The sequence below is a fragment of the Larimichthys crocea genome, chromosome VII (genome assembly GCF_000972845.2).
Source record: "Larimichthys crocea isolate SSNF chromosome VII, L_crocea_2.0, whole genome shotgun sequence".
Classification (NCBI taxonomy): Eukaryota; Metazoa; Chordata; class Actinopteri; family Sciaenidae; genus Larimichthys; species Larimichthys crocea.
In genome coordinates, this window is record NC_040017.1 from 24,792,472 (window position 1) to 24,864,560 (window position 72,089).

The window sequence follows — 72,089 nt, forward strand, 5'->3', positions numbered from 1 at the left end:
ATGCTCGAATGTATCTTCAGGAAGGATCTCGAACATGTTGATTGTGATGATTTTCATTTTGACTTTTAATATAAACCAACAGAAAGATTCCAACGGAATCGCAATCATTGAATCAAAGAGGCAGAAAAAACCTGGATTCAAAAATGTGTCTCACTTTGGGTTCATCGGTTAAGTAGACAGAAAAATAAATAGATACTTTATTGATTATGAATGAAATTTAAGCATACAGTAGCATATACATGACATACACAAAAAAATATACACAAAGGAATATAAGAATAAAAACATAAGAGTAAAAACACAGCAGTGATCTTCTAGCCTCTAGAACTGCACCAGAGAGCTGTCGAGAGAGAGGTAGTGCAAATATAAGGTGATTAAAAACTAATTTAAAATCTTTGTACGCTATAAAATAAAGTGAGAGTGAAATATTTAAACAAATGCAACGGCAGTTCTTGCACACACGTCAAACCTGAAGGCTCTGCATGCCTGTGCAGGTGTTTTCAGTTATTCTAATTGATAAACTCTGCTCGAGTTAATTCTGGGGAGCGCTGTAATTTAAAAATCATGACCAAAATCACCAAATATTTCAGATCTAAAAAGATGCAAGAATGTCTAATTGCAAAATGTAACCTGTGGGCCACAAAACAGAGAGAAAGGGGAAGAAGATGGGGATCAGTGACACAAAACACAAAAGTCTAATCAGGAAAAATAAGTGAAAACACTTGTGTGTTCCAGGAGCGTGTGATTAATGAAATGCTTTTAAAAGATGCTTGAAAGAATTACGGACAGATAATCAGCAGAGCCACATGGATCTCCTTAAAACAGGATGCTGCTATCTAGTCCCGCTGGAGCCTTTTCACTGAGGAATTTCAACAACAGAAAATCTCCTTATGGCACACCAGTGTCGCTGATACCAGGCCACATCCATATCAGTCAAGAGCAGTTGAATGAGTCATTAGTAGCTGCCATGAAGGCCACTTGGCTGCTCACTTTATCATTAATCAAAGCACTGTGTCACTTAATGGCAGCCAATAGAGTGTAACAAGCAGCGCTATCTGAGTGCTTTGATCAAGCGTCGGCCTGTTCTCCGTCACCCTGCTGGCCCTGAGTGGCCCTGGGTGGCCCTGCCTCGTCCATGGGGACAGGGTTTAGAAAAGGTGGCTATCTCAGATGTCCTCCCCTCCTCCATACCATTCTTCTGCATCCTCCCCCTGTTTCTCCAGCACATGAAAGCTAACAGAGGGCACGCTGGTCTGATCCCAGCCGCTGACATGAATTTTTGATCAATGGCTGGTGCCTCTGAAGGGTCTTTTCCAACTCCTCTCGCCAGCCTCCCTGCCCCTGATGGCAACCTCCCCCCCACTCCTCCCCTTTCCTCTCACTCTAAAGCTTGGGCAACTCCAAATGTCAATGATGTTAGTTTAGCCATTGTACACGGCTGGCCGCATCTGAATGGGTGACTTGTCCCCAGGCCAGCCCCCTACAATGGCCTCCTTTCTCACTCTGACTTGTTCTCAGCATTTTCCCCCCTCCATGAAGAGAGGGCTCTCTCTCTGGCTCTCTTAGCTCTTTGGCTCTGCTGAGAATCCTGGAGCCGGAGTTAAACTGGAAGAGAGCGAGCAGGAGATCAAGAAAGAAGGCCAGAGAGAAAGAGAGAGAGAGAGAGAGAGTGTGAAGGAAGGATGGAGGTTGGAAGGTCAGTGGGGAGGTGGACCGTGACAGAGCAGTAAGCGGTTTTATAACCAGAATTGTTACAGTGTGCTCTGCCAATAATTACCAGCATAGAGGAACGGCGGTAAATCTGGCTTTCACAGACGGGCTAAGCTTGTTAGTGTGCTTAATCGGACAGGGGAAGAGTGTGTTGTAGCGCTGAAAGCTTTGGGGACTGAGAAAATGTGCACCCGCTTCCCTAATGAAGAATGACGAGGATGTGGATGTGGTGGGGAGGAGGCTGAGGGAGGAAAAAGTCATACATATATGCTGAATTTACAGATCAGGATGGGTTGAAATTCCTCATCTGTGAGAGAGCGAGCACAGCTCGGACTGACAGTATGGACTGACATGGAGGTGAAGGCCAAGCAGGCCAAGTTGTTGGATGTAGGTTGGATCCCTTATTTGGTACCCGCATTTTGTGGGAGGTGAACTGGGGTCCAGCTGATCAGTGGAGACTGGGGATGTGGGGGGGAAGCCCGGGTTGAGTTTCGGGTCAGTTGAGACAAATTCAAGTCACCATTCTTCAGTTAAGCCAAATGTCAGGTCTCAAGTCAGGCGAATCAACTCCAGTCAACTCTTCAAGCGCAAATTGCAAGTCAGTTTCAATTATCGTAGATCTCTGAATAGCAGCAATTAAGATGATACAAAAGTAGTTTTCTTTTCAAAGTTCTGTGAACAGTTTTCACACCGCTTTGCTTTGCAGACGTTTCAACATAAAATATGAGCTTAATTCAAGTCAGATATCATGGGAATAAACTCTAAAAACTAAAGTCTAAGTTGTGCTGTACTTTACTTGTGCTCAGACAGAAAGTGCAGCAAATCTTCACTTCATTCATTCATGCTGATTCATGCCATTGGACCATTTGTACAATCACACGTGTACACATACTTTTGCTGTAAGCTTGGCAGGACTAAATGTGTCTGTGTGTCTCTGTGTGGCAGCTCAGTGTCCTACTGATCTCAGAAGTAGGAAATAACAGGAAATATATCAGGAGCCACAGTTGTTTCTGTTATTTTCATTCAGCCTCTCTTCTTCTTCCTCTTGTCTCTGTTAGAGCCCCAAAAGGAAATTTTCTTCACACAAGTTAGACGCAACTCCTGCAAACGTGTCTTTGCCTTGAGCAAATTTGCATCCTCCAGCACACTCTCATCTTTCAGTTGACTCTGTAAGAAACAGTGCAGATTTGTGATTTCGCCTCGCACTCACTCTGTCTGAACCTACATTACTTTTCAGGCCAGTCAGGCCTCAACCCTTTATTTTTTTGGATGTAACTCTTACTCAGGTCTCAAGTCTCAAATCTTCGGCTCAAGTCCCCCTGCCCCCCCTTCCTTCACCATTAAGCCTATCGTCACCGCTTTCCTCACTGTCCACTGAAATAATTATCATCATGAAATACTTCCCTCATTTCCCATGTGGAACAGATTTATTTGAGCACATAAAAAAAAATTAAACAATATGATTGTAATATTTTCTGGAACAGCTGCTGGCTGGGTTTCTGCCAGATTTTGGAGAGGACACACACTCAAACACGCACACACACACACAAAAACACCCCCCCCTACACTTTTTCCTCAATGAGGTTTTTATAGACACTGAACATCTGGAGCAGGAGAGGCAGAAGAGAAGGACGGTAAAGAGAAGAATTAACGAGTCACATATTGTCACTGATGTAATATCATAGAAACAAGGTCGTTATTTCGGCTTTAATAATGATCACCATATAGATTATGATTCATTTTTCCTTCGCTGGTTGTCATTCTTATTACAGGTAAAGTAAAAAGTGAGAGAGATTCAGTTCCTTAATGCTTGTACAGACTGCAAACCCAAATATCTCACAGGAATACTTCATTTGTAACAGCATTTAGAAGAACTGCTCATTTCTTTCTGCAAGTAAACTTTGTGTGCTGCCATCTACTGATGTCTCAAAGAATTACTTTGTCTGGGGGTCAGGTACGTCCACATCTGGAAGGCACATGCCTTCTGAGACAGATGTATGAAAGGTCACGGGTCACCTGGGCCCTTTAATGCAGATTAAAGAAGAAAAGTGAAGAACAACAGAGATGAACAAACCTCTGAAGTGGCTCCAAGGCTGGACAGCACAGCGTGAGACTCTGATCAGCATCACTCAGGTATGCATGTGATGATGGGCTGTTTGACTTCACAAAAAGACAGGCTGTGGGACTAAAAATCACTCTGCATGCATCTGTGATTACATTTATAACACTGGGCCAAAATATGGTTTCCAACTTAGATATTTGCAATATTGATTACTTTCCACATTCACTGAGGATTGTTCGACTTTAAATGTAGATGTGTTTCGTGGCGTGCTCCTTGTGTCGAGTCTTTGTTCCCTCTGCTCCTCTGGGACTCGCTCTGCTCAGACATGTTTCTCTCTCCCTCCCCTAAATTCCCTTCTTTCAGAGAGAGGTCAGAGGCCAGGGACTGTGACCTACCCTGGGGGTGGGTGAAGGACTCCCCCCACCCACCTCCCTCCCTGAGAGATGGGTTGTTCCTCTCCATCTCTTTATTTTGTATACACCTGAGTCCCTTATTCTCTCTTGGATCATCTGACAGAGTGCAGAAAGAGCCGGTGTATCCGGTTTCCAGCTCTATTTGGGATTGTTCGCACAGATCAATAAGTGCTCCACGGAGCGATTGTATGGAGTCATTGTGCACGGAGAAAAAAAAAAAAAAAGAGAGGGAAAAAATGTGGAAACTTTACTGAAAGTTCTGATCATGCAGCTGAAAATAAAGCAAATCCAGTGTGACTACGGTGCCCGTTTGTGTGGTTACATTTTCCAAAATATGTTTATGGAGTTCTTGAAGAAGAAACTGTCATTACCTGATTTAAGGAAGTTTCAAAAGTAACACAGACGGTGTATGACTGTTTTTCTCTGGACTCATACACCCATGTGTTTTGATGCTGACCGGCCTCCCTCCTTCAGTACCCCCTGCCTCTCCTTGGCACCGGTCCTGCATGTGTGTTGGCTTAGAGGAATTTTCTGGAGCCTGCAGGAGAAACGAGTTGCATTACACGCCACTGTCTCCCGCTCGTCCCCGGTCCAAAGCAAAGTGTTGCTGGCCCTGTCTCTGCTTGTGCTTCTCAAACACGTTTAAACAACTTGCCTCCTCTTTGCTCCTCATTCCACATTTTGACAAGCCAGACAAGCAAAGTGTTTGGGATGAAGCTGGCCCCGTCTCAAGCTTGTGTCTCCTCGTTGTGCCTCCAGTGATCTGGACAATTTTTATAATCTCACGTTCCTTTCCCAAGAAATAAAATGTTTCTTATGTTGCCTGTTTTTATATCCACATTTCAAAATCTGAATGTTATAAAATTGATTTCAAGTACGCCAGTTCAACATTTTCTTCTGTATTTAATTGTTAATTTATTTCTTTTCACTTCATCTCCTTCTTTATAAAGACTTAGTTGTTAAAACTGCACCAGTTTATCATTCTTTGTCTCCTCTGTGCTTTTTATGACACATTTTTGTTCACTTCACTTCCATTTTTTTATAGCTGTGCAAAAAAAACAAAAACACTTTTCCTTTTATAGTCACCTGTGCCAATTTATCTTTATTTATTCTTTATTTATTTTTTATGATTTATTTCCAAAGAGATAAATCAAACTGATCAAAGACTGATCCAAATATTTCAGCACTGGAGCAAGTTAAGAGTCCGTATAAACTATTAAGTCCATACTTTTGTGAGCTTTTCCTAGCGGGATATGAGACTCTGCCCTTCAGCTCGTGGCATTTCTTTGTTCCTCAAATGCAATTATCTTTTCCCATTTGTCTGTTTTTGTTTTCCCAGTCCGTCCCTCTTACACTCATTTCCTGTTTTGAGCTACACCAGGCTTTTAGCCCCCCCGCCCTCCTTCCCACCACTACCTCCTTCCCATAAGTATGAGTGCATATCTGTTATTTACAGCCCCCGGGGGCTACCTGTCATTCTCACCGCTCCATTGTGATCACCATGGTGACACCCAAATTCCACGGAGCAGCAGGTCCTGACCCCCACCCGCTCCGCCATAAAGCTCTGACCCCTCACCTCCACACCTGGGGATGCAGGTCACAAAACTTATTGCTGTTGATTGCAGAGGAGAAGAGATGTAGACAGAGGCAGGAAAGAAAAAAGATCTAACTACAAAATCTATCTGAAAACTAAAACGTGAAAAACAGTGACAGCGTATGCAAATATTAAGGTAGAATAGATGTTCATGTGACTGCCTGCCCCAACACATCTGAAGGCAGCCTGTTGTGTCAGCAGGAGACATGGACATGTGACAAAACGTCAGTATTTGACGCCTCGGGATTAGAACAGGTTGCAGTAGATTATGTCAAATTAAAGGAATAATTCAACATCTTGGGAATCTGTCAAGTTTTTCTTTTTCTCATGTTGAGATATTTCCTAGCTTTATGTTTTTTGTGTGTGTATTTAACTCAAAATATCTGTTGTGTTAGTATGTAAGCTTTAAAGGTGTTGGCGGACAGTTTGTAAGCTTTGGACAGAGCGAGGCTAGCTGTTTCCCCCCGTTTGCAGTCTTTATGCTAAGCTAAGCTAATGGTTTTCAGCAGCAGTGCATCAGCGTGGTCTTGATCTTCTCATCTACAGTCTACCAAATGTTGCACTAGACCTGAGGAAAACAGTGATGCAGCACATTGCATTACATTCTGTTTCTTAAATATCCGAGGATCTGTTTGATCCATGTTTCTGTTTGCAGTCTTGACTTCAGGTTCACCTCAGTGCATCAGCCTGAATGTGTTTGTACATGTTACTTTGTAATGTGAGCGAACACTTCTCGAGCCTCCTCTCTGAAGCCTGCGAATATCCAGTTCACCATTGTAGACCCGTGGATACAGCGGCAGCTTAAAGGAGGAGAGACATCCGAAGGTGATAAGAGGCTGGCGTGAACTCGTGACCTCGTGTGGGAGGTGAAGTTACAGAGTTACAGCCTGACGCTGAGTTTAATCTGTGAGCAAAATCATGAACTGTAAGGATATCATCTAATATCTTCCACTTAACACTGGAAAATCACACAGCGGGGGTTTAACTTTCTTCTCAGGGTCTGACTCATGCTGCTACTGTTACTAGAAATGATTATATGTCTGACTGTTAATAAAGAAAGAAAAAAAAGCTGATCCTGTTCACAGGCGCCGTGTGTGAATGGAGAAGAGACGTACGACTGTTAACATTTAAAGTTTTAAAGTGAATTAACCCTCCAGCCCCTCCGGCTGTAGTCCTCCATAATTACATGGTTTCACATTTTCCCTTACTCATATTTAGCCATGTAATGGTTTACTCCTGCAAATATTTTGGTCCAGCTGGCGCTATGGTGTAACAGTAGAAGGGGAGCGCAGTACTGCAGGGGTGCTCTCTTGTCTACTCATGAATGGACTGTGTAACATTGGAGAGAAATCCAGGAAGACATAATAAAGTTGCAGACAGAGCACATCGGGGACAGAGCGAAAAAGAAACGTGTCACATTTTGGGAGTGAAACGGAAGAAAAATATCGAATTTATTTTGGGGGTGTTGATTTTTAAAACAAACCCGTCATAAAAATCCACCCACAGGTACTTTTACACATGTTCAGAGCAATGCAAGACTCTGCTGAAGCGATGTATTTCATGATGTTCCACATCTTGTTTCCCCTCCTCCGGTTTCGGGAGTCATGTCTAAACAGAAAGTGATGACAAGAGTGAGATAGAGAGCTTTCTGTGGACAGTACACCCTTAAACGCAACATCTATTCAGGTCTATTGTGGCTTCTATCACATGGCACCTTTCTACTTGATTTGTTGCTTAGTGACTGTTAAATATTTGTGCTTGGTGGTTAGTCTTTGCTGAACATCTCTTTTTTTTTACATCGCGATGCTGTATTGTCTGGTAATAATTATTCATCAAAATAATAAGAATGCACAAGGTTACAGGACATTAATCATAACATTTTTGTGTGAAATGACCATTTATATGTAGAAAACCAAATGATATTTTTTTATAGATATTAAATTAGGTAAAAAGTAGCAAAGACACTTATAACCGAGGTACCACACTGAGTTTTTCCCATTACCATAAAGTGTAACCGAAGCTCTTCACCTTGTTATTTAACAGTGTGTTAACCCATCTGTTGCGTTCATAAACTTTACAGTCCTGACCAGGAGCTCTTCACAAGCTCTTTCCCCTCTGGAACAACTGGTCAGTCTCGTGGTCCAGATCTAATGAGGCAGACATTATTGTTGGCTGAGAGACTCGAGCATCGGTCTAACCCATCGTGCCAAGATGCCAGTCTGAATCCTCCGCTGCTGCTTTCCATCTGACTGCCATTCTGGCCCGCTCCGCGCCCGTGTGACGCCCACCTGTCCATCACTGTTTGTTTGCCTGTCTTCTGAGCTGTCCACTGTTGGGCCAAACCACACAACCATCTGCCCTCTGCCTGGCTCCTGTCCTCCGAGACATGGATCATCAAAATGTTATTCTAGTGTAAACCTCAGCAGAACTACTGGAACCCCGGCGCTCTGGCACACTCCTGTATTGTCTCGGAGACGTGAGGAGGGAAAGTTTGAAGGAAAACTGTACTGTAAGAGAGATTCCCTCCCTGGGAGGCCTGAAGGCTTCAGGGAGAGCAGGATGTCAGGTCAGAGGGCCCAGATTCATCTGTTGTAGAAACACTGAGAACACGTGGTCGGACATCACAGCTTCTTCTACACAAGCTATCTGCAACGGTCATTACTGGTTGTACTTTTAACCTGTTTTACATGTTTTTACTCAGAGGTACACATTTTATTTCTGATGCTTTTCTCACAATTTTTATTCCTAGTTTTGTTTGTCATCTGTTGCTGCGCTGTGTGTGTTTTTGATGGATTTGTGATTGTGACTACTTCTTTTAATGTGTTTTCAGTTATTCAAACAGCTTTTAGATGATAACTTTTGGACATTTTAGTTATTGTTTGCACGTTAAATTTGGTAATCTTTAGCAAATTTCATCTTATTACGACATTTCCTGCACTACTGTTGCACGTTTAGGATATCAGTTTTGTACTTTCTTATACCGTCTGCATGCCAAACTTTTGTATTGTGGATAAAATGTGGCATGTAGTAACTGTATGCTCACATGAATGTGTTTTAGAGTCGTCACTTTGACTGATTCCCATGATTCGATGCACAAAAGTCAATTTGTGGTCATCACAGATGACACCGTCTGGTTTACGAAATGATTCATCAGTGTGACGCAGATGGTAAAGAACATCTCCAACTCTTTTTTTAACCTAAAACCTCTCCATCACCCTCTTTTCACACACTCCTTTTTCTGCAGAGTCTGCTCTCTCCTCTCCTCTCCTCTCCTCTCTTGTCTTTCTTTGAAAACAGCTTTCAATTTCCTGGGTAGCCGTCTTCAAAGGGAGCGGGTGGGGGGGCTAGGGGCCGAGTAGGATGCCAGAGGCACAGTGACAGCTGGGAGGCAGGAGACTCCGAGAACAAGATCAGAGGGTTCGAGTTTCTGCCCGCCACAGACACGCTGTCATTCTCTCAGCTCCTGCCCCTGCTGCTTTCACACACACACACACACACACACACACACACACACACACATGCAGACAGAAGTAAAGTCGAACACAAACACGACTACTTACATAAATATACAGTTATACACACACACAAACATGTGTGCTTACAAAAGCATACACACAGAGCATGTGCATAAACATAAACCCACAGTTGCTGTACATACCTATACACACACACACACACGCACACACACAAGCTGTTAAACAATCATGTACTGTAGCGTTTAAGCCGCGCACATGAACACACATATACAAAGTACTACATGCAAACATACAGCTGATTGTTCACCGCAAACTTTCCCAGAAGCACCTGCCCTTCATCCCAGAGCCGGAGGTCTTCTGAGGCTGGAACGCAGGTTGCAGCATCAAGATTTTATTCCCAGGTGATGATGTAAGTGTTGAAGGAAGAGCGAAAATAATCTTATTCAATTTACATAATGTGTTGACTTTGGAACTGATACCATTCTGCTGGAAGGGAACGCAGGACCTTTTCATTGGCAGCCCTCTCGCTCAACACATTTTAGTGATTAATGCACTCAAACTGACTTGAAACATCTGTCCTGCTTTCTCATCTAACTGTCTTCTGACGCCGCAGTTAGCTCACCCCCTCTATATGGATTTCGGCATTGTCTGCCAGGCAGCGGCTTGGTTGGCCTTCAAAGCCAGGCCAGGTAATGGCACTTTGGCTCTTGTGTATAAGCTGCCACAAGCTCACAACTATGAAGAGCTTTGAAGATACTGGCGCCACATTACAACAGTATCTCTCTACTGTTTAATCATACCTTCCTAGTGGCCTGGAGAGCTCGCTGTGAAGAGAAACAAATTACGTCCTGATAGAACTGGGTAAAGTGATGCCAGGCTGTTTTGTTGCTGCCTGACGTGTGGCCTGGCAACCCCGTCCAACCCCTGGAGTAAAGTGACATCAGTGACCACAAAGCTCCCGTTTGCACATGAGCAAGGAGCGGGGGGGGATAAACAGAAGATCTGTTTGGAAAGGCTCAGTGACGCTTTCCTAAGTCTCACCTCAAAAACCAGAGTGTTGACTGATCTTGTATTCCCAGTGCATCTCGCACTCTCAAGGAAAAATATGCAGGAGTGGCGGAGGAAAGCCTGAGATTGAGTATGAAAGAGAGAGTGAAAGAAAATGAGACAGTAGGGACTCTGGCTAGAAGAGGGGGGGAGGGAGAAAAAAAAAGGGAGGGTGAGAGAGGGGAGAGGCAGAGTGAGGGAGAAGGAGAAGGGGGGAATGGTCTTTGTTAATCCCTCCACATCTGGCTTCTATTAGGATGTGGGGGCCGCTAAAATAATGTTTTTCACCCTACAAGCCTTTCTGTGCTATAAATTACCCACCAGCCACTGTGCCTTCCTGACTGAAACTCTTTCAGTGAGCCAGTTTTCGTTTCTCAGGCAGTCCACTCAGCTCCTCCCCCTCCTCTTTCTTGCTCTTGTCCTCTCTGCTTTCTCCATTTCAAAACTCCCTCTTATAACGCCGGTGCAGTAAAAAAAAATAAAAAAAATCAGGCCTTTCTTCCTGTCAGCCTTCCACACTTCCTGTCTGTACTCCGCTCTTTATAACTCTGTCGATCTCTGTGCATTTGGATATCTCCGTCTCCAACCTCACGAGTGCATCGTGGCTCATATATAGGCAAACGCGGCGGCGGAGTGAGACTGCGTTTGGACGGACCAAAAATGTGTCCTCTAGAACATTTCAATGCCGCTACACCATGTTGTAGCGTAAAAAGTCTGAAATGTTGATCTTGGCTCAGCCCCCATCTGTGACCTCATCACTCATATGTTACTTTGTGATTTGCAAACATCACTGTGCCAATCCAAACCTTTCACTAGGCTGGAAAACAAATGTCCACGTGTCTTCTCATTTACTGGATATATGTCAAATCCTCTACCGCAGCTTAGATCTCCATTCAAATGCATGTACACATTAAGTTCTGCGCCAGTTCTGACTGTCTTCAGTTCAGTAGTGCGTTCAGTATAAGGTTACTAGCACAACATCAAACTATTTTCAATGCAAATCATAATCGATTAACCCTCCTGTGGTGTTCGGGTCGATTCTGAACGATTTACAACTTCATAAAATCATAAAAATGTTTTTTTCCCTTGGATTGCCTCCAGGCCTTATGATATCCTCCACAGGCGTTTAAACACACAACATTCCTGATCACCACTTTCATTGAATTTTGAGTGATCTAATCAACTTTGTAACACCTGTGGTGTTCTTGGTCAAAAAAGACCGTACAGACCCCACACACACACACACATATTCCCCCATGTGAACCACACATCTCAGACTCAAGAATTAAGTGGGGCGTTTATTTATTTATTTTAATATGTATTTAATAATTTTCCTTATAAACAAACATACAGAAGACAGGGGAATAACAACACAAAAACCAAAAACCCAAACAGAACAATCGGTTCCAGGTAAATGTGACAGGTACATTATGCAGTGCAGAGTGAAATACAATGGGACCAAATGTTTTTTTTTAAGTGTCTATCCTTGAAGCAAGTCTTCTGCCTCAGTGGGTACTTCAGCAAAGGACACAACACAGACCAGGGACCGTTTCAGTACTTCTGTTTATTTTTAGCTGTTCACAGGCTACACCACTCTCTGCTGCCTGTCTTCAAGCGGCTGCCGCCTCTCTCTGGTCCAGCAAACTACTCTGTTAAGAAGGGAGAGTGATTGGCTGAACGGATACAGGTGCGCCAATCACTCTCACCTGCCGCTGCTCTCCTGAGCCTTCCCCACAGCTCTCTCTCTCTGCAGCTGATGCACCACGCCCCCTCCACAATCCTTTGTATATTTACTCCAGTCATCGATGTTCAGCTCTTGTTGGAAACATTGTCTGCAGCATTAAAGTAAGTAAAGTAAGGCAGGAGAAACTAATGTAATACACCGGTTGATTCTTTCTGCGGCTTTCGTGGTCTTTAAGCTTTAAATGTGGATTCAACGCGTCATGTATCACGGTTGAGCTGACAACTTCAGTCTTAGTCGCCAGCGAGGAGCTAGGAGACTAAAAAACCTGTCAGAGTTTGTAGAAATATTGGATTTAAACATTGTGGGCAACCTTTTATCAGAAATAAAATTAAAGATGCAACATGTTGCCTTATCACCGATGAGTTGTGTCACTTAAGGCAAGTGCTGGATAACATATGAGCATGCTGTTTCTCATAGTTAACTATGACTACACCTCAAAGCTACATAAAGTACTACGCTGTCTTGGCATGTGACAAGCTGTCAAACTGCTCTCCTGTTATTTTCACACTGAACATGACCTTAAGTCTAGATCTGTGGCCCATTTCAGTCTCTCAGCGGTGAGACGGTCAGCCAGGTCTGATCTGTCAGAGGTTCATCACCTCCAGGGTTAAGCAGAGTTCAATGTGCAGAGGTGCATAAAAGCAGTGAGCTCGCATGTATGGAGCTGGAGACATGAGGTCTATCGGTCGGTGAGACAGCCGGGTCAGGGCCTTGAGGAGGAGGAGGGAGGCTAGTTGGAAGGGGTGAAGGGCGGCAGGTCAGTGCCTCTTCACCAGTAACACCAATTAGATAAATAAGAGCTGACAGCCTAGAGGATGAAAGGGAGAGGATTGACTAATGCATGAATTCAAGTGGTAACGATGAACTGGCCGAACCTGATTTTATAGCCATTAAGCACCTGTTTTAGGAGGGCAGCTGGTCCTGCCAGGAGGCCGAGGCTTCCCCAGGTGATCCCCGATACCCGGGCACATATGCTCTGAAACCAGAGCCATACAGGCTGGAGCACCCTCAGGCTTTGATGATCACGAGAGGAATGCTTTCACAGATCAAACAGAGTACAGTAAACCAGCATACTGTCAGTCGCTTATGGACGATGACGTATGGAGGATTTCGTTACAAATCAAATCAAAATTAGACCTGAAAGAAGTTCTCACCACAAGCGACACCTCGCCCTCGCTTCACAGGTACTCTGTGAGCATCATCGAGAGAAAAACTGTCATATTCACGAGGAGAAAAATGGAGGTATCGCGTATCTACTGAGCATGATTTATGTGCTATAATGTGGTGGCGTATGGCAGCGTCAACTCAACTTTGGATTGTTTGAAGTCATCCTGAGAAACAACAGGATCGTATGAGCCTGGAAAGGGGAATGTACGGACATATTTCAGCACGGTGTAATTCAAGCCGGTCACGGCCTATCATGTGGATGGAGTGGATGTCATCCCTGTGCGGGTACCCATTGTGTCAACGGGCCCTTTGCCACATACTTCGATGTGCCCCCTGTCTCTTCTGTCTGTCTCTCCATTACTCCATCCCATAATTACCTTCTGCACTTCACTCAGTGAACCCAATCCTTCCTTTGCTTGTCTGCCAATTCCTCAGATGTTCAGAGAGAGCCATGTCATTAGCCTGCTGAGATGGGCTGGCCAGAGGATTGACTGTCTGGACCGCTCTTACAGAGCCGTCTGGTTCAGTCCCACAGACTATGTGTCTGTTTGCACAAATAAAATGTAACACTGGCCTTCAAAACAACTCTGGATCTCACAGTCTTTGATTTATTATGCATGAGTTGGATTTCTGTGGTCTGATTATCTCGTATTGGAAAACTGCTGCTGTTATGTCTATCTGCTCGCATGACGCCTGCGTATCCTCAGGCTGTCAGAGTTTATCTCAGCTTAGAGCGAGTATGTCTAGATAAGAGATGAGTAACAAGATAGACGGTCTGAGTGCTGATGCTTGCACATGAGAGCCGGCTCACCGGGACCCGGCCTTCGAATTCCAGCATGGGAATATCCCAATTTATCCCGTGAAAAGTGAGGAGAGAAAGGACGCAAACAAGCTTTCAAAGAGCGATGTAGATGTATGTCAACCATGCACAGGATACTAAACCCCACGTCATTTTTCTGTCATGATCCATGGGATTATTTGTATGGAGGTGGGGTGTGTGTGAGGGGGTATGAACAGGGGAGGCTATTCCTCCACGCAGGGGTCTAAGATATCAAAGCCAGAGGGCTGTGGGGAGGATGGAGAGGGTGGATGCAGCAGGAGGGTTTTGGGGTGGTGGGGGTTGGCTTTTGTTCCAACCCCTCCACCAGGATCCCCTGAAAAGATCACCGAGCAGGCCGATTCGTCACGGCTCCGAGCTCTTCCCTGTGATTGGTTATGCCAGGCGAGCAGATGTTGGAGCTGCAGCAGGGGGTTCGGACGATTCCAGCTCCTCACTCTCACACCACGGGACGGTCTCACAGCACCAGCAGCTCTCAAACACAACCTGCTGAAGCTGAAGGGGCCCGCGGGCTCACAACACACACACACATACCACTCGCTCGGGTGATTCTCAAAGGCGGACGCACACTCAGTGCTGTTCACTTCTGTTTCCTTACATCAAAGATAAACATAAGTGCTTCCCCGTGAACGATGTTTGCTTCTGAAATGTATTATGGGTGTTAACTGAGCGTGTGTGAATCCACTTCAAGGTGCTATTAGAAAAACTAAACATCTCGTCATGGGGTCACAGCTTTATTCCTCCTTGATAATGGATTACAAAATGCACATCGAGCTGCTGCTCTCGACGGCCCCAGTGATTGACATCCATGTTATTTACAATAACTTCAATATGCACCTTTTTATGTACATCCTTGTACTATTGGGAGTTGCAAGAAGACAGATGACCTTGCGAGGCAGCTGAACCCGCAAGGTCATGCAATCAGGCAGGAATCCATCTTGCCAGGCTTCCAGCTTCTGTCTCAAACACAGTGATCACAGAGCAATCAGCATCTTACAGCATGAGGTATGATTGTGGTTTATTGCGAGGTGTGTGTGATTAGCGTTGGCACAAAAAGCAACAATGGTGGCTAACATGACTTATATCAGAGCTGGAGAGTATTTCTTCATCGACAGAGGAGCAAAGAGCAGCACTGAATGTTTTTCTTGATAAGAAAAGATCAGTTTCGTTCTTCCTCTGGCTGCCTTTGATAAGTTCTACCTTTGGTTTGATTGGTGGAAGTTCGCCCATGATAAACTGTGATAGACAGATGCTTCATCCAATCACATGGCCTTTTCTGAAAGCGTCTGCCCTTTTCCAAACAGTTTCCAATGATGACTTCCCAGATGGTTCTCTATAACAAATCTAGCGTGGTCACGTTTGTTGTTACCGTGCTGGGAATTTTTATAAATTTTTGTTTGCCGATCTAGCATGATCGAGCATTTCTTCACTGACAGCAGAGGAAAGAACGACACAGAAAGCTTTTCCTAATGAAAACTATGTTTTCGCTTTCGAGTTTGACGTATGTCATAGATGGTTCTGCATAACAAATCATCTGGCATGGAAACGTTGGAACACAGTTACTCCGCTGAAATCATCAGATCTGAAGTTATTGGATTGATGTATGTGTTGATTCCTAAATCTTAAATCTGACATCGTACCTCTTGAGATATTGAAGAGGAAACTGTTGTTATGTTCTGTGAGCTGTCCATCACCGTTACTTGAACATAAATTGAAGAACTAAAGCTATGAGTGATTGTTTAAATAAAAAAAAATATTTAAAAAACTCTTTATTTGTTCCCACAAAAGTGAAGTTGTGTGCAGGATGTCACTGTTAAAGTTCACTTTAATAACTTCTCAGTCTTAAGTAAAGCAAAGAATAACTTCTTTCACCCAGCGTTATGTTCAGTGCGGTTTATCATGTCTCTTCTTCAACAGAGCTAACTCCTCAAGATAAAAGAAAAAAAGATGCCTCAAGGTTAATATTCAGACCTAACCCCTATTTGAGTGAACTAATTAGTGTGATTAGTGTAGGGATTACTTGTCTGTGTGTCATTTGAGCGATCCTGTTTCCCGTCCCCGTTGCTCTGTAGCTCTTTATCCCTATCTTTAGCTCCTCTGCTACAGCAGATAAGAGTACATAGTCTTGTGATGCAGACCCTGCTGAATCCTCGGCTTGGAGAGGCAATGAGTTCTGCAATTTGGGCAGGAATTGTAATTGCTCTGCTTTGCATCAACAGACTGATGCATGCTGAAGGGTCTGGGTCCCATACAAAATCTTTCTGGCAGAGTTAAAGAGGCAGATATGCTATCTGGAAAAATCTGCAGGCTCTGGAGCTGAAAACAGTTCCCATACTGTCCCTCCTCGGCTTGGCTGAAGCTGCAGAGTAAATGGCCATTTGGACTGCCTTCTGGTTTTCCCTTTCTCTTCCTAACATGTGTTTTCGTACACAACACCAAACACAAACACAAATAGATCAAAAAAAAGAAAATAAAATGGAGACGCTGGCAAACAAACAATGAAAAGAGAAACGATTCATTTTGTGATATAGTGACCTGGAACAAGTCTAGAACAAACTTTAATCATGAGTTGTAGGTTAAATCAGGCCATGTCTAATAAATCTCAACAAAGCATTTTTCTCATTTCTTGCTCCTAATTTCTAATAAACGAATGTACAGATTTAGTTTCTGGTTTCATCTTGCTGGGATCTGCATTTACAGTCCTGGCAGGAGGCCACATGTGTAAGCGTGCACGTGAATGTGCGCGCACACACAGCGCAAATCAGAACATTTGGAAAAAAAGCCAACAGAGACTGTTTAAATGAACATCTCAGGAGATTTATGGGTCAATTTACAGAGCTGCATTTTCTTATATAGAAACAAAACAGATGTATGGCTATCGTGATGGTAAAGGTTTTTATTGACAGTAAGGCCCCTCAAGTGGAAAAACCTTTCAGTCTGAACCTGGACAACTGCCACCAAAAAATGAAGAGCAGCAGCACAGTTTTGGCAGGACGTTTCACATGACTACGTAGGTGTGTTCATCAGAAATATACAGCAACGTCCCAGAGGCCCCGAGGGCCGGTGTGTTTAAGGTTCATTAGAGATCACTTCGTTTGTATCCAGCATTATTTCTCTGCATGACATATTTGCTGCTCCGCTTACTCGAATCAAAGTGTCCGTGCGCTTCCTCCGCCTTACGTTACGTTGCATGGTTTTGATTTTCCTGCGATCTCCTAACGCCGAGTGACTTAAAGCAGGCGGCGCACACAGGAAGGAATTCATGATTGATTGAAATAATGAACAGATCAGTTTGTCAACATTAAAAGCCGAAAAGGTCAAGGGGCAATGCTTCTCCAAGAACAGGCAGGAGTAGCCTTATCCGCTCAAAATCAGCCAGCTGTGGCTCTGTTGCGTGTGCTCGTTTGCTCTCTTTGAAGCCCGGCGCTCCCGTAGGTATAGCATGGCGTGACTCGAGCCGAACAGGGGTGAGGAGACCTATGAGGGGAGATGTTCTGGTTGTGGTTATCGGTGCGCTATGCTGGCATCCAGGCAGCACAGCATGTTGGAGAGATAACAGGCCTTGAGGAGGGAGTGGAGGAGAGGGTAGGGGGGGAGAAAGAGAGTCAGACCATCCACCTTTTTAATACAATGTGACCAGGCCTCCACCCAGGTTGCGGACAATTGAAGTCTGAGCCAGTAATGCACATCTGTGCCTTATTTTATTGCTGTTCAATTTCGCTTCGGTATGCGCGGAGGGCAACAAACAAAGCACAGTTCCACCTTGTTCCCATATCCCTGACTGAAACCTCCCTGCCTCCCCCCTCTCTCTCTTGCCTTCCTCTCTCCCCCTGTGTGGAGACCCATTTGGACACACATAGACATGCCTTACAGAGAATGCAAAGGTACAGATCTTATATTGGAGTAGCATTCCAGTGTATCCCCCACAGGGTAGATGACAGGGTTTTACTTAAAAGAAAAAAAGGCATGCAGGGGGAGACTTCAAGTCTGAAGAGGATATTAGAAAAATACATTGAAAAAAGTCCCCTCTGGCAATTTTTTTTTTTAACTTTCAGGAACAATTTTGTACCTTTCCTTCAGAGGGAGAAGTGTGCTCAGTCGAGAGGGGGCAGCAGGAAGGGGGGGATGCTGGGTTTTTTTTGCGTAGGTCTGAAGTGCAAAGGACGTAATGAAAACCAACTGGCAGGCCGTCACTATCTATCTATCCTGGTGCAGGAGTGCATTGACATGGGGAAGAAAAACAGGCCCTCTCCTAATCCAGTCAGGCCCGCACTCCTCTTTTTCATTCCTCCTTCCCTCTCTCCCTCTCTCTATTTCATTTTCAAGATAGAAAACAGTTCTCAAACTGAGTTAATGTTTTTTCAAAACAAGAGAACGCCTGTGCTGAGCTCATAAATGTTTTGTCAGAGACCAGACTCCCAACAACATCAAATATGGAGCAACGTCAAGAGTAAGACACGAACTTCCTCATAAGATTTTATTTCTTTAATCTTTTTTTTTTATCTAAATGGGAAAAACATATCAGATTCCAGAACATAAATCACAAATGTTGGGATTTGTAGTTCTGAATCTGTGTGTTTGTCATGCAGGGAGTTTAGGACTACATTAGACTGACCTCTCGGTTATGTTGCGTCCCACCTGGCCGCGCAGTGAATGCGGCCTTTGGATCGACTCTGAAGGTTGTCCTGCAGCAGGGGTTCAGTCCGCGGGGTGATAACACTCTGAAGAGAGCTCTTTCACACCCACGCCGCTTCCTCAATCCACCGCCTCACCCAAACCACCAAGCCCAATATTAGCTTTCCTGCAGCTGGGCCGGTGCAGGTAATGAATATGAGCATGTTTGTTTGATTGCGTGTGTGTAGTGGCTCTGTCTGTGGACATTTTTTTTTTACTCTGATGTGGATTTGATATTTGAAAAAGCCACAAGGAAAGTTTTCCAAAGTTTGGCTGCCAGTTTTGCATTGTTGGAATTTGGGATTTTGTTTGATTAATTGTTCTGTCATTCAAAGTGTAAAAAAGGCCAAAATATATTTAATTTATGATCATATGAAACAGAGAAAAGCAACAAACATTCACTTTTGACAAGCTGGAAACTGGAAATGTTAATACTTAAATGATTCATTTCTCTCAATCAACAACTTAATTAATCAACTAGTTATTTCAGGACTACTGTAGACAATGTTCTTGTTCGAAGACTTTTTTAAAATTATACTCAAAAATTAAAGTTTATTGCGGATGTCAGTCCCCCAAAAGAAAGAAAAACAAGTTGCATTAGTGCAGCTATGACCTCAGCTTTCCTTGTGGTCGCATTCGCTGTATGACTCAGTCTACAAAGACAGTGAACACCTTCTTTGGTGTTATTATGAATCTATGAAGATTTATTTGTCAGGCTGATGAATAGCGAGATCATTAGCAAATGTCAATCAATTAAAGGCAGAACTCCAGTGAATCAGACATGATGTTAGAATCAGTTTGAGCTACATTAAATAGTGATTATGAATCCATCAGACGAGGTGTTTTTATGCAGTCAAAGGAAGCACTGTGGTGCCTGTTGTCACTGTGAAACATTTATGACCGCTGCTCTGCAGTTAAACGTTAGTTAACACTCCATCTACCCTTTTCCTAATCATCAGTCGTTAGTAAAGTCCAACAGCCTCCTCTCATTAACCAGCCCAGGCTGACAGGTAGAGAGAGCCTTTCATTCTCTTGACATTTATTATTGCCTACTTTAATGAGCACTTAGGACCACCACCTCCACTCTGTGATTTATAGCATTTTTAGCAGAGATCAGAGGCCCGGGCCTGTTGCGCGCCTCTGAAGCCGCAGCCTTTCCTGACACCCCAGGCCGGGCCTGTGCACTGGGGAGACACAGCTGGCCCCAACATGGCGAAAGGTGTGAACTCCCCGGGCTTAATGAGCTGATGGGAGAGGCGGATTACAGAGGGGGTCAGAGGTGATGGGACCTGGGCCACAGAGCCTGGTCTTAATATCGATGAGCCAGATTAAAACAGAAGAGATTAACTGGATCAGTGTGAAGTCCCGGAGAATTCCTCAAAACCAAAAATGCTCATTCAGGGATGAGTCGACGCGTAACCTACATGTGTCCACCTCTACACATTCATACTCAGAAATACAGCTACAGAAACATGTAGATGCTAACGTTTATCAGAGGGGATTGACCTTATTGGAACTGTTAATGGATTATCTCACCCCCAAAATAAAGACTCAGTAATTATCCTCCAAAAAGCAGAAACATTTTCCAAAAAAACAAAGTCATTTCTGTAAACAAACACGCAGCATAATCAATGTCCTCTGCAGCCAAACCATTGCACTGTGGGTCCAAAAGACTAGTATTTATCTCATTATCTCCTAAATTTTACTGACTTGACAGCTCTCTGATTACAAACAGACCATACAGTAGCAAGTGAGTCTTTCATTAGAGTAAATATATGTGTGCAACCGCAGCGTAATCAGTAAGGAGAGTTAGTGCAGTTGTGTGGCTATTAAGTGTTTGTGTTGTGCAGAGCGAGCTGTTTGGAGAAGTTTGAATAAACACGATTTTTATTTCATTTCTTTAAACTCATAGTGGATGATCTTGGTGTCCTCAGTAGATTTAAAGAGCAAAAACTGGATCATCCAGCTTCTCAGTAAGTCCCACAGATTTCCTTTCATACACAGAAATATAAAATACTATGTACACTATGTGACTACTTGATGGTTAATATTAAAGGTGCTCCCATCAGGATTGGTTACTGGCAGCTCATCACAGGTCACAAAACTAAACTAGTTCACATTCATTTCTTCTTTCTAATGACCCGCTTCATGAAATACTGAGTTTGAATTGTTGGAGGAAGTTTGCAGCTGTTGGCTCGTGGTCTCATGTTTAAACCTCGACCTGAACTTTCCTGTCCTCTCTTTAGTTTTCTGGTGTTTGCTCTGTAACTAAAGACCGTAGAGGAACTTTTTAAACAGCTTCTCAGCCGCTTTGACCGACATTTGTTTGACTCCCTTCAGCAGTGCACCAACGTTGCTTCGCCAAAAAGTAAAAGCGAAACTTACGTCTTCTGTCTGAAGAGTATTTTCAGTTAATTATGAAAGTGTGGTGGGATGAGATAGATATATTAGATGATGAAGGGAAAACACTGGCGATATCCTGAAATAAAATCCTAAGTCCTCTCTGTCCGAGGCCGAGATGAGACTTTCAAAAAGTGTTCTTCAGACCAAGACAGATCTCGAGTACTACGACGCTGCTTACAGTCTGTATTTACACACAAGAAAGAACCCAACGATATCAATTTGAACGATAAATTCAAAAAGAAATAAAAGTTTGTTTTGTTGTTCTCTTCAATCTCGTGTCTAAGACTCGACAGACCGGAGCCATAAAGCACAGCAATCTGTTTTGCAGCAGCACCAGTAATAACCAGAAGATTTCAGATTTATTAAAGATTTAAGATTTAATAAAAATAATTGTCTTGAAGTGAGTGGAGGAGACGGGCGGGCAAACCACTGACGTCACGCCGAGCTTGTTTTGACAGTCGCGATGGGGAGAGTGATTCTTTGAAAGGTCGGGGGTCGTGTTAGCTACACTCCTCCGCTGCCATGACCCTTGTGAGTTGATTTACCCATGAACACCTGGGGTGAGATCAGCCATTATCAAAGCAGGAAGCTGGGAAGACATTGACCATCAGATGTCCTTCGGTTTGGCGACGGTTCCTTCTCCCCTTGACCTACAAAAAAAAATCCAGTATCACAGAGGTGAACATGAGCTGCCTGATTGTTCCCTGTTGTGCCATCAATCCACGCTGCGGTGAGGAGATTTCACCTGCCCTGACTCTTCTTCAATCAATTTGTCCCGGCTGCTCATTTTCCTTTACAGCTGACACCCAAAACAAAGCAAAATATATCCTCGTCCTCTCTCTCATCTTCTCTTCTCTCTGAGTCCGTCTATAAATCAGCTTAGTTGTTGTCTACTGAATTTAAAAGATTTCATTAAATCAATTTAAGAACAACAGCAGGTTCCAAAACTACTCGAATTAAATTATGTTAGTGGGACGACTCTGTATAAAAAGCAAGATTATGTAAGATTTGGCATTTTGCGTGTGTGCAATTCACCACAGCCAAACATCAAGCCAATGCAACAACACAAGACGTAGCAGCCAGCTAATGTAACTTAATAGTCCAACAGCGAGAATTCCAGCTCGGCGTCTGTTTTTCAGCGCTTTTATTTTATGAAGCTCTCGCCAACGAAAAAATAAAAGTCAGTTCCCAGATTTACTCCTGTCTAGCAGACTCTTGCTCGCTTACGCTCTCCTTTTCTCTGCTTGGCTTCCTCCGTTAACGTCCTCTTGGGTCTCTTTACCCTCTGCCATGTTTGCAGAGGCTGCTAGACTCCAGTTCCATGTTATCTGGCCCTGTCAGCATTCCTCAATGGCTCCCCCAGGTATAAGAACTTCCACTTGTGGTCTAAAGCATCTTCGCCAGTGGTGTAAATACCAAAAATCTGGTGGTTTCAGCTCCCAGTCCTGGCAACATGGACTAACTAGCTTAGCAGCTTACTTACTTTGGTAGCAACTTTAAGCTTTCTGTCCATCAGGAAACTCTGTAAATCCCCGAGACTTGAGGTGGAGCAGCTCATGCAGTAGATCGTACCCAGAGCCCAAAGTTATGACGTTAAAATAATTGCAAAAGTTGTTTTTTTTAAGTAGAAGAGTTACATAATGTTTATTTAAGTTTACCGGATTAATTCAAAGGAAATCAAATCTGACATGTTCCCAAAGTTTGTTTGAGACATGACTGCTAAGCAACCGAGAACAAGAAATAAACCAGAGTGCCTCAGAAGACTTTCAATCACACGACACTGTTGATCATTTGCAGAGGAGGCTGTGTCACAGTCAATGAATGTGGCTTTGCAAAAACTTTCAAAGCTATTGACAGCAGCAGAAACAATATTCAGTGCTATAATCCTGCAATTTCTCATGTGTGGACACACTAAATTGAATTTCTCCATTTCACTGCGCTCCATTTCTTTTTGAGCACACAGCTCTGCAGTAACCTCAGTACATCGGGGCACAGAGGCACAACGAGGGAGGAAGTCCAGTGAACTCACGCTGGGCTGGGACATTAACTTTAGGGAGCACACAGGCCATGAAATATATGTCTCTTTAGAGAGAGCTTTTTATTCGCCTTTTACAGGGCTGTAAACCGCCTTTCAGAGCCCTGATCAGGAGACCACAGGCACAGTGACACCAGCTCCGTCAGCCGTAACACCCAGGCTCTCACCTTCCAGCGTCCGTCCCTACCTCTGGACGAAACGGGATACAGGAAGTAGAAATGAATTCAACTTTGGGGTCAAGGGGACTTTTGTCCAGCAAGCCTAATTTGAAACAGGAGCCCTTTCAGACAGCTCTATCTGGCTCCCTCTTGGACTGTCTTTCCAGCTGTCCCCAGGGAGCTGCGATTTATGGAGCAGAAAGGGGAGCACAGCCTGCAGGATGGAGCAGATTGTTCACGGATCTAGCTTGTCTCTATGGCATGGGGAGGGGAGGGGGCCGCAAGGAGGAGTAAAAGGAGGAGACAGGCCGAGCTGGGTGAGATAGCATGACTTACAGTAGGAAATTATGAAGACATCAGTGCCTTCACTTCACATCTGCCCAAGACTTCCCCACAGCCCATCCTGTTTCGGGGAAAAGTCACTCCTCTGGGGTTTGATTAAACCCAACGAATCTCCGGTGCGATCATCATCGATGTTGGTGAGACATAACACGCATCCATAGGGCTACATATTGCACTGGTAAAATGTATATCAGTACACAAGCACATACAAACATGCATTCTTTGTTTACTCTTTGTACATTTTCTTGCGGCTCCACAGTGATTATCTGGTGATTCCGCCTGGTCCCTGGTGGCGGCTGTGAGGCTCCACATGTGAAACAGTGGAAGAAAGATAGATGGTATCGTCCTTGGATGGTGTGTTTGACCAGTGCGACGCACAAACAAAAGTGATACTTCTCCCGGGATGAGGGCGCTATCTGTGTCAAGGCAGACAGGGACACACACACACACAAAAAAAAAAGAAACAAGAAAGATGAGGGCAGCGGACGCTCTATCACACCCTGACATCCAGTTCTGGTCTCAGTTCTGTTTGTCAGACTCTAATCTCTGCAGCTCAAATCCCTGAAAACAAACAAGCACGATGGCATGGTGAAATGACCCCTGGAGGATCGGACTGTAAAACTCGAGGCCTGTAATCATAGCGAGGCGCTCTGTTTCTGGATTATTTTAGCACCTGTGGGAATGCCAACATATTCCAAAGGCCATAATGAGATAAGTTTAAACATCAAAACATTTTGGGCATGCGCTCTCCTCGAGGTTGACAAATGTGCTCTGCAAAAGCTGCGTTCAGGAATGCGTGCTGACAGCTTCATGGCCTTGTCTAAAACAGAGCCGGCATGATGGGTGGTGTCCTTCCTGTCAGTGCCAGCTGGTAGATGTTTGTGTATTTGCGTATTGACATCTATATCTATACGTACATGTGTGCGTGTGTGAGGGACATCACCAGAGATGCCTTTTCTTCACCCCTCTGTCCTTGTGTCTGACCTCTTCTCAACAGATTTCTGATGCATTCTCAGGAGCTGAGCACATTCACAGATTAACTGTGGAAATAGGTGTAAACTATTTGTTTGTCCACACCCTGATGAAGACTCTGAAGTGTAAAGTATGTTTTAATCACTAACAAAGCTGATTAAATAAATGTTTTAATGAACATTCTCTGCTTATTCTTAGGTTCATATTTTTGCAATGTATCTAAATACAATATTTAAATGTTCAGGTGTTTAAGAAGGTTGTCTGTTTGTGCAGTATTTGGACACACAAAATTTTGCTGCAACTTTTAAAAGATTGAATTTTAAAAGAACTTGATTTGTCCAACTCAGATTGCTGAATGTCGTATTTGCTGATTTCAAGTTAAGGCCCTCTTTGTACTGTAGGAAAGCAGAAGAGGAACGCATTCAGGAGTAACGTGTGCATGAATGTCCCATCTTTTGGATTTTCCTGAAGATTTTCCTGCCGTTAAAAATCAGACAGATCATAAATCAATCGGCAGGCTGCTCTAGGCAGCCGAGAGGGTCAACTTTAAAGTCAATCTGTTCACGAATGGACAATAAAAAGTGATTAAAACATAAAATTGATACATAAACCTTACATATGGCACATTTCAAGCTGAAATTCAACCATTCAGAAAGCTGCATCAGCATTCGAATATGTTATCTGCTAGTCTCCACTTTTATATTTCTCTGTGACAGCAGCCCACTTATATCATAACAGTGCCCTGTAATGCACTACAATGACAAAAAGAGAAGCACCACATGCACGGCTTGCATAACAAAACAATGACGAGAGCTCAGTGAAAAAGTCAGTATAGGAGTTACTTGGCGGTGAAAAAAAAAACATGCTGAATGTGGAATTCAGGCTCGGGTTGTGTGTGTTTGTGCGGAGGTTATATGACCAGACGGTGTGCGAGTGAAAGAGAGTGTGGTGACCTGTAACAGCTCCATGACTCCAGTCTGGGGCTTTAAAATCCACACGCCTGGGTCCTGGATTGAACCCACAGCAGACCTCACTTCAGTATAGACAAGGCAGCCCCAATGGGAAACTGATTGTTTATTTAACTACTGTTTTATGGAATACCTAGTGACAGGAAGTCCTTAAAACAGCAGCAGTTACTATTTATATAGTGCCTTTTTCGGAGTAAACACACTCGCTCGCCCCTCCTCCCTCCGGCAGACACCCTGCCGTTGAGGAATGCACCCATTCACAAGCTGGTGGCCATCTTGGAAGCTTGCCTCTCACTTCCTGTTTCCATGGCTACGCTTCAGTGCTACGGGAGATGATAAGCACTAGCAGTCTCGGGTCCTAATCCTCTTCTTCATCTAGCTCATTTTCTACATCACTTCATGCCATTCAGAACGAGCTGCAAAAGCCAGTTAGCTGCAACAGGCGTCACATTTTCTACGCACATAATCCCCCCGGAGTCACAGACAGCAGCGAGCACACACAAAAGGAAATAAATACGGACGCATTTGTTTTATTTAACAGAGCGAGACTACCTGTGACTACATATGAGGGTTAAGTCTGGTATACACATGTTTATGTGCAGCCATGGGGCAGCTGTATTCTGATCTGCTCCTCCAGCACTGCGTCATAAATCACAAGGTCACCATGAGCCTGTGGGACCAAAGGAAACATCAGTGTTAAACAGGAATGATATTTCACTTCAGCCTCTTCCTGCTCCACTGCTCCCCAGATACTCACTACAACCAACTCCTGAATGCTTTATCATGACAGCTTCACGTCAGTGCTGATTCGGTTGTCGGGGATGAGACCGGAACAACACGTCCGTCCGTACGATTTGGGAATCCATTATAAATCTGAGCTGGATGGAAGTGATATAGTGCAGGAGTGCAGAGAGGTTTTCATGGCTTCACATCATGAGTACTGCTCATAGATTTTGTTACACTACTAAATAACATCCTTGGATTGCAGATGCTTTTATTATTTTAACATTAACAAGTTCTTCTGCATCAGAAATTCTCCGATCCAATTCTCTAATAATAATAATAATAACATTAGATTTGGATCAACTCCACTGGAACTTACTGCAATAATATTTTCTATTTCTCAGACTGCTTTATTGCTTCTATTCAGTCTAAAATGTAGAAATAACACATCATGAGTGTGTGTGGTTTTTTTTTTTTGCCATGTCCTTGGTTTGTTTTGTCCCTGCAGGCAAAGTCGAATCTGCGTTTATGTGAATTATTAACATATATTGTTGAGCTGTGGACAACTCAGGCAAAACCGTGACATGTGAAAACTGGAGTCTGGACAGTTTTATGCCCCCGCACGGTTCTCACAGAGGACGGATCGCAGACAGTAAGCTTTAAAGATGGCCAGAGGATGTACAGGGTCACTGCAGAGTCAGCGGGGACGCTCAGGATTGTTCTACACGGTAAAGCCCGCGGAGACGTGTGAATAAGTGAGATGTTACAGACTGATGAAATTCCCAGAGAGCCTACGATGGATAATGTGATCCTACCACAGTGATGCAGAAACCAGATGGAGAGGGGTGCCTTCAGATTTCTCTTTCTTTTACGCATCCATGAGCACACACATACCCGAAGAAAGACACAGCATACACACACACACACACATGCATACTCATTGCACACACCTGTCCAAGTCATGAGATATACAGGCCTCCAAGGGGAAATCCATTTAGTCTATGTTGTAAAAGATTGTGATTTTTCTCACCCTCGTATATATATATATTTCTTCGACTGCACAAAGTTTTCCTTGTCTTGTAAAAACATATAAAGAGCGGCGAATAAATGTACCTGTCTCAGCTCCATTTCTTGTTCCGCGCCACGCCTAGTCACTCCAGAAAAAACAAAGGCAACAAAGTGTTTATTCGTGACGTTTCACCCTTTAAATTTTACCCACAAATCTAGGTGATGCTTAACAATTAAGCTGTGGTATTTAGTCCTGCTGACGAATACACAAACCCCTGACTGGATCAAACAAAGGGATGGTACTCCTGTAATCTGAAAGTGCCTTTTAATAGCACTTGGAGTCAGGCGTCCCCCCAGGTTCCTGCTGACAGAGTCAACACAACCCAGAGCTGCTTTGCAGGTCATAAACACTCTGTTGACAGTGGTCGGAGGCTTATTATCCACAGCGAAACTGGAAGTATCAACTCCAAACAATCCCAGCCTTTGGATTTGGAACACAAAGCCCTTGTTAGCAGGTCTCCTGCCATTTCCTTTCCTTTTAGCGCAATCAGGGCATCACACAAGGAAAGTATTTGAATGTATAAAGTGTAAACAGCTGTTGTTTTGCAGCCTCTGCATGATCAACAAGTAATCTGGTATTGGCTAAATGCGTTATAATCTATTGACATCTGATCAGGGCTGATATGACTAAAAAAAAACAAGCTTCATATCAGTTAAATGTGGGCCAGAGGTCACTGCTGCATTGTGTGCGTAGTGTTTTTGCTGCTTCTGCTCTCAGTGAGCAGCTCACTGGAGCTGCCGTGGCTCAACAGTGCGGCGCTGGCAGCTCCACATAGATAAGTGAGTATATACCCCAGGGGGCCAGAGACAGCCGAACCCTCTGTGGATGAGAAGTGTCTGTGCTGTCAGCTTTGGTTCCCAGCGTGGCCTCTCCTCCTCGGTCGCCTCTCCAAGCCTCACTCACTCACTCCCCCCCTTCTCTCCTCAACTCCCTCCCTTTGGCCCGGCCCTTTGTGTGCGGACCCTGCTCCCTGTGGACTCGCCGCTCTCTGGCCTTTCACATGCGACTGTGTCCAATCACCCCGCTCACCCCCCTCTGAACCCAGAGTCTCCGTCTCCATCTCCAACCAGCTCCTGACCCTGAGAGAGAAATCACTGAGTCGAAGAAAATAAATCACTAATGAGACATACTTTATAAAAAGTTCAGGAGTTGTGTCCAATTATGGTTATCGGTGGTTAATAAGCCATTAATTAACACTTTATAAGTCAGTGATAAGACATGAAGTGAGGCAGGCTTTTGGGTCTTCAGGTTGTGCTATCAGGCCTGCAGTTCTACATGTTAGTGAATCATTAATAAAGAGTTGCTCCATCGTGACTGCAGTTCACTATTCGACCAAGAAATCTAAATAATGGCACGCCGAGGAAACTAATACGAAAAGTTTCATAATAGTTCTTCTACGGGCATAAATAAGAAATGATTTATTACATAAATAAAACCCTTTGTTATGACTTTTAAGTGACTTGACAGTAAGAAGAGAAAAAAATAACAAAGAAGATGAGTTCTCCCCGATGACAGAAAACTGGCAACTCCAGAGAAAAAAGGAGGAAAAAAGACAGCAGGTCTGTCCAACTCCTGTGAGTGAAAACAGAGTTGATGCATCCGTCCTTCATCGGTCCCGTCTCCACCACCTCCTCCTCCATGTTGTCCGCCCCCCCCCTCCTCCTCCTGTGTCAGAGGTTTGCTGGTTTGTTGGCTTTGGCTCTGACTGCCTAAAAGGGCCTGCATCGGGTCGACCCGGCCCCGGGAGGATTGGATCACACCTTCCATAGGAGTCAGCTGTCAGATGGTGAGCTGCACCTGCTGTCTGAAGCAGGGTGGGCCTGCCGCCGCCACCACCGCCCGGGCCAAATGCTGGAGCACATAATTACTGCCTCAAAGATGATTATGCTGTTTACTCATGCCCATACGCACAACAGATGACTGTTTCAAACTCACAGCTCACCCCCCTCTTCCCACCTCTCCGTGAAGGCGTTTCACCTAGTGATGATGAAGAAATAGCTGCAGCCAACCAACATTCAGCCAATCCAACCAACAGGTTTGATGCCAGAAATGACCCGTAGCTATTAGTTGTTCAAACATTCCCCTCCCACATAACTTTAATTCAATTCAATGGGCCCACTGAGAGCTGGTTTAATCTACAAGGCACAGTGTATTCCACTGAAAAAAGAGAACGGCCTTTATGGCTTTGAGGCAGTCTTGGATTGACTCCCTGTTAATAAATCTTTAGACATAAATAATATAAACTTTGGGTGGACATTTTTTTAGTCTGGTCTTGTTAATAATAAAACATCTCCTGGCAAACAGACAGTAAGAGATGAATGACTGAAGATGTAAAGCTATGTAAATACTCAGTTTCATTTTCATATTTAATTTTTCCACAACATGAATCTTTAGTTTTTCTTGTTTGTTTACATGGGTGGTGGGTTTTCTCATGATTACCTGCCTGCATGAGATAATAAATATAAATATTTTATCCCCTCTTTGCTTAGAATTGTTGGTAAAACATTAAAAAAATGAACTGTACAGGTGAAAAAATCAATGTTTTTATATTCATCATGTTTATTTTGGGGTTAACATGCACTTATCTTTTGGGTTTTTATATATTTTTAATATATAATCTCATATATCTGTCTGAGTCAGTGTAATGTGTAGATCAATAAATATAAATCACAATTTTATAGATTAAAATTAAAAATGTAAAGAGGTTTCGAGAAGCTCTTGTTGTGATGTGAATGTGCAAAGAGGAAAAAAAGAGCGAGTTCAGGTGAGTTTACCTGTACATCCTGCTTACTGTGAGTGGCACAGGTGAGCCTGCGCAGAAGAGGAAGGAGGAAGTTTTTTTTTTTTTTCTCCTTCTTCTTCTCCTTGTAGATTGTAAAACTTGTTAATGCACAGTCTATATGGGTAACACCCCCTCCTCTTTCTCCCTCCCTCCCCTCTCCAGGAGCCGTATTGAGCTGTGGGGCTGGGACATTCCTGGTTTGACGACCAGCTCCGCCGCTGCCATGATTTGCTGAGCAATTCGACACTGGCTTCAAAGATGCGTGTGTGGAAGAGGCAGCGGTAGAGAGACGGAGAGACCGAGAACTGGTGGAGAAGTTACAATAACGGGTTAGACAGACACACAGAGAGAGAGAGAGTGTGTGTGTGTGTGTGTGCGCGCACCGGGACGTAACGCTTTTATCCAAACGCGCGGACTCCAAGACTTCCCAAGAGAAAAACTCAACTCGAGTTTAGACCAGGGGGAGTTGTCGCACCTTGGCCCCCGAATCCTGCGCAGCTCTGCGGGTCTGAAAACTCTCTTTCTCCCCCTCCTGTACCTCCGGCTGTTTTCATGTTCCTCCCGTCGTCTCGCACTTTGAGCCCGTGTCTAATGGAGGGCCCCGTACGGATTTGCCTCCAGAAGAATGCGTTTTGCTGCTAATTCACCAGACAGCTCGCAGCTTTTGCCCTCCTGCACGAGAGGTAAGGACGGGACGGAGGGGTGGCAGACAGAGGGAGAGAGGGGAGTCCCGGGCCGGCTGGCTGGGCTGGCTGGCTGGCTGGTTTGGACGGGGGTTGGCTTCGGTGTGCGCACCAGGCCAGCTGCGCTCTTCTGGAAATAACAAAAGAAAAAAAAAGTGACGTTCAGGGAAGCAAAGAGCTCCACAGTGCCGTTTTAATCTGTTCCACAAACATTACCGTGATTTTGTATCTTTGTGTTGTGGTGAAAGTGGAGAGCAGCGGCTCGGAGGGGCGCTACATGCTCCGTCTGTGTGGCAGTCTGGTTCACGGGGGCGCCCGTGTACGGAGATTATGTGTGTGTATAAATGAATTAACTGTCCACACTGTGAATTAAATCCACAATTTCATGTCTATAAACACAATATAATGACTTTAAACAGGCTGCATTAGCTCCTTGAGGTCCATGCCACCTCTTTACAGTGACTTACACTGATTAGAGAAAATCAGTTTTTCCTTGATTAGTGCACAAAAGTAGATTTGTACAACACTTTGGACTTTGTGGACTCCAGGCTACATCTTTGTCTCATTAAAGTTACATTATGTGCACACACAAAAAAATCATTTTGGTGCAACAACTCAGTCAGATTATCGTCATCAGTTATCTTTCTGCACGCTGATCCAGTTGAGCTCTGATGTTTCTGAGGTGAATAATACCAGAGGAAAAGCCATAAATATTTGTTTGGTAAGCAGCTCTGGCAGCTCTGGAAGGCAGCGACACTTCACTTCGACATCACAGTTGAAAACAGATGGCCTGCAGGCTGCATTTCTGCTTTGAAAGATGAAAGAAAACATTTTTAGAAATGGCAAATATGTCCCCTCCGCTGACACGTTGGTGTCACAGTCATAAAAGGTGAAAATGGCTCGGGGATATGTAAAACATCACTTTGTTCTAAAGTTATACTTTTTTTTTATTATTATTATTATGGATCTGCTTTCAGGAGGCTTCCCTGTGCAGAAACATGGTGGCTTAAACTAATATTTAAACTTGTGTGTGTTGTGTTTTTTTCCACACTCTGCAAAGACAGAGAGCCTTTATTGTTTTGGATAAGTCCCACAAGGGTGTCATAAATGTTGGTTTGGTAAATCCCGTGTTATCATTGCTCTAAAATTTGGCAAGTGCACAAATTACTGTGCAGACGATACAAAAGTACCTGTCTGTCTGAATGAAGGTGGCATTGTTAGCAGACTGGGAATGTGCTTTTAAGTGGATTTTAATTAAGAATTAAGAATTAGTTTAATTGCACAACTGATTAAAAATGCTGCAGGCAAAAGGGGGGGATCTTTCTAAACACTGTAAAGAGAAGCTGCTGATGTGTGAACGCAGTCTGATCAAGATCATCAAAGAGCTTTTTTCTTTGTTCCTACTGGCTCGATTTTACACGCTTGTATTGCAAAAACAAGAAACATTTCTGATTTGACCAAAAAACACACACACACACACACACACACACACTCAACCGCTAACAACTCAGGACTGAGTTTGCAAGTGTGTGCATGAACTTAATCTACTCAGGTCTTGCTGTGTTGTGATCTGCATCGCTGCACTTCAGGAACTTTGAGGATGACAACTGAAAACGTTGAAGCGTTTGTGAGTCAGAGACTTTTCTCTAATTCACATTTTTTATGACATTAAGTAAAGATTAGGTTTGTACTGTAATGTAAGGGGCAGCATAAATGTGGAGGATTGTAAACACTAAGATAATCTAAAACGAGCCTGTTGCTCAGGATCTTTAGAGTAAAGGATGACGGAGTAAAAGTGAAGTCACAATGTGGCTGCCGAGACAAGTTCCTTACTTTTTTTTTTCTTCCTCTCCCTCAAGTAATTTCCTCTGTCTGCTGTTCACCCCTATCATCAGGGCTTCACAGGGACTTTTGTTACATAGGGGTGACTCTCAGAAAAACTGAACACTTTAAAAGTTGTCGAGAACAAAGTCTCGAAACCCTCTCGAATGCATGACATCCAGTCAGTGGGACACACATGGCTGCTCTCAGATAAAACACTTTCAAGTTCAAACAGTTGCTCGCGCATTGTTGCGTCGGTGGGGGGACAAGAAGACACTTCCGATGCCTTTCAAATCCTTTCAGTGCTCCCCAATATTGGGTGAGCTTTTGACAGGGGCAGAGAGAGATTTGCTCTTTGTGTTCGGGGCGTTTTACTTCAGGGCCTCCCTCAGGTTTTGAGTTTGTTACAGGAGTTTCTTTCATTTATTTTTCCCACTTTCCTTCAACCTTTAACTTAATTCACTCCATGATTTCCTCGAACCTGTTGCTTTCTGGTCAGTCTGTGGAGAAATTGGTCCATGTTGCAGGAAATATTTCAACATGACGTCAGAAATTTGAAAAACATTCATCTTTTAAACAGAGAAGTAGATCCATAAATCTAAAACTACATTAGCTGGTGGATTTCAAGCTGAACACAGGGACATGTGGAGTATTTTTAGCATAACTGACCATGCAGTTGTGCCATGTGGGATTTTCCCCACAGTAACTACATATTGGGAATGATTGAATCGGACGACAGAGCCATCAGAATCATTTCTGGATTTGTTTTCACAGCGTGTTTTTGTGACTTGTAGGGAAATTAATAAACCATTAGTGGCCCGCGTCTTATCAGACAGACCCCCTGAACAAAGCACGACTATGCCATTAAGGGAGTTTGAATAATGTTTGAGCCATTAGCGTGCTCGCTAATGATAAACACATGTTGCTGTAGGAGAACTATGTTAAGTGGGCAATTTGAATGTAAGCATGTGTAATGATACCAGCCCCTGCTCTCATAATGGCTGTCCTGATTTTTCTGATCTATTATAATCGCACGACCACATGCGCTCCAAGAAACGCTCCAGATGATTGTTGAGTAGTAGCAGTCGAGGGTTTCCATAGTAACGGTGAGGTTTAAAGGTAAAAGCAAGAAGTCAGATTGTGTATGAGCTCCAATCCTTTAGTTCTGACATTAAAACTCGTTGTTAGACCTGATGCAAGTTAATTGACGGACTCTTTTGATAAACAATTAATCATCAAGGTCATTAATTGCTGCTTTTTTCTGTTAATATCAATATAAATGTAATATCTTCATGTTTTGGACTGTTGGTCCAACAAAAATCTTTTTGGACTCTGGAGATTGTGATCGGCATTTTTCATTATTTCTTAGAGTTTTTAGAGAGAAAGACGGATTGAAGTAATAACATTTGTCAGTTGCAGCCCTGCTTTGAGCTATTTAAAGCATTTCAGTGATGAAAAAGTGGATGAATGTCTATCGGAGGTGAGTGTGGCGAAAGAGAGGGTGTGTCGAGGGTGACTAAAGTATATTTTGGCCACCTCCCACATTCTCCCCTGTGTTCTGAAGGCCGTGCAGATTTGAGGCCAGGCGGCAAACCTCAGCTCTGGCTCTGAGATGAGTGGAAGTGAATTTCAAACCTAAATCACAATGTGGTGTGCTTGTTTATTTGGTTTCACGCTGTGATCTGTCATTTTATTGCTCCGAAGGATCAACCTTTGGCCGCAGAAAAATGTTTTGAGAGTCATAAAACAGGAGAAGAATCTGAATTTTGAACGGCCACCTTATTTTTCAACATCTTCACAATATTTTGACAGCTAGAATAAAGTCTGCGTCACTTTCTGACTCTGACGGCTAATCCATTTCAGCTTCTCTGTATGATAAAGTGGAATTTAGTGGACTTGTTGTATGGCTGACATTTGACCCTCCAAGCAGCTATTCCCAAACTCAAACCTGGTTTGTTTTGAACTCTTGACACATAGTCCTCCTTTTACTCTCATTGCTCAGGGATTGAGTCATACTGCTGCATTTTCCCCGTTTTCTAATGCTGGCCTTTACTCTGCTGAGCTTCAGCTCCCATTCGTCAAGGGCAGACCCAGAGCTCAGGCCCTCATTAGATGGACGGAGGGGAGTTTTGGGCAGCACGCCAAATAGTCCCCATGTTCAAGGAGCCAGGGGGTGCTGATTGACAACACCCAGCAGCCATGAGCAGGGGCTCGATGGGAAAGATGGGCAGGTCGGAGAAAGAGTTTGAGTTCTTGTGACTGCTGTGTTGATGAGTGCACCCTGCAGCTGCAGCGCTAACAAAAAAAAAAAAAAAAGTTTACTTTCACCCCTCCATTTCCCTTCCTGAAGTGATTCTCGGGGAATAGCAGCGAGTGGAATTGGATAAATTGAAGTAGCCACGAAAGGCAGATGCAGTAGCTGAAGGTGTCACCGGTGTTTACGCGAAGCTGTCATTAGTAGCACTTCTTATCTGCTCTGAGCTCAGGCTGTCATTATTTTAACTACACAACGCATACGTCTCTGAGTGGGACCCCCTCCCCGTTTCTTCCATGTCGCCCCCCCCCCCTCTTTCCAACTCTGACAGATGATCCAAACAGCTCGGCACTGACTCGCTTTACTATGCAAAGCGTGTTACTCCAGCAGCCGCCTGCTTCCTCCGGTACAGCTCCTCTGAAATGTCAAAGGTGAGTCGACTGTAGCCCGACGTATACGCCAGCTTTCAACAGATGGTCGTATTGAGTTTCTGAAAAATTCAGAACCTTAAAAGACCTGAAACTGGATAATGACTTTCGAGAGATTTGAGAAATGAAATGAGAAACATCGGGGCGTAATTGTTAAGACAAACAAACAGTTTTTTGGGAGCAGCAGAAACAGATGTTCCAGCCAGCCACCGAAAATGCAAGCGGGGGGACGAAGCCTGTACGGGCTGAGGAGATAGGGGAGGAAGAGGAGGTCTGCTTCTTCTCTGAAGATGGTTTGTTTTCTGCTAATGTAATGGAAATATCAGACCTCAACTAAATATATATGTCTGTGTTCTCAATATGATAAGGGAATGTAAACCAATACCACACACAGCGCTTTGAGGGGAAACACACAGTCCGAGCGGGTACAGTTAATGAAAATACCTTAACTGCAGATGGTTTAGGGTTTGTGTCACACACAAGGACAAACTTTTGATAGAGAGCATGATTTTTTTTTTTTTACTGTAGGAAAAAATGATGTACCGTCTTAGCTGCTAGGTTTGATGAAAAGACCGACAACAGACTGCGAAACACTTGAAGCACACCGCGAGTCTGTTTCAGCTTCACGGTTTGAAGTGTACTTTTCTGTAGATGCCTTTTTATGACGCGCTCATAATCATCTGAGGGAGTGCTTCTTGGCTCGTGTGGCTATAATATACTGTATGTGCCTTTTTAACATGGCGCAGAGCACCACATGTATGAGAGAGAGAGAGAGGGAGTAAAAAAAAAAAAGTCCCACAGGAGGGTTTGACGTGGCATTTTACACAATACTCGCCTCTCGCCAAAAACAACAATTTTCCTCATGATTGTCAAGCGAGTACACGATGAGAGCCATTGTTCCGCAGCCTTGTCTTGTGTAGTTTTCTTAATGATTCCTCAGCCTTGGGGAAGATTTCAGGGAGTGAACTTCTGAACTGAACCCTCGCTGACAGCTCTCACAGCAAAGTATTTCAGAACATGCGGGGGGAATTTTTTTTTTTTGCATCCTCAGCGTCTTCCTGTTTGCAAGATTCATTTCTTTTTCCCTTCCTGAAACTGACCCTACTAAATATGCCTGACTTAGTCCGTCGCCTCAGCTCAGCGCGGGGCCCCAAAGAGTTGGAGTCTTTTTTTTTTCTTTTTGAAAACCGTGAGCGACCACAGCTTTCTATTTCAAATGTTGAACCAATAAGTCACATCTGACATGGGTTTTCTGCGAACCAGAATGTGTGTGCTGTTGAAAAGCCAAGCAGCAAGGATCAGCAAGACTATATTAAGGCAAAACTAGTGGCTGGCACTCCCCTCCGGCTGACAAACAGGCTACTTGTTTGAAGGGCTGTTTTTCTCCCAGATCAGAGTGTGAGGCAGTGTGGGTACTGCTGCTGCTGCTGCTGCTGCTGCTGCCTGCCTGCCTGCCTGCCTCCAGGCCTGTGGTTGTGGCTGCCATTAAGGGCCTTCCCTGCTCCAAGATGCAACCCCTTAGGGAGCAAGGAACCCCTTATTTATAAAGATATTCAAAGTGAGCCGAGGAATCTAAGTTAGAAGGGTAAAACACATGGTTGGTCCGGCCTTCTGCATTGTTCTGGGGATGGTTTATAGATCGCAGCAGATACCCGGCATACTGCGGGATGTATTTTTTGCCTGGTGATAGATGGAAAGACATCTCTGGTTTGCCTGACTTTACTCAAGTAAAATAAATCACTGTCATGTCTTTGCGGTGCTTTTACACAGTAGCAAACACACACAAACCTATAGAAAGAAAACACAGAGTTAGCACATGCCACGGTTTCTGTATTATTGCTGTGTTTTTCTGTTGTCATGAGGTTATGTTTCTCTTGGCTCTATGGGGAGCGCTACGTCATCTGCAAAAAGCTCTTCTCACCTCCAACGCAGCAGCAACGAGCAGGACCCTAAATATGTTACAGAGGTTTTTGACCAGGAGCCAGAAGAAGTGGAAACTCAGATGATCTGTCTGTTGATATATCACCGCTAAGTTTGTTTTGTGATCACTTGATTGCCGCACAACAAGCGTGGAGTGTTAGAAGGCGAGACGGATAAACATTTAGACAAACTAAATAAAGCCATTACACACTCTTTTTAGGACTGTATATTTATCTTTGGGGTCCTCAAACTTGTACGTACAAGGGAGCTGGTTTGTTTGTTTGGGTTTGCAAGAGATTTGTGGAATCGGTGAAGAAGACTAATTATATTTTAACCTTTTTACATGTGTTTGTTTTTGTTCCGCCTGCTGGCCGGCCGGCTGGCTGTGGCGTTCAGTTTTTTTTGCAGGCTAGGCTTTCTGTTCTGTGAACGTAAGGCCATCACTCAGTTGTATTTGCCGAGTCAATTTGTCATTCTGAGAAATGGAAATACTTTGCGCAGCTTGTACTTTTGTTTCTCACGCCTCTTGAGTGGCAAACAAAGAAGAGGCAAACACCTCGACCACTCTGAGTTTTCTTTCTCGTTGCTTTTGGATACTGACTTTGCAAAGAGTTTCTCGTTGGCATCTATTCGGACAGCTTGTCATTTTGTTTTCGTTGTGCATGTTTGAAATAACATTATTTAATATATGTTTTAGTTTGAAAGTACTTTTGGTCGGCAGCCAGAGACCTATCAGGAGGAGACTGAGCAGATACTGTTGTCTGCGTCTTCGCCGCTTGTTGCCGTAGAGACGCGGGCGGTGATGGAATCCAGGAGAGCTGGGGAGGGACGAGAGCCTTCACCGAGGGGAGAAGGGGTGGGGACAGCTGGATCGGATCATCGCATGCCCATATTTCACAGCCCGCACAACACACAGATAGTGTCTCGACTCCCCCAGAAAAGGTGGACGTTTTCAAGACATTTGGCAAAACGCGATAATATTTTCCTCCCATCGTGCATCAGCGTACTCTGGAATGCGGAGTCCGCGGCCTCCTCTGCTTCGGTGCCACGGCTGCACACAATCCCAGCTCCCCTCTCTCCCTCTCTCTCTCTCTCTCTCTTTCTCTCGCCTGGTGTGATGAATCAAACTCTTGGCACATGTTGGAGATCAGTGTTATAACACACCCTGCAGGCAAGACGGCCTTCTTGTGCATTCCTCCTTTCCATCAGAATTACCTTTTCGTCTGAGCAGACGTTCCTCTGTGCGCTGAAAGGCCTGTGAAATCAGCCGGAAGGGCCCAGAGAGCTGCGACAATGGGGAAGGGTTGTTAGTTACATGCGCTTTGCAAAAGGTCTCGAGGTGGCCCTGTATGGTGGCGATACCCGGGGATCTGTTTCCAGTGTCCGAGGCCGCTATTGAGTTTCGCCCCTGCGGTTAATCCCGCTGTTCAAGACCTTGGGAAACGAGCGTACCTCCTCTCTCTCCTGTCCCTCCTCCTCACAGATTCCCAGGAAAAACAAGACATTGCAGAACAATCTCCAATTAAGATGGGTCTTACATACTGTACCATTCAGTCCCCGCTCTCTCTCTTTCTCCCCCCTTCTGTCTCAATCTTTCTACCTCCCTCCCCTTCTCTCCCCTCTCTCAGCTCTCTGTTTGTGTCCCCGGCCAACAAGCCTGCGGGTAGAATTAGCGCTGTCTCCCAGGTCCCGGCCCCGGCACTTTGGGAGGGTCAGGCTTTGGTGAACGGAGATGTTGGAGGGGGGTAGAAGGTGAAGGGAGGGGGGTGAGTGTGTCCTTGGTAAACAGGCCTTTGTGGGATGTGACTGTCTGATCCCCGGGGGCCTCTCCTTTTCATTCCTCCTCTCGTCTGATCCCACACCACTGTGCTGTCGTCAGGGCTGTGGCGTCTCTGGGGTTCTGGTGGGACCCGCGTGGCCCCGCCGTCACCCTTGCTCATGCTCTGTCCTCGTACGGAGAGAGAGCGCGGTGTCAGAAAGGCTGACTGTCCTTGAAGATGTATCTCATTTGTCTTCTGCTGTCTCGCTGAGTTGAAATGATTTATTGAGGAGACTTTAGCAGGATGTCGGGTTCAGACGGGGGCAGTCATTTTGCATTATGGATCAACTAACCCTCAAATGTGATTCTCTTCTTAGGTCTCATTGTAAAACAAAGAGCACCCCTCTCTCTCCTCCTAATTCCCTTATTCGATTTCAAATCATGCCTCTCTTTCTCTTTCTCTCCTCCTCTCCCTCTTTTTAGCTCACTCCCCTTCTCTGAGTCGTCCCACTTTCTAATAACGTTTCAGTCTTTAATCAGACAGAGCTAGGCCATACCAGAGGCCCAGTGTTTCCACTCATTAGTTTCCTCTGTGGCCCCGGGGCTGCCTCAGTGGGCTCACCCAGACCAATAGAAGAAGCCCATAATGGTCCCCTAGAGTCTCTTCTCTCAGGAGGCTCTCCCCTTTAAAAGTTTCTGGGCCGCGCTGAATGCAGTTAGGCTGAATCATCAGTCAGTTTTGGCAGACGCAGATGCGCACTCAGCCATTATCTGTACGTCTCTATCTCCGAGCCAAATAAAGAGGGAGGAGAAATGAGTCGGGGCTTGGCAACTTTTCACCTCCCAGTGAATGTTTCACCTCTCTATACCCCCGCGTATCTTTTTACTCCCGTACGCTTTTTCCTCCCCTCTCTCATATTCTTGTTTTGAATTTATCTCCCATCTCCTGTGTGTTGTGTGTGTGTGTGTTGTGTGTGTGTGTGTGTGTGTGTGTGTGTGTGTGTGTTTCTTTCTTTCTGTGTGTCCGTCTCTCTCTTTCTCTCTCGCTCTCTATGAAGCTGAGGAATGTGTGCGCTGCAGATCCTCTGTCCGTGAGATGCGGGGCGAGTGCAGACAGGTTTGGGGTATAGCATGTGAATCAGCTTCAGCGCACAGGTCAGATTAGACCATCATACCAGAAAAGACTTTGCTCTCTTTTCTCTCACACCCTACTGGTCCTTAGCCTTTAACGTCTTTATCTCTATCTGAGCTGAGATAAACCCTCCTGATCTTCATTGGATCTGTACCCGCTGGTATTGATCACAGTTGCCCCGTGTTTCGTGATGTTTGCTGTTGCCTTTTTATTCAGCTGTGCAGTCTCGTGAAGCGGAGAGACAAAGAGAGAGAGGCCGGGCCCCCACCTCAAGTCAGCAGCACCAGCTGTGACCTGTTCTTCCTCTGCCCTCGAGGTCTTTGATGCTCCGCCGCATTGCTTTTGTCCCTGTTTACCCAATATGACAGGGATATGGGCCTGCCCCACATGCGGGCAGATGGGGCTTTAAGTTGTTCCTGCAGAGCGGAGGCCAAAAAGAAGTGCAGGTGCTAACACCGCCCCCCCTCACCTCCGCCTCAGTACTCAAACCCCTTTCCCTTCCCCGAGGGCAGCCTGTCACTGTGTTTATTTTCTCCTGTGTCATCACCAGGGTTCCCTCTTGTCCTACCAGGGGATGTATGGTGCTATTCCTGTGTCTGAGTTTTGTATTACTTCCAAGACGGAAAAACAAAAGATGCTGCCTCTCAACGATGTATCTCGTCTGTGGGATTCCTGTGGAAGACAGTCTGACAGAAGGAATACAACAAAAAAAAGCTGAGTTTCAAAGGCTGAGTGAGGGACACAGGCTGTCTAAGAAGACTGCTGCTTTCACACACTTAAGCCGGGGTGTCAGTCAAACATTTCCCAAACATACACGGCTCGACCCCCGCACCCAAAAAAATAGGAACTTTTCCACTTGAACTCGCTGACACTAGACTCATTTATTTTCATAAACTGTCCCTGTGTCTGTATATCAGCTTTCAACAGCACACAGTCTGTTTTCTACACAGGATGTCTCTTCGATTTATAGCTGGTCAATCCCGCCTTGAGAATGGCCATGCATCTACAACATAAGTGCAAAAACAGAGAGTAACACAAGATCAGATTTGGGGTAATAGGAGGAAATCTGGAACACAGAATTTTTTCCCCTTAACTAGTATAGTCTGGAGTTTTGAGGAGAAGGAGAGCAGTGGGAGTGGGCTGGCCGCAGATCAACATTGGACCAGAATCGACTGCTCTCAGGCCGATCAGACTTCATTTGACAGGGACTTCCCCGTTTGTCGAAAAGGCCACTCCAGCTTTCGTCTGGGCGTCTGCTCAGGAGGAAGCAGGCCTTGCCTTTCCATGCAGCCGTGCAGCGCTGCCAGCATCGGGTCGACTCTCCGCGATGAGGGATACAAGATATCCGCGCGGTGTCTGTCTCCGCTGAGGCGGCTTCATGGTGGCGGATGTCAGAGTAAAGCCAAACAGATAAGGAGCAGGAATGATGACCCTGTGTTTCCTTGTTGCGCCAGATCGATGGGCCAGATATGCAGCTGTGTGTGTGTTTACACAAGGGCACCCAGTCGGAGCTGTAGTGCCACAACTGCTACGCCCACTCGGAGGAAGTAACTGGTTAAAATAAGAAGGAGAAACAAAGGTGGATACAGAGAGTGAGGGAGTTACAGAATCAGCTCGGGTTTCTCATCATACAGCGTGCCAATTGTGCCCGCGCTTGGCTGTGCATTTTTATAGCGCTGTTGTTATTATTGTAATTATATATCATTATTCCGGCAGAGAGAGAAAGATAGTTTCCACTGATGACATGGGGGCAGTGCGCAGGGCCTGTTGCAACTCGTGGGATGGAGAAACGCTAGCCTGCAAGATGTGGGTTTGATCTGCCCCGGGTTTGAGCATGCGCACGCTCAAAGTGGAGCCTGAGATGCAAGAGCGTACACCAAATTACAGATCGTGAACAATCGGTGTTGTTGTTGTTGCAGTTCAGTCGGAATCAAACTGAAATTTGAACAATTGGGAAAGTTTTTAATGTTTCTTTTTTAGCGCTTTTGTGGTGATGTGTGTACAATAGAGGGGGAAATGTGTGTGTGTGTGTGTGTGTTTGTGGTTGAAACAGAGAGAGAGCTAGAGGTGACCTCTGGGGGCTGGTCCAGGGCCACCAGACACCCGCTGGTTCACCCTCTCTCTCTGCTCTTCCCTGACCTTTGACTGCGGGGTGAGAAGGGGGCGTGGGCCAGGAGCTGGGAGAGTTTATTATTTCCTGCCTCTTCTCTCTCTCCTCCTCCTGCTCCTCCTCCTCCTCCTCCTCCTCCTCTTAGGATGCCCTCTGACAGAGAAATAGCAAGATGAAGAAAGTGAGAATGAGTACTCGGATTAAAGCATCTGTGTCTCATTGCTTTAGAGGAACAAACATCCCGCCAGCGCTAACACATCAACTGAAAATTGAGTGAGCTTGAGTGTCGAGCACATGAAACAATATTTAGCTTTAGAGAATGAGGGTTAGAAACCTGTTCAGCTTCACCGATCCCACCCAGACATCATCCTTTTAATTTGACCCACCCTTCAGCCTCACTCAGCCCTTCCGCTAACGTCTGCGAGCCACCGAAGCGCCAGTGTGAATATCACAGCTGGACAGCCATTGTCCCTCAGGCCTCAGGCTCAAACCCTGGTTACCAAACCAGGAACCTGGGATCAAAGCCTGCCCGGATTACTCTTAGAAAAAGCAGGAGGAGGTGCCGCAGTCGGAGGGGGTCGGGTTGAAAAGGATAGAGGAATGCTCCTAATTACGTGCCCTCCAGTGTGTCTAGGCCTGCACTTCAGGCTACAGTGAACCTATGAGGAAGCAACATGGTGTGACAAGAGAGTGATATTAAGAGTGAGGCGACAGTCTCTCCACAGCCACTCCATTAGCGGGAGATCTCAGTGGCCCAGTGGGAGACAGAGGCAGGGGGGCAGAGAGGCTGGACATTCCAGCCTCCGTGGAGACGCTGAAGTGGGTGAGAAGAGGGGTTGGAGGAGAGGGAGAGACGAGGAGATCAAGGAGTGTGTAAAGAGGATGTGTCGTGAAGATTAGAAAGATTGTCGTACAGGATTCATTCAGAAACTAATAGATTTTTTTCCCCCACTCTGATCCACCTCTGAAATCTTCCTCCGGCTTGTTTTGTCTCTTTTTTTTTTTTGCTCGTGCGGATGCTGTCATGTTTCCATGTGTATCTCCGGTCTGATGTGTGTGTTCTTTCCTCTCCTCTGCTTGTTGCAGGTTTGCTGAACGGACGAGAGCGTGCGTGCCGGGCAACACGGCTGCTGGCAGGGGTCAAAGTGCACCATGGACAGTGGCCTAAGGGTCCTCCTGTCCACTGTGCTGTGTCTCAGCCAGTCTCTGCTCATCAGCTGCTCATGTAAGTCCCACCACAAACCATTATTGTTGTTACATTACAAATGTAGGAAATTATTATGTAATGTCAAAGCTTTGGCTCGTCGTGACTCTGCAGCTCTGCATGCATGCTTTCCTCAGTGTGCTGCTTTTCCAGCATCAAACGGCAGACAGCAGACAGATTAACTCGTGGAGAAAGGGCTAATTATAGCAGCTAAAGAGCTTTGGAGATGTTTGACACCACAACAGGGCAAAAAAGCAGGGTAAATATTTGACTTGCATTCTTCAGGTGGCAATAAACATGCCTCCTGCGTCTGCTGGATGTGTTAGAGGTGTCTGTTTTTTTTAGCTTGTCCTGGAGTTCTCTGCTCCCAAGTGACCCAAAAACCAATTAGTGCAACTTTAAAGTAATCATTTGTGACTATTTCTGGTGCAAAACATCTGTTGTTGGGGGTCTGTCCTATCGTACGCTTCAATGTTAAAGAAGTCTCGAAGGTTGGTGCCTCCTGAAAATCAAATCTAGCCAGGAAAAGGGGTAAAAAATGATGCTGCGTTGTATTTTGTTCTGCGTGGAAACAAAGATATAGCTGCATAATACTGTGTGTTTTGTAATCAGAGCTAACCTCTATAACAAAATGAGTCATTCATAACTTTTTTTTTCTCTCCTCATCAGCTCAATATCCCTCTTTCCTCTCTGAGCCGGCCTCTCTGGTTCTGAGTCGAGGCTCTGCTGCTCACCTGCACTGCTTAGTAAGCCCTCCTTCAGCGGTGGTCTCCTGGCGCTTCAGAGGTCTTCCCCTGGTCCAGGACACCCTCCCCGGTGTGGAGCTCAACGCGGGCTCCCTCACCATCTCCTCCCTTAAGCCCGGCCATGTTGGCGTCTATCAGTGCGTGGCACACTTAGGCCATGGGCCAGCGATCGCCAGCCGCCACGCGCGTGTGGACATAGCAGGTACGGATACAGAGAATTACCCCTCTGTGCATAATACAAGTCACTTCAAAGCAGAGGGGTAGAGAAAGAGAGGAAGTTGCCTTGAGAAAAGGAAAGCCATTTTGTGAGTGTTGAACACTGAGAAAGAAAGCCTGTCCTCGGCTGCCTGCTGCTGAGTGGCGGAGGGGAAGGAAGCAGTAGGAGTTTTTACTCGGGCACCCTTCCAGATGCCTCTTGACCGGTATCCTTAATGAGCCTTGGGCTTTCCTGTACAGTGTGTTATGTTCCTGCTGGGATGCTGCTTGCTGTTGGACACCACACTAAGGGGTCGACCCTGATCTGTAACTCTATCAGGCATGAATGGAATCACTCACTGCAACAATAAATAAACCCAGTCATCCAACATAAACAAGCTCAACTCAAGTAGCGCTGTTCGCCTCGGTTTAGATGTCTGCACAGAAAGCGAGCTCAACTCGAGTCTCCTTTTTCTCTTGTCGCTGCAGAAATCTCAGAATATGAAGACGGCAGACGGCGGTCGTTATCGGTGCAGGAAGGCAGCACCGTCCTTATAGAATGTCCTCTACCGCACAGCGTGCCTCCAGCCCTGCCTCGACTCAGAGTACGAGGGAAGAGGATAGAAATGTCAACAGGTTTGTTTTCAGGCCAGCAAATAAACATAAAGTTTTTGAACATCGTGCTGTGAAAAATGCTCACACTATCTCGTTACTGTCACTGAAATCGCTATTCCCTTCTCGTTTCAGACGACTATTTAGTTCTTCCATCTGGAAACTTGCAGATTATCTCTGTTTCAGCCGAGCACCAGGGCATGTATAAATGTGGTGCGTTCAACCCCGTCACTGGGGAAACCGTCGTGCAACCTCACGGTACTAAGCTATCAGTAAAACGTAAGTTTTCTGACGTTTTAATTCATGATTTTAAGATCAGATATCCTGTCATCATCTGCTAATATGTCTCACTTTGTGTGTTTTAGATTCAGACTCTTCCCCCCCAGTACGGATCGTTTACCCCACCGCCCCGGTGATTGTTTCGGTGCAGCAGTCTCAGCCGCTGATGTTGGAGTGTACCGTGTCTGGTAGTCCTGCACCAGCAGCCAAATGGTTTAAAAATGGTAAGGAGGTCACACCGGGGCCTTCTCACCAACGGCAGCACAACAACCTGGCCTTTGTCGCGGTGACGAGGAGTGATGAGGGGAGTTACACCTGTGCTGCTGACACCGAGCAGGGGACTGTGATGAGCGCCAACTACACTGTTAAAGTTCTTGGTAAGAAAAAGACTAATGAGGATGTTGGGAGTGTGGGCACAGACCTCACGGTGATGTTAATCTTTTGGCCGATCCTCCACAGAGCCCGTGTCCATCACGGAGGGCCTGACCAACCAGCTCGTCTCTCCCGGCTCCTCCGCTCGCTTCACCTGCACAGCGAAAGGAAACCCGTCACCCAACGTCACCTGGCTGTTCAACGCCGACCCCATCACCCCGTCACATCGCTTTCAGATCTCTGGATCCTCGCTGGTTATTACAGAGGTGATACCGCAGGACGAGGGCGTGTTTCAGTGTCTGCTGGACAACGGGATTGGCTCGGCACAGTCGTCTGGAATGCTCTCGACTCAGTCAGGTATTTATCGAATATCTTAAACTTATTATTCTGCTTTAATACGGAGCTCTCATCAGTGTGCTTATGAAAGGGAAGCTACCTGTTTTTTAAGGATTATTATTATTAGATTTTGAGGCATTTTTGCTTTTATTTCATAGTGATAGGTGAAGAGGCATGGCAACCATCCGGCTGCCAAGGTGCTCGAAGTTTCACCTTATGAAACCAAAAACAAAATACTCAAATTACAAACTATTTATAACACAAATCTTCACATTTTATTTGCCACAGTCAGAGACTGTTTGGCTTTTTGTTTGATAAAATGAGTTCAACGATATTCCGAGTTGTTGCTGATCACTTAATCAAGTTATTCATTGCTACTGTTCCAACTGCTACACTCAAAGCTGGATAAAACTTGATCTAATAACAGTTTGTACAGAGACACTGGATGGCTTGCACAGAGCACTGCTATAGAAATGCCACATGTAAATTGGCTAACGCTGGAAAGGGTTAAGGCGTCTTACTAGGCTGGATCTCTGAGGGCCTGCGTATACAGTATCTGCAGGGTGTCCCTGCTGTTTGAGAGTGAATGTGTGTGTGTGTGTGTTTTTCTGAGGGGCTGGTAGGAGAGGCTTAGCCAAGGCCGCCCTCCTCCTGAGCCTTGAACTGAGCTTGAGCGTGAGAGTGAGCTTTGTGCACGCCGTCGGGGATAAGCCCCCGGACACTGGAATGTAAGGAGTAGCCGTGGAGGGTTATGACGAGGACCAGACCACCCAGCTGTCAACATCATACACAACTGCCTTTTATTTATTAACACATCACAACCCTCCCACCTCCACCACCACCACCACCACCTCCACCACCGCTCTCCCCCCAAGCCTCCCCTCTTCTCTCTCCTCTCCCCGGCTCCTCCACACCATGGCCCCATTCCTCCACTCGCCCCTCTATCTGCAGAATGATTAATACGGCTACACGAGGTACACAGGGAGTACAAATCAGACAGGATCAGGCGAGTTCACTGCAAAACATTTGCTCCCCCTTCCACAGACCACAGGAAGAAGAATGAGAATTAATATCTTTTGCTGCAGACCGGGTATCTGCACAAACCCAGAATATGATAAGACGATAAGCAGGACATGCCCCGCAGAGGTAAACACTCTGAGGTCAGTTTGTTTTGTAGGTACCAGGCTCTGCAGCTTATCGAACGCCCTTTACATTCAAAGCAAACAGTGTCGTCAATGTGTATCGTCTGCTCTTGTAATTAATTTCAGGGAGCCCATCTGAAAGCGTGTTGAGTTTTCTGTTTGGTATTGTTGCTTCCATCGCCATGACAACACCACGCTTTTATCTGTTAAGTGGGATGTGCCACATGGGAGATGTGGTGTCCTTATTCTGTCGTGTGATTGGCTGTTTTCTCCCTGTCTTTTCCACCAACGCTGACTGGGATGATTGCTTGATCAGTTCATAGACATAAAAATGTAGCATGGACAATCGTGATAATCCGTTAATGTTGTTTAATGAGCGAGACATCCTGCGGTAAGATGAGCTCTGCTCTTAATCCTCTGTGATTTACTATCACATTTACTCCCAGGTGTTCTCTAATGGACTGACCTTTTTTTTCTGGGAAGAACCTGGCACCGAGTCTCCGTCCAGGTGTAGTAGCACTTACTCAAGATGCATCACTCCTCTCTCTCAGGATGGCGAGGACGCCGTGGCCTTAATTGCCTCCTCCTGTGTGTTGGAGGAGGAGGAGGAGGAGAAGCGCCGGCTGTGGTTAAAGCTATGAGTCAGAGTTGTGGAGAGGGCAGAGAGAGGGAACGAGCAGGAGAGTGTGTACAACTGGATGTAGTGCTGGGGTCTGATTCTCTTCGGTATTTTAATGGTTAGCGTGTGGAATGTGTGGCAGCTGGCCGTAGTCCCAGGATCAGGTCTAGTGTTACCAGCTCCAGGTCTGTTTGTTTTACAAAGTGAACCGGTGCCGCACACAAAACAGCCAGAAACTGGACCCAGGACCCTGCAGCGTGCCCCTGTGGCAAGCCTCGCTGCTCTAACCTCTCTGTATTCACTTGTTTAGGTTTTAATATTCAATTATGGAGCTCTTTGACCTCAGCGGTGTGGCTCAGAGTCGAGTGGTCCCTGCTCTTGTGGGCTGTGCTTCAACGTCCTCCAAACGTCTGTGAAAAATTCCACCCAGGCTCTGCCAAACTGGTGTCAGCCATAATAACGCTCCCAGCTTGCATGATTTGTCCAGGTGGACCGCTCTGGCTCTGGCAAAGATTTAATGAAAAAAACAAACAAAGCATGATTATGCAGCGCTGCAGAGATCCAGGTTTTTCTTGTTATTTTATGTAGATTAAAGGGGCTGTTCCAAATGTAAAACTTTCCAGCACTGGTCGTCCTCTGTGGACATGCAGGGCCACCTCGGTTAGTCGCTGACTGACTCTCTTTGTTGCCATTGCTTCAGCATTTATTACATTGTGCTAGTGAGGGATTTTTCAAAACTCGGCGCAACAATAAAACTCTCTTTATAAAGAAACTACATTTTCTCAATAAAAACGGACGTGTGCAAATAAAAATATAGCAATGCTTGCTGTTATTTTATGCAGGAAATACTAGAAATGAAACTAGCATTGTAAAAGCATTTGCAAAAATATGCCAATATGCATTTTAGAGCTGAATAAGTGATTCAGATCTGATTAGTTGTGACTTCCACAAGTTTGTTTTATTTGCACAATCTCCAAAATCGAATTTTAGTTTTACCAAGACAAAAAACATTTTCTCCATCACAGATCCTCAGCTCGGCTCCACGGCCGGCGTGCTCCTGGAGGCTTCGCCGTCGCTTCATTCCATGCAGAGCGACGAGGGCCACGAGCGCTTCCTGACCGAGGACGAGGGAGACACGATCAACCTGCCGTCTGACCGAGCTGGTGACCGTCCTACTCCAGAGGCTCCGATCATCATCAGCCCGCCTCAGACTCATAAGCCTGACATGTACGACCTGGAGTGGAGGGCGGGGCGCGACGGAGGCAGTCCAATCAACGCCTATTTTGTCAAATACCGTAAGGTGAGTGGGAAACATTGCGTGTGTTTCTGTCTTAAAGACATTTGCATTAAGTTTTTCATGCAAACCAACGGAGACTAGGCGAATGTAATTTGTTAAATAAAGAGCTGACTGAAGGGCTGGTCATTTCCCTGTGTTTGCCTCAGTGATACGCTCACTCTGCCTATAAAACTGCAGCGATACTAGTTAAGACTTTGTTGGCAGCAGGACTGAGTTTAGCTGGAGTCGGAAATTGTGACAGAAATCTCTCAGGGATTGTTTCTGAGGCCGTTCCCTGTCGTTAGTCAGCCTAGAAGAGAGAGACAAGGCTGTGAAGGATTGTAGACAGACAGATGATTCTGTTTTTCTCTCTCATTTTTAGTCATGTGTTTATATTTATCTGTCTCTCTGTGTGTGTGTCAGGTCGATGAAATGGGAACAGTGGTGGGGAATTGGCATACGGTTCGAGTCCCTGGCAGTGAAAAGACTCTGCGGCTGTCAGAGCTGGAGTCCTCCAGTCTCTACGAGGTGCTGATGGTGGCTCGGAGTTCAACAGGCGAGGGCCAGCCGGCCATGCTCACCTTCCGCACCGGCAAGGGTCAGTTCAGCCGCTGGCTGTCAACAAAAAAACACACTCAAACACAACACCCTGTTAAAACACCTTCAATCCCTGCGTGTATCAGGCGGTTTAGTGTTTCTTGTCATATTCCAGGAAATAGCTGACCACTGGAAGACACTGGCTTTATCACATTTTCCAACACAGCTACAATAGAAAGAAGGAACATTTTCAGCTGCCTAACACATCAACAGTAAATGTCAGGTTTTGGTGTCAGCTCCTCTGAGTTAAAGAGCATCTGGTTGTTTCTGGACTCGAGATTTTGCGCTGACCTTCAACAGACATTCAGCAGCAGAAATCCTGTTTCTCCATCGAGCAAAAAAAAAACAACCAAAATATGCAAAGCGCATTGTGTTTAACTTAAGGGTGTAAGAAAATGTGCTGGAGCTGTTGGTGGAGATATTTGTGTTTCTACCTTCGGAGCAAATGATATAATCACATTATGTTTGTGAGTTCTGGAAGAAGAAGTATTTTTTAACGAGAATTAAATTAGTTTGGCTTGTGTGGAAAGAGGAAGATTAATAACTGGAGTGTAAGCAGATGAGATAGGCTGGGGGATAAATGAATGCACAAAAACATTAAATGATGATTAAAAATGTATTATGTACGCCCACACGCTGTATCTGAGAGTAGATTAGTCCTTTTAAATGACTTCTTCCACCACATCGTCCTGACTGCATTCATAATGATAAGTATCATAATCACAGTGAATGACTGTGAGCATGTTTTCTCTTTTTGTATTTTTGAGACAAATAAAAACAAGAACAACCGCAAACGTTCCAAAAACTAACAATAATGCTATACCACAGCAGGGTTGACAAAATGTTCCCAGGTCAAAAATATGTAAAAATACTGCCAAAACCCACACACACACACACACACACTCACATTACAGATTGTATCCAAAGGGTGGTTCTTTTTACAAAATGATCCTGGACCAAAAAAATGCCAACCAAGCCAATTTATGTCCCGATGCGGCTCTGACCTCACCAGAATAACGCCACCTCCCTGAGAAATATTTGACTTGTCTGTGAATTTTTGTTTAAATTTCATTTATTCGGTTACATTTCTTTCAAATGTTCTTCGCTACATGTTGCTTGGTTCATACGAAGTACCAAAAAATCTGCCATTAAAAAGCAACGTAGCACGGCATTTGTTGCACCAAATGTATATAAATAAAAATACTCCATATGCAGAACAATGAGGCTTCATGTGCCAGCTCTGCTCCTGAAAAGTGTTAAATTGGGTACACATTCACATCACACACTAACACAGTTGAGTGTAACTGCATAGTTATCAAGTGGAAACCTGAAACCCGCCCTGATAAAAACCCAACCAGCTCCGGAAACCAGGAGGAAATTTCAGATTTCAGAGCCAACATCCGGAGCTGTTCCATGTGCTTTTGGTGGAACTGATAGCCCTGAAGACCTGTTGGGCCTTTTTGTTTTTCTTATTCCCAGATTTTCTTTCTCCCTTTTCAGAGAAGAGCACCACCTCCAACAAGAATCCGTCCAAGCCTCCCGTCATCCTGGTGCCCCCCAAAGCTCCAGAGGACAAAACCCCCAACACACACTTTGGTGTCGTCATACACGACAGAGGTAGGTGCAGACGCGTCCTGCTTTGTTGCTGCCGGGCCGCGTGCAGACGACGACTGTGGGATGTTTCTCAGGAGGTTATGGGGCCTTTCTGTCGTGGAGATAGTTACTGTGGAGTTCATGACCGAGCTGTGTTGAATAGATCTCACAGCTCAATGTTTAGATGTGGTCTGCTTTGTTTCTTTCTGCCTTTAAGTACAAACAGTGAAACGATAGTTGACACCCTGTAATGACTTTGTGGATGAAGAATGCTTTAAGCAGAAAGCTGTGAGACTGCACACGGCTTTAGGGTCAGATGAGTGTGTGTGTCTCAGTGTGTGTGTGTGTGCATGTTTTACTCGCATTACAAGCAGGCCTACTTTGCTGAAGCATTGGTCTTTCCACTAACCCTCTTTTCTCTCTCTCTTACTCTCTCCTGCCCTCTCTAACTCTGTGGCTAAGAGCCCAGGCAGTAAGTACACATTACTCCACAGCATGCCGCTTCACTGTGATGTGTATTCTTTTCTTTTCTTTTTTTCTGTCTTTGTGAACTTGTTCCATCCTTACATGACTTTGGATGCAGTGATGAGAGCTGCCAGTTCTCTCGGTTTGTTTGCAGAAAGGTTATTTATTCCCTGTTTGTTTCTGCCCCAGTACCCGAGGCCCCCGATCGCCCCACCATCTCCATGGCGACTGAAAGTTCGGTGTACGTCACCTGGATCCCGAGAGCCAACGGCGGCTCTCCGATCACAGCCTTCCGTGTCGAGTACAGACGCGGCCGCAGCGCAGAGTGGGTAGTCGCCGCGGATAATATCTCACCTCTCAAGCTGTCTGTGGAAGTTCGCAATCTGGAGCCTGGTGAGCTTTCACATGGTTCAAAAGTTTTCTTTACAGTCCAGTGAAGCGTGACATGATTCCTCTGCTCAGATAAGAGTTTTTTGATCCTTCCCCTAGTAAGAAAAAATGGAAAAAACACAGCGTGTTGCTGCTTTATCTTTATTTCTCGCTGTTGATCAGTTCACCCTAATCCAAACTAGTTACACGTTTCACCGCTGCACGCGAGTGTGACCCGTCCGGCCGTTTGATATTCAACTATTTATTGGTAGAAGCAGAGCAGGAATTTCTGGCACAGCTTCACCTACTTCTAAGGTGCACGGAGAAAGGAAATAGTCTGGAGCAAGCAGCTCGAGCATTGTTGGAGTTTTTGACCTTTTCTATTTATTTATGAGAGCCTGACAACTGTTATCCCAAAATGTTTGAAGCATGCAATCATTTTGCGGTGCAGCAACAATCAAATTTCTGCAGCTTGGTTATTAAAAAGTAGAAATCATACAGGAGAAATCTCTAATGGAATAAAAAAAGAATCAATCAAAGCAATCAGAATTCAAAGAATTTCAAAGCAACAAGGATTTATTTACACTTCAGCACCAAAACAAACAATTAAATCATAAATAAAATTAATTATTAGGAACACAGACGGCAGAATTGGGTGTCACCATAGCTGGCTGTGATTTATTGAGGATAATATTCAGTCGCCGCTCAGCAACACTGTGCTCAAACATTGTATTCCTTCCCCAGGCTCCGCCTACAAGTTTCGCGTGGTGGCGATGAACATGTACGGCGAGAGTCCGCACAGCATTCCCTCCAAGCTGTACCAGGTGCCGCAAGCCAGCCCGCGCATCGCGGACCGCCCTGTGGTCGGACCTCACATCTCGTCCACGGACGCCATCAGCGACACACAGATCATGCTGCGCTGGACTGTGAGTATTCACGCCACGCCGCCTCTTTTCTGACTCTTGCACTTTTTGCAACTTGGGGCCTCATTTTTGCAGTTTTTTGGGTGTCATTCCTGACAGTAACATAAGTTGTGCTTGCCAAGATGTGGAAAGATGTTGCAAGAACCAAGGCAAACCCACATGGTCTTGCTTCATCTTCGACCTACGATGTTTGTCTTGGTTGCTTGCACACAGTTTTCTTGTGCAATGAAGGATAATTCCAGATTCGCGTCCAGTTTCACCTCCTTAATTTGCTTGTTTAAAATCCATCTGAAGGCTCATGCCCATCTTGCACTTGCCAATAATTCGATATCTAAGGCCTGCTTACACTTGTCTTATTATTTCCTTGTACAGAAACCAGTCAGTGACAGAATAATTTGGTCTCTTCCAGCTGGTTCACCTGTGTTCGAGCTGCTGGTGGTTCTTTGGCAGCTTGAGACTCAATCAGCCCTTTAATTGAGCGGCTGTGCTGATTAGAGATTAAGAGGCCCCTGTCCGTTCACGTTTTGATTCAGCTGCCTTCAAAGCTGTTTCTCCTCCTTCCAGCAGTTTGTGCTGCAGATGGATGCAGATAGTTCCCCACATTTACTTAACCTCAGACAGTGTCATTATTTCCCCAACTTCAGACAGACAGTGCAATCACAGCCTCGCTTGCAGTGCTGTACATCTGCTGATAACAAGCCCTGCCATTAGTTGCTGGAAAATTTCCTCTCTTTGTATAATAATTACCCACCAGATTGCTTGTAGTAATCTTTTTTTCCATCCCCAAGCAGTACAGTCCCTCGAGTAACAACAACACTCCGATCCAAGGCTTCTACATCTACTACCGGCCCACAGACAGCGACAATGACAGCGACTACAAAAGGGACGTGGTCGAAGGTGAGTGGAAAAGCGAGTCTTTAATGTTAGCGTGCAGATTGAGTGGTGTAGCTGGGTCGGATTGTTTGTCGACAGCCCCCCGTCCTGTTCCGGACGTTAAGCTCACGCTCTGCAGATAAACTGGGAGTTGGGAAGGTAATTGATACTCTGTGTCAAGAGCGGGGTGTAGTGAAGAGGGGGCATTTCTGCCCTTTGATTTATAGAGAGTGCTGTCCCTGGGCAGCAGGGCTCTCTGAAATCTGTTTTTAATAAATGGTTGCCAGAGCTGAAATATGAGCCTGGACAGCGGAGAGGGGCTCAGGTTGCTGGGTGGAATGCTAACAGTGGAGCCTGGTACAGGAAAGGAAGGAGGGACGTCTTTTCACTCCACCCAACTCTTTAACATGTGGACGTCTAGTTTTCCACAAACTCCGTACTGTCAAGGACAAATGTCCGTAGCATCGATTACCCAGCGAGCACTGCTTTGGAGATGTCGATGGCCTAATTATTGAAATGCTGCTGGAAAAGTAGCCTAGACATCTAATAAAAAGTTTAAGCGAGTCCAGTGTTGAAGCCACTTTGTAAAATTTGAAGACCAGATATAGAATTGTCTCATTTTTCTCCTACAACGTGATTAATTTAAAGTTTTTTAACCTGTAAATCACCAAATCAGGGCTGACTTTAACTTTTGGAAAAGTTTCAGTACTTTTTTTTTTTTAACTTCTCTTGGATACCTGAGGAATACAAACATGTTTTTCTACCTAACTCCCTTTTTTGTTCATCCATAAATCAAAGTTTCCAAATTCATCAGCATCTCATGTCTTAACGAGGCCGTACATGACAGAACCAGGCAGTTTTTCTTAGTGCTGTGACACACTATGAACCTACATGCCTGCTGAAGTGACTTTCACCTCAGATAATCTTGTTTTTAAAAACAGAATATTTGAGTGATCGAGCACAAACCGTTTATCTGTGCTTCAGACTGCTCCTGTATTGATTCAGTGTTGCAACACAGAGTAAATTCAGCTCCTGCAGCAGCTTTCTTTTATTGTTCCCCCTCACACAGCAGTTAAAATCTACCTTGGGGCAGAGGTAGCACATGTGCGGTGATTTATTATACTTCATATTGAAGAAAACGCAGCGAGAACGGCAGCTTATTTCAGCCTCATTTGCTGGAAATGTAGCATTTCCATGTTGCAGATTGTCGTCTCATCTGTGATTTTCGGAGCACGTAGTAGTGTGATTGTGTGTGGTGGTGGTGGTGTAGCAGCGGTGCGTGTGTGCGTGTGCATGTGTGAGTGCTGGAGGCAAGCCAGGACAAACATGAAGCTGCCATATATGGAGCTCGTCTAGAGTAAAGCAACTGTCTGGGCCCTCGTGGGACTGACGGAGTAAGAGAGACGGAGAGGTGGGGTGGAGCTGAAGCGAAGAGAGAGAGGGGAGGGGGGGTGGGGGTGAATGAGAGAGACAGCATGAAAGAACATGACCTCCACAAGAGTGTGAGACATGAAGAGAAGGAGGGAAGTACCGGTTGTGAGTTTACACAGGATTTGGAGCAACCTGAGTCAACACCGGCTCATCGAGGAAGTGATTTCTCACCTTTGTCTCCCTTTTTTTTCCCCCTCCCCCCCTTCCCCTTACCTTCCATTCCCAGGTGTAAAGCACTGGCATATGATTGGACATCTCCAACCTGAAACCTCCTATGATATCAAGATGCAGTGCTTTAATGACGGGGGAGAGAGTGAATACAGCAACGTCATGATCTGTGAGACCAGAGGTAAGAGAAAAGAACACAAAGAAATGACTCATGCACCAAGCAAACCTCCACTTTAGAAGTCCAGGCATGTTTGTGCGAAGGCAGTAACTTTAATGACGGGTACGATCGCCGTAATTACACAACATAAATGTTCCGAGTTTTACGAGGCCAGCAACAATGGTTTGCATTTTACAGTGTGTTATTTTTTCTTTGTTGCTCGCGGGTAAAAAGCTGTTCCTCATGCCCCCCTCCTCCCTCTCTGCTGCAGCACGTCAGTCCCCAGGGTCGCCCAGTCAGCACCCCATCACCCCGCCGGGCCCCCACCCGCAGGAGCCACCCAGCCCACCTGGAGGACTGCTGTACCTGATTGTGGGCTGTGTTTTGGGAGTGATGGTGCTCATCCTGCTGGCTTTTATCGCCATGTGTCTGTGGAGGAATCGGCAGCAGAACAACATGCACAGTGAGTTTAGAGACAAAATAAATCCAAGACTATCGTAAAAGAAGTAAAGGTGCAACGAGTTTGCAGCAGCAGTGCATACACAAAGAGTTAACCGCTCTTTAGTTGTCTCATATTTAAATATAGTTGGCCCCGAGACAGTTTGTGCAGCATATTGCAAGTGCTCATAGTGCATATATGGATCCCACAGTGCTTGCAAAGTTATTTGCCATTGTTGGACGGGATCTTTACCAGACCTTTTAGAGCTTTAAACATTTGGGACTGTGTAGCTTAAAGATTGAGTCACAGGTGCTCGCTTTGAATTCCCCCACCAACACTAGTTTCAGTACTGATACCAAAATGATTCATTAACTTTGAAAAGTTTTGCTTATTTTGTACAATAAGAGACAGGGAACTATTAAAAAAAGTGAACTGTTGAATGCTGGCCTAACACTAGCTGGTTTATTTAAAAAAACTGTCTAAAATTTGCAAAATTATGACCAGAAAATATCTGAAATCTGACAAATTTCAGTATTTCAGGACATCTGTACTCAAGAAGTATAAGTTCTTTTAACTAGCTCAGATCAGACGTTCAAATCGGTCTCTGCCTCCATCCTGATGGTCTCCGTCTCTCTGCTGCAGAGTACGACCCTCCCGGCTACCTCTACCAGCCGGCTGAGATGAATGGACATGTTCTCGAGTACACCACGCTGCCAGGCTCTAGCCGCATCAACGGAGGCGTCCACGGGGGATACGGGCACAGTGGTCCCATCTTACCTCAAGGCTGCCATCACCTCCACCACAAACTCCCCAACGGCTTGGCTCTGCTCAACGGCAACGGCAGCCTGTTCTCACCCGGCCACCCACACAGCCACGATGGCACCCTGCCACACAGCACCCGGGACTGCGAGCACTCGCACCCACACCACCACCATAACGTGAGTGCTGTCGGAGCGAAGTAACAAAACGCGATACGCACGTATTAAATGACAGCGGAGCGTTGTGTTTTATCAGCAGGTGTAACGTCAGTCTGGTTTGGCTAAGTGTGGTTTGTGCTCTCTTGTCAGGGTGGAGGCATGTACACAGCTCTTCCCCAATCAGAGTCGTCTGAATGTATGAGCTGTCAGAACCTCTGCAACAATAACAGGTAAGAAATTCAGTCTTATTAATCAAATTCAGTCTTAATTTATCTTATTTATCATCGTCCTTATGGATTTCTGTCGCTCTGGGACATTATTGTTAGATTTGTAGTTGTAGTTTGTAGTAACACTGGGAACTTCTTGATTTTTTTTTTTGAGTAATCAAATAAAAGTGTGTCATTATTTAAAAAAATTAGTAAATTTCAGGCAGGAATCAGATCTGAAAAATATAATTTGTGTGATAATATAATAATGTTCTCCAGCCTAATTTAAATACTTAATTTATTCCTTTTTATCTAAAGGTTACGATTGTTCCTTTCTGGTTTTAGTACCTTATGTAAAGCTCGACCGCTATTACATGATTTTCAGTGACGAGAGTATTTCAATGATTAGCTTTCAGCAACAGTTTTTCCATGTGTGAGAACATAAAATCTTCATATTTTTTCGTTGGAAATTGCAAACTGAGAAACTGAATTGAGACTGGAAAAAGATGAGCCTCATATTTGCCGCAAGGAAATTAGTTCTGCTTGTACTTTATAAGATGCAGCTGAGCAAAACGCACACACACACACACACTCACACACACATTCCCCCTCCTGCTAGTCCTGTTTATGTACTTAAGGGTCCCCAACATCACAGTTTACCCTGTGTGCACCCAGCCAGCAGACCTAATGAGCCCTGTGTTTATTTACCTCCGGCTGCTGGGAAAAGAGGAGGTGTGGTCACAATCCAATCACGTACCGATAGAGGGAAGCTGAGTTCAGGGAAACGTGGTGAAGCAGTCTGAGTTTGGGAACCTCACCGGGGAGCAAACCCACAGTGTGTCACAGTTATTTATAGGTGTGTGTGTGTGATGGGAACTTTTAATCTCTGGTTCAACTGTTCATTAGACTTTTTTGCAGCTGTGGGAGAGTACTCCAGTTGTGTGGGAGCTGTCATTGTTTTCTACACTGTTAGGAGTAGTAACACAAGGGTTTTTCTGTGTCTGGTGGGAGTGATATGCAGAGAGGAAGCAGAATGTGAAGCACCGCTGAGAACTGTCGGTGGGTGAGCACTCAGAAACGCACGGGCACCTTTTATAAACGAATGTTTCCCCGCTTTTCTTTCCATCTCTCTCTGTCTCTGAGTAGATGTTACAGCAAGACCAATAGCACTTTCTCCAGCGGCACTCTGCCTCTAATGCATCGCGTGGCGTCGTGCCAGCAGGACGGGCTGGAGATGGTGCCTCTGGGCCAGGTTTCGTCGCAGTGCCACGGTCCCGACAGCCAGATGCACTCTGGTGACCAGGGGGCCGACGCAGGGTACCAGCCAGACGAGGACAACGAGTCCTCGCCCTCGCAGCATTCCTGCTGTCTGGTCAGGAACAATGAAAACTGTCCAGCAGACAACACTGGTGAGACACATTTTTATACCAAATGCCCACAAAATCTTTCCAAGAATTGTGTCTCTCCACTTATTGTTCCTCGTCTCAGGCTCCTGGTACTTTCTCACTTCTCTGTAGTTAACAGAGAAAGCATCCTTCCACACACTGAGTACATGAATATACGAAGGAAGATCCATCAGCCACATAGCACATTGTAATTTTAAGCTTACGCAGCTCCAGTTGATATTGTGGGAAGTATGCTTATTTGCTTTCCAGCCAAGACCCGGGTGAGAAGCTCCACTCCTCATATCTGTCTGATAAATACAAGGCTACAGCCAGCGAGCGGTTGGCTTAGCCGAGCTTAACAACTGGAAAAGTCTTAAATAACATCCTGAAGTCTTGTCGTCGCCTTGAGCGTGGTCGGCAGCCAGCTGAGACTCCAGGAAGTCGCTTCTCGCGACTGTCTGTCTTACACACACCCGAAAACTTTTTTTTAACTTTTAAACTTTTGTTTGTTGTCTGGATTAAACAAATACGATAAAACGTGATGTTTTAAAAGCTTAAATCTCTGGATCGCACCAAGGCTAGCCGGTTCCTTCGGTTTCTGGTCTCTGAGCTCAGTCAACCTCGCTACGGCTGACTCTGGGCAGGAAAGTGAATAATTAAGTGAAAACATTCACTTCCAGACCCTCATGGTTAGAAACGATTGTGAAATTGAACTCTGACAGCTCTTCCTCTTTGTGCCTTCCTTGTAAGTTTTTATATCAGTACCAATCGTCATGCTGTAGGCAGACAAACTATGCAGCATCACCACAAATTACACTGTGGGCCTTTCCAGAATCTGTTCTTGTCTTTTTTAATATGAAGTATAAACCAAAGACTCTTCCCTCCTCTCTCTCTCTCTCCCTCTCTCTATATGTGCAGCTGAGGAGGAGCTGGACTGCGTGGACATGGAGGGGCCTGTGGTGTGCTGGGAGAGTCTTGGCCTCCCAGACTTGGACTGTGACGAAAAGCCTGGGTGGATCTCCAGCAGCAGCCTGGCAGGAGAGCTGATCCAGCCCAGCCCACAGGAGGTCTGAACTGAACGCGGCCCACACACAAACACACAAACTCTCCTGCAGCTTGGGGGGAGGTTTTTTTTTTTTTTTTTGAGTAAAGAGACTGGGCCGAGAGACGGCGGTGGAAATACCAGAAGAAGGAAGAGGACGAGCGATGGGATAGTCAGAGACACTGCATGTTACGGTGACAAGGACACGAAACTTTGGATGGACTGAGCTGAGCGGAGCGATGTGGGAAAAGAGACTGAGAGCAAAGCCAGATGGAGAGAAACACAAAGCAAAGGAAACATTGCTCAAAGACAGAAACTATATCCCACTGGAGGGAAGACTCTCATAAAAGATCAAAAACTCTTTAGATGACTTATTTATTTTTTGTAGTAGTAAAATATTATTTCATATGAATGTATCTGTTTTAAAGGAAAAAAGTTTGTCTTTTATATTATTTATGCCTTTTGGATGAGAAATACTTTTTATTTTTTGTTGTCGTGTCCCTCTGTGTTCCACCCGAGGGTGGAGATTAGCAATTGTCCGTGTAAAGTTTTGTAATAATATAAAGAGAAGATATGGAAGAGTAAACAACAAACCCTATTTTCAATGTCTTTCCTCCCCTCCGTCATGTGCAGCAGCACCCAATGAATGATTGCCATAGTGAATTTCCCGGCGTCGGTCCAAAACCATCGATATTTCTGGCAGGCCTTTGATGTGGCTCCGTGATGGGCTGTTCCTCTGCAGTGACCCCTGAACGGGGTGAACACTCCCTTCACTGTTCAGATTAAGGCTGCTGCTCTTTGCTTCAGTGAATACTTGATAGCTCATCACTTTACGCAAAAAACGCGCTGTTACTTTTGAGAGCGCTGTTGACCTCCTGGCCCCAATCTGTTAGAGGAGTGAAGTAGTTACATTAAAACAGAATTGTTAAGCGCTCGCACATATCTTTTATATGATAAAACTGCTCTGCTGCTGCTGCAGTAACAGAGTATGGATGTCAACGTCACCTTTTTCAGGCACTACAAACAACATTTACGTCACCTCAGATGGCCTCTGTGTGTGCACGGCTCAGTACCATTTGTGTGAAATGACCGTTTAGTTCTCACAAATAGGCAAGCATGGTATAAATGGCCATCTGTCCCAGTTTATGACTTAACATTCATGATTTCTGGGAACTCCGGGGGGGGTGCACTGCCAGTTGGAGCCGCTAAGATCAACTTTTCGGATGTAGCTTTAATATCTCCAAACGGACAGGGTTGTATTAGGGGGGAAAAAAGAGAGGAAACGAGTGATTCTGTCGCTGTGTGATGCTCCTGATGTGCAGATAGCTCATTCATAAAAATGGTTGTAATATGCTCCTCTCAGGTTTCAGCCCCATGATGTTTTGGCCAAACCCATTTTCTGAAGGCTTAAACCCTCCCATCGGTTTTAAAATAATCTCCATGGTGTGCTGGCTGATTGGAGTTGATAGGATTGCAGCGGGTAGATGACAGGGCTGGCCGTGCTTCACTGAGGATGACTGTGGTGCAGGCTTTCCATGCTTGGTGCCCGTCTGCCTGTGTTTGTGCCAGAGTTGGCTGCCAGTCCTCAGGCTCTGGCTCGCCTGGCATCTCTCCTCCTCCTGATGGTATACGGGATATTCCTGGCACCCGGATTTACTCGCCTGCTGCTGAGGCGTGGCACAGTCTCTTCCGGCTGTTATTTTTAGTCTTGATGGAGACTGGCGGCATTCGTTCAGTTGACTTGACTTAAACTCAGTTCTTTCCCAGGAATAGCCTGCCTGAGTTTCTCAGCCTCGGGTGTTTTAGATGTACACTGATTTGTTTCTGAGGTATGAATCCAAAACAAAAAGTGGAAGGATTGCCCCGTCTCTGCACTCTTCTCATTAAGTTTCCTTTCATCTTTTATTTTATGTCCGTGCAGTAGCTCATTCGAATGTCCATTATAGTTCCCCGGCTGCCATTAGGAAGAGAAAGGAACAAAACAATGGGGTAGGAAATGAAGCTGGAAACGAAAGACAAATAGTCCGGGGAGGGAGAGGGGATGCTGACAGATGCAGGCTGGGCTGATGAGGAGAAGATAAGGGCAGGGTTGTCTCTAAATGAGCTGCCTCTCCATCTCCCACGTCTATCAGTCGGCACTCTCCCCTCAGCCCTGCCCTGCACCCTCTACCCACGCAGCTACACCCCTTCATTAAGGAGCCCATGGGAACAAGAAAGCTCATTGTCTGCCCTGGAATTTCTGCCCCTTGCTGCAGAGCCGACCTGTTAACGCCAGTCCCTCTCCCCTCCGCCCACCATTCTTCCTCGCTCTCTCTCTCTCTCCTCTCCAGCACACCCTGAATGAATGCGATTCTTATGAATTGGGCAGTGTCTTGTTAACTCGCTTGATTCAGCCCCAGGCGGTTTTATCCTTGAGATGTCACAAACCACAAGTGAAGCATGTTGTGGTTGGATGAACTCCAACGGCATTCCGGCAGGGTCCCTGCAAATGATGAGCTCATATGAGTAATAATCTATATGTTCCGTCAGGGATATCCGCTATTTATTTGTTGTCAGGCTCAAGTCTCCAATGCATGAAGATGTCGCAGCCAACTTTCAAGCTGGGCTTTCATGCAGATGTAACCACCAGTATTTGTAGACTGCACCTGTTGGATTTATTCAGGGAAGAAAACCAGAAACATTCTCAGTCTCGTTCCCATCCCAGCTGCATCCATTTAGCTGTCTGCATTTTCTCCCCGTCAACACGACCTGTTGATAGGTCTAAACTTTCCAAATGAAATGATTAGTATTCACAAGAGTCTGAAGAAATTCATAGAGCCGCACTTGCTGAAAAATAAATCAGCCACGGAGTCGTTTTTATTCACCAACCACTCCAGGATTTCAGTGCACAGATATGAGTAATGCCATGTTTATTTTATACGGATGAATTATTTAAGAGGACATTTGTTTTATGTGCAAGGATTTCTGTCAAGGTATCTGTCAGTTCAAAGGACTTAAAATGTTCCCCAGAAATTATTCAGGAATGAGAGTTTGAGGCCTCGAGCGATTTAAAATGTCGAGATGTGCTGAAGTCTTTCACCGTGCAAAGTGACAACACACACACACACACACAGTAGTTAAATAACGAGCACAGTCTAACGCACTTAAAGGAAGAAAAACAACGCAGCAGGGTGGCCGTTAGAATTAAGCAGGAGCGGTAATGAACAATATATTTCAAGAAAAACAAACAAAAAAATAGTCTTGTCTCTAATGAACCCACCATCCAGATGGCTTTAATAATCAACACAAGACTGGTTAAGTATTTGAAATGGAAACCACAACCTCAGGTCTACATGGTGTCATGCTTCGTAAGTTTATATGGCTACAAAGATTGCAGGACACAATAGCAGTCTTTGACTGATCAAAGTGTGTTTCAGTGTGTAATACAGTCCAGTCTGGTGCTAAAAAGTCTGTTCATCCCAAATGGCAAAAAACATATTTTCTCACTTAGCTCTTGTGGTGTTCAACCCAGTGGTTTGGGGTTTTATTTGCTCGGGTTTTGAGTGACCCGTGACCTCAGATTTCTGCCTTCTGATGCAATGGAGGGGAATTTTAAATTTTGAAGCTCAAGTTTCACAAAATTTCCTTTAGAAAATGTTCTCCAGCAAGGTGCCTGCCGAGAAACAGCTCTGGATATTCCACAGAACACAATGTAATGGCATTATAAGGGGTATTTATTCAATAGAAAGTACTTCTGATTAAACTGCAGGGTTTACTTTAAGGTCTGTGGCTTATTCGGAGTAACTTTGTTTCCAAACACACATTGAGCTGCTCCAACAATTTTGTTGAAATTGTCAAAATCAAAGCAGCAGAGGCCGAGATAACCCAGTTTTTTTGTTTTTTTTTTTGGTCCCTTGTGTAGGCCAAGCTGTGCAAACGCCGGGCCGAACACTTCCCGTACTGCAACTCAATAGCTTTTTTTGTTGTGCTCGGTAAACACCCCCATCTCTCAAACTCCGTGCCAACACAGGCTTTTTGTTTAAAAAAAATTGTGGAATCTAAGCCCGAGCCGGGTTAACCCCTGATGACATCGCTCGCGTTTTCTCAGACGCTGACAAAGATCCCTTCAGAGTCGCGTCGGACATCTGTTTTCGCAGGATGAGTAGCACTTTGTAGGATGAGTAAACACATGGGAAACTGATGGAGTGGCAGCTGATTGCCTTCGCCTTCATTTTATTGAAGGTGGGGGCAAAAAGTCTCCGAAATATATTTCTAAAGTCACCTAAAATAACAACTTGCGTGGCTACATACCGCTAGAGGTGAGTTTGGAAATATGTTTTGGGGAATTGGGATGAACTGACTCTTTAAAGGAGGTGTTTTTACAGATACACACAGTGGTCATGAATCTTAAAATTAGACATTCATGCAGCACACATCAGAGACTGATCATCTTCAGTCATCCTCCACATCCAGCCGGGTGAAGTAGAAAGTTATCCTGGCACCTTCGTCTGTATCATACAAAGCCTGGCAGGTGTACATCCCCTCTGCGTCCTTCTGTACCTCCTCTATGACCAAAGAAGAGCTGTTGACGGGCACCTGCATGAGGCCCAGGCTGCTGGACTGTGACTGGAGCCTCGCGCCTTGTCCGTAGTTGTAAGCCAGTGCTATATTATTATCAGTTCCCGATTTTGTGAAGCCCCAGATGAAAATGGAGGGCATTGTGGAACCACAATCCAAAGCGACTGAGCCTCCCACTGTCGCTGTAGCGTTGGAGCGAATGTATTCCACCTCCTCTGGGTCAAGTATCTCCAGACCTGTAACACGAGACAGCCGGAGTCTGTTACTATTACTGTAAGGCAAGAATAGATGTTGTGTTATTTTGTACACACGGACAAAAAAACAGCCTCTACAAGATCAGTATTGACAGATGTTTATTGGTAAGTGTCTTCAGAAAAGTTTTACAAGACCTCACAGTGTGCTGGGAACGGACTGCGTCAGCTCTTGAGGATGAATAACACATAATTAAACACACTCGTAGTTCATCTGCCTCTGGCCCAATTGATGGATCGCATTTTATGGTCCTCTCTCCCTGACTGTGCTTAGCAATTTGACATAGCAATGACAGAAGTTTGTGATAAAGAGAAAGTCTGCTCGCCCCGACTTGTCTCCGACTCGATGTCTTTGTTTAAAGTAAGAGGAAGCAGGATGAGCCTTTACCTTGAAGAGGAAGAGCCAGCCAGCAGAGGAGCAAACAGAAGTAAGGAATCATCCTCGGATGCTGCCACGAAGCATCAACTGGAAGTCTCAACTCAGGAGTCTGTTTAGAGCCTATCAGAGGTGGAAGTGTGTCTCCTCTCCAGTCCACACTGCTGTACACACCGCGAGTGACTGAGTGAGGCTGAAGAACTGACAGGGAGAATTCTTTCAAAACCAGACCTGGATTCACTTTAAATTATTAATCGATGCTTCCACCTCCCCGGTGTCGCTCCATTTTTTTTTTGCCTCTCTCTTTCTCTCCAGCTCTCCACTCATGACTGGTCTAATGGGTAGACCTGAGAGTGAAAGGTGTAGGGTGTCAGGATGATGCCATTGCTTCATATATTATTGAATAAACCTGTTGGAGATAGCCTTTTTAGAAATTCCATCACTTCCAACACGAGATGAGAATGAGGGCCCGGGCAAGGTCGGTAAAAAAACTCCCCACACAAACACCTGCGAGGTCTTATGTACCCTACGAGAGGCATGCACCCTGAATACAATCACCACTGACTCGTGTCATCTACTGATAACTGCTTTTCTCATGACTCAGTGGGCAGCGTTGTGTTGCCCGAGCATAGATTAATGTAAATCATAGAAGCAGAGCACATATACGCTTAAAAATGCATAGTGTTGGTGCATAATTCATGTGTGGATTTTAGTCCCCAAATCTTGTTGAAATAGGACGCTCTCTGTCTGCCGTTTAGACTACACTGAGGAGGAGACAAACAGTGAGCATCATTAGCGGTGCCACGCAGCAGCTGTCAGTATAAACTCTGTTTCCCAGAACCTCTGGCTGATATTTAGGGCCTGCTTAGCTGCAACAGAGGAGGCTGAAGCTGAGCACTGCTGCCCTACAACCAGCCCATAAACCTGCTCTTATACTGGAGGCAGCCCCAGACTGAGGAGAAGGCTCTAATTAGTAAGGACTTAGTGTTCAGCTCTTTTTTTGGGGGGGTGGGGGACTATATTTAGAAGGCTGCTGGAAAGCAGACAGATGTAATAAAAATGCGATATAAAACAACATGGTTTCTGAGGGCAGAGTGGACTGGCAGATGAAGTTCAAAGATGTGTCAGAGAAATACTGACAAGCTAGTAAACACGTTACACAACGAGGTTTCTGATTAAAACTTGCCAAGAAGTGTATTGCAATGGAAAATATTCACCTGGAGACCTGGAGAATGTTTGCAAATGAGCGGGGAAGACAGAAAAGAGTGCGGAGCATGTCTTGGATGCAGAAAAGAAAGACAAGTTTATGAGGAGTTAACAAATTAAGGCTTTTAACGTGGTGTTTTCTTCAAGAACTTGTTGGAAGACAGGTCAGCATTAAAAATCTAAGTCTGCAGCCTGCCAGAAATCCATTAGAAACGCTTCGGAATAATATTTATTTGTGTGTCTCCTTTATAACAGCGCAGGAATGATATTTTTAAACCGATACAATTGCACTTGTTTACCAGGAATTTTATACCACAACCACCTGTTAGAATGCAGCCAAGCGTTTCTAATCTAATTTGAATGAGACCTTAAACAAACAATATAATTATCCTCATTATAATACTTTCATTTTGTGCACACTACAAACTGAAGCCCTCGACCAGTGCGGAGCTTGACCGCTGACACAACCCGCCCTGCAGCTGCTACAACACGGCAAAGTCCAAGTTGTGACAAAGGAGGGAAGGAGTGTGATTTGTCACTAAGTCCTGTTCTGTTCTGTTCTGGTCTGGTCTGTTCTGCTGGAGTAAAAAGCTGACCAAATTCTTTACTGGTGAAACACATCCTTTCTAAGCACTGCAGTCCTGTGCACACAAGGGCCTGCCACATCTGCTGGCTGCCTGCCTGATTTGCTGCCTGGCTGCTTGCAACTTCAAAAAAAAACAACAACACACACACACACACAAAAAAAAATATGGGAAGGAAGAAGACCATGCGACTGGAAAATGTGAGTCGTTGAAAAACAAAATGTTTTGGATGGTGGGGGAGAGTTAAGCAGCGACAAAGGGGGAAGGGTTGCATCTTATCTGGACCCTCTTAGCCCTGTAAAAGCTTTCAGGTGCTGTGCCCCATTGAGCGGATCCGGCCGGGCCGAGCTGGAGCAACTTTTTTTTTTCTTTTTCTTTTTTTGTTCTTGGCAGCAGATGAGAGAACAGAATCAGACCCAGATAGCTGGGACTATATAGGGATCTGGGTAACACATTACTGCCACCCCAACATGTGCCACCCGCCCAGACTGTGAGCGCTTGGCAACACACTAGTGCACTTTATGTGAGAGCAAAGCTGGCAAAACAGGTGGGTTTCCGTGAGTGTGCCCTATGATTAGATCAGTCATTACCACTGGCATTGTTGAAAGCAAAGCTAACCTCTCATTTTAGAGGACCACCTGTATTGGAATGTGTTAGTAAAGCTCAACAGCAGATGATTCAATCTCTGGATGAGAAAAAATAGTCTGCGCTGGCGTACAGTGAGGATGTGTGTTTCCACTTATCTTCTAACAAGATTCTGATTTTCTTTTATTTTTCTGTATTTTCACAGCGCTGCACGGCCACTGTGAACCTTTCTCACGCTTTGTCAGAGCTGCCCAGCATCCGGTGATGTTGGTTATCTCTTATTTGGACGTGTTGCTGTCCTCGTTGCCCTGCCGTCCTCAGATTTGAGTCCCTTACATCTCAAGCTGGCTGCAGCTGGGAGGTTTTCTCCTCCTCCTCGTCCTCTACCTCCTCCTCCTCCTCCTCCTCCTCCTCCCTGCTTTTTCTTCAGCTGACAGTTGTGTCAGGGACCACACATTGAGGAGGTGGAGCTAGGCTGTTGTACTATTCTGGTAGGCAGGCTAACATATATTAGCCAGCCTACCGTATATTTCTGCTCTATCATCATTTATCTGCCAGGCAGGCAGAAGGGACGTACTGTAAGCAAGGCTGTGCGCAGCAGAGGCTTGTGCTCGTAAAGCACAGAGGCCCACCCCCATGACCTCCATTTCCCTCCAGGCTCACTCGTCTCATAGCCTCAGACCTCACCGTGCTGACCTCCTCTGCAGAGGGCTCCCTGTTGGGCCTCTACCTGAGTCACAGAGCACAGACACAGATGACTGGCCTTGGGACAAGGGCAGCAGGAAGGGGCCCCTCTCCTCGACCGAGCCCTTGGAGTACACAGGCACAAAATATTGTTTTACAGAAGAGCTGCAGATAACCTCTGCAATCCTGTGCAATCCTTCTAATATGGCACAGAGGTAGTAGGTTTGTTGTTATATGTAAAACAAACAAACAAACAAACAAACAAAAGGCTATGTCTAGAGCCAGTGTTTAGTTTGTCTGTTCTGGGCTACCGTAGAAACATGGAATATATATATATATATATATATAAGGCTCATTCTAAGGTAACAAAAACACAACAGTTGTTATTTTTACATAATTATACACCAATGAAAACATAGTTATATATATTATATTCTGCTATGCTCTGTAGACAGAGCCCCCTAAATCTTACACACTGAACCTTTAAAGCTCAACATTTGGGGAATTACTCTTAATCACTTTCTTGCGAAAAGTCTGATAAGAAGATTGATACAAATCAGCAACTCTAAAGCTCAATAACTATTATTATGTATAATCGTTTATGACTGACCTCCTGTTTCGACCTTAGCTAGCTGGCTGTTACATAGTGACCATACAGATGTTTGGGTTAAGGCTTTTAGTGTAAGAAGGCATTCTGCATGTAAATAATACCTTTTTAGTTTCTTTCATGTTTATGTTCAGATGGACAAACTTTAGTGAAAAAGCCTGAAACTTTACTGAGACGTCCAAGTCTTCAGTGCCACAAAGTGTCCAAACGATGGACATTGCCATCTTCAGATAAGTTCCTTCAACTCTAAATAATAAGATAAATGTTACAAACAGAGACGCTGCCATTTACTGTGGCTTTGTAATAACGGAGTGGAGCTAGAGGAAGACAATTTGCTCTCGCGGCCAAACTAGAGTGGATTTGATGATCGCTTGCACTCCACAAGACTTACATTAGAGCGAGTCATTTAATTTCATGTTTAATGTTGACATCTTGTTTCTTTCTCGAAACCAGAAGAGAAAATCTGTGATTGGCGTAAGATTATTTAACTTGTTCCCAATTAAAATCAACTGGTGTAAACAATTTACTCGAATCAAGTGTTGTTCTCCTGAGACTAGTGGAAAGATCTGCTTATTTTGCCTTGTTTCAAGATGTTTACACTCACAGAGTCCTGTAACAAGAGAACCCACATCGGATTGAACAGGAGCTGTCTCACTCCACTCACAGAAGTTTTATTTTGGTTTCAGAGGGATACGATGTTAAGACTCGGTGTAATGCTAACCAGGGTCTAACTGTGGTCATTTCTTACAGCGTGCTGGTCTGAGTGGAGCTTGCGACATGCTAGGTTGGGTATGGAAACCACAGGAGTACAGAGGGCCTGGCACTCTCCCCTCTTGTGAAGCAGAAAGCAGGTCCATGTCAGGGAACGTGTGTGAAGTCCTGGACGAGCTGACCTGGAAAGAGCCAGATGGGGATTGGGGTTTAAGCACCATAGAGGCCTTCTGCAAACAACATATGGAAAGGCTTTGGTGACTAATGTAGCGTGGAGTATTTATGTACTGAGCACAGACTTGACCACTGTCCATCAGGATCCAGGAAGCAGATATGCCACATACAACCTCTGCAACCATTTCCACGAGAACACCAATTCTGGAGCAGCCTACCCCAGACGCCGCCCCCTTCTCCAGCCTTTATCCCCACGGGACCCTCGCACTGCTCCTGGTTCAGCTGTTTAGTGTACAGTAGCTCATACCCACAATCCTCTCTGAGCAGGTGGTCTGTCATAGGCCTCTTTGTTTTCTGGAGTCTCCTCATGGCAGCTGAGGGTAGAGAACAAGAGGAACATGCAATAATCCAGCGCTTTAGGCTTTTTGGCTGCTCTTTCTCTCTGGATGGATTAATTCAGTCAGAATATCATCATATCAAATTAGGAAAGCGAGGTTGACACGGCGGTTTTCTTAATGAATATTTAATTCGGTGGTTTTACTACTGTGTTTTACGAAGCCTGTGAGGCCGTGCTGAAGGTAACAATGATTACAGCGAGTTCTGCTTTGACGAAAAAGGGTCAACACAACTGATTTAAACCTTTTCCACTTGATCTTTCAGTGTTTGAGCATGTCTTGTAACTATTGTAATTTTAGGGTTTGTGTGGTTGTGAGGACAATGCTCCAAAATGTCTTAATTGCATCCCAGGAAACCGAATACCTGTGTATGTTTAAAAGAATCGGGTCAATGTGTGCCTTCGGGATTTGCGGCTGTGGCTCAAGAGGTAGAGCGGCGGTGTTGAAGAGTCCTTGAGTAAGATACTAAACCCAGCTCCTGAAAGCTGAACCATCGGTGTGTGAATGCATACGAATGGTTGGCACGTTGCATGACGGCCAATGACATGTATGACTGGGTGAATGTGATATGGAGTGTACATTAGTAAGTACAGTCCATTTACCATTTTCTGTGACTATGTTTTTGTGCAAAACCGGAACCAGCACAGATGGTGGCATTCATTTGTGTAAAATTAAATACCTGCATGTATCCCATTGCCAAGAGATGTCCAGGTTGACAGGAAAAGTACTTTATTTATAGTGAAGCACCTTTAAAGTGAACTGTTTTGAGATGGGAAGTCACGGTGAACGTTCAAAGGACTGGTGTTGTTGGAAAGTTGGAAGCCTTTGTGCTCTGAAATGAATGGAACTAATGGGAATACCTGGAAGCTGGAAAAAACTTCAAAAGCCTGAAACTGTAGTATGATTTTAAAAATGATTATCAGGGACATTAATGTACAGTATGTGATGTGTATAAAATAAGCTAAAGTGCAGGTGTAACGTAATTTTTTCCACCCTTCAGCGTCAGATGACATATTTCAGCGTCACTGTGACCCTTGTCTTCGCATTCAAACAGTTTATACTGCAGCATTTGGGGAACACTTTGTATTATTATCCAATTTATCACCAGATGTACGACAGTAAATTATCAGACTCTCTCAACAGAAGCCAACGCTGTGGCATGTCGACAATTTAAATGTTGAGACGTTTCCCTAAAACCAAAAATTAGCTTCAAAAATGCTTCAAACATGACAGTGAAATTACTATTTTGTTTCCACTGGTGTAATGGAGATGTCAAACATGGTTTAACTCCTTCGTCTTCGAGAAAAAAAAAAAAAAAATCCTGTGTGTAATTTACGAGCACACCACTAATTTGTACAAGCGGGGGTGTGAACGTGCATGATGGTGGTGGTTGGCACTCGATGATTCGAGGGTGGCAGGAATTAAGTGTGATAGCAGAGTTTTCCAGCTTCTTTGGTCAGAATCAATGAAGATCATTAAATGGAATAAATAGAAATAAATTAACTAGACAACTTATACAATAGTAATTATGAGCTCATGTGAATTTCTGGAACTAACGACATGTTTTCAGACCAGAAATGTGTTGAAACGTTAATAGTAGGAATAGTACATAATCTATCATGAGTTACTGGAGCCAACTGAAAGCAAACATCAAGTGAACTCATAGCTGTATGTACAGTACATGCTGCTAATGTGTATTATCATGTATCATGCGTTACCCCGCCCGTCTCTTGGCTCAAGTCTGAACCTCTACAACTGGTGATCAGCTTTCACGCTGACATATTCATGAAATGCAGCTGATGCTGTGAAGGAACACTAATGAAATGCAACAGAGGGAACGAAAGAAGTTGATCTTTATCATTCAAGCCTCATAGCCGCTTCGGATGAGTGAAAGCAGCAATACGCCTACATACCACGTTTTTTTTTTTTTTAAAGAAGAAGCGTACAACTGTTCAAATGAATGCAGAATGTTGAATAAATAATCCACATATTTTCATGTTCTCTTTACACAGCGGTGGAGCTTGAGGCTAATTACATTTAAATACTTGTTTTAGCACACTTGGTGCCTTTAATTCTCTCTGCTTTATAACTGTACTGCAGCTGATTCACAATACAAACTTTAAAAGAAGCTGCATGATTTATTGCAATATATTTTATCAATGTTCAAAATGTTATTGGCTGTATTGGCCTTTTTTTAAACTATAATAAGTGGCTAAAAACTGACAGTGTTCATTATAACTGTTACTTTTAGTCAAGACAAGTACACAATAAATTATTATTGAAGGTAAAGCACAGGCCTGTGAATAGTAATTCATGTCTCCAATACAAA

General features: G+C 44.9%; 1 protein-coding gene across 4 annotated transcripts; it reads left to right on the plus strand.

Moving 5' to 3' along the window:
- Nucleotides 1–30,221: 30,221 nt before the first annotated feature.
- cdon (cell adhesion associated, oncogene regulated) lies at nt 30,222–60,472 on the plus strand. 4 transcript variants are annotated; one of them, XM_019273023.2, is made up of 19 exons: nt 30,222–30,860; nt 43,371–43,509; nt 44,158–44,436; nt 44,919–45,065; nt 45,177–45,320; nt 45,407–45,697; nt 45,780–46,049; nt 48,815–49,089; nt 49,489–49,663; nt 51,163–51,279; nt 51,910–52,113; nt 52,834–53,015; nt 53,801–53,909; nt 55,543–55,665; nt 55,913–56,104; nt 56,723–57,018; nt 57,148–57,227; nt 58,350–58,612; nt 59,507–60,472. In XM_019273023.2, exons 2-19 carry the CDS (start codon nt 43,437–43,439, stop codon nt 59,659–59,661), a joined length of 3,375 nt encoding a protein of 1,124 aa, XP_019128568.1. In that variant the 5' UTR covers nt 30,222–30,860; nt 43,371–43,436; the 3' UTR covers nt 59,662–60,472. The 4 variants fall into 4 exon arrangements, with proteins under 4 accessions (XP_019128568.1, XP_019128569.1, XP_010738003.2 ...); XM_019273024.2 differs by having other exon boundaries at nt 30,222–30,506; XM_010739701.3 differs by having other exon boundaries at nt 30,225–30,860; nt 53,804–53,909.
- Nucleotides 60,473–72,089: the final 11,617 nt, after the last annotated feature.

What these genes read in the sequence shown, in the direction of transcription:
- cdon (XM_019273023.2), top strand. Translation starts at nt 43,437, where the DNA reads ATGGACAGTGGCCTAAGGGTCCTCCTGTCCACTGTGCTGTGTCTCAGC. An exon ending in CAAAAGGGACGTGGTCGAAG is followed by an intron (nt 53,910 to 55,542) that starts GTGAGTGGAAAA and finishes TTCCATTCCCAG; the next exon opens with GTGTAAAGCACTGGCATATG. An exon ending in CTGTCCAGCAGACAACACTG is followed by an intron (nt 58,613 to 59,506) that starts GTGAGACACATT and finishes CTATATGTGCAG; the next exon opens with CTGAGGAGGAGCTGGACTGC.